Source organism: Prunus persica, chromosome G2, assembly GCF_000346465.2.
Source record: "Prunus persica cultivar Lovell chromosome G2, Prunus_persica_NCBIv2, whole genome shotgun sequence".
Lineage (NCBI taxonomy): Eukaryota > Viridiplantae > Streptophyta > Magnoliopsida > Rosales > Rosaceae > Prunus > Prunus persica.
In genome coordinates this window covers 6,505,339-6,577,427 of record NC_034010.1, presented here as the reverse complement: position 1 = coordinate 6,577,427, position 72,089 = coordinate 6,505,339, and the positions used below count along the sequence as shown (strand labels likewise).

The 72,089-nt window shown below is 37.3% G+C and overlaps 2 protein-coding genes and 2 long non-coding RNA genes across 5 annotated transcripts; 1 reads left to right on the top strand and 3 right to left on the bottom strand.

Annotated features, from left to right (window-relative positions):
* LOC109947709 lies at positions 276–4,664 on the bottom strand. Of its 2 annotated transcripts, XR_002270512.1 has the most exons (4): positions 4,441–4,664; positions 3,316–3,361; positions 2,458–2,900; positions 276–1,869 (listed from the first exon to the last, which is right to left on the bottom strand). It is a non-coding gene; the product is annotated as an uncharacterized LOC109947709 (long non-coding RNA). The 2 variants fall into 2 exon arrangements; XR_002270511.1 differs by having other exon boundaries at positions 276–2,900; positions 4,441–4,657.
* Positions 29,799–34,815, bottom strand: LOC18787300 (TMV resistance protein N). Its single transcript, XM_020558447.1, has 6 exons — positions 34,222–34,815; positions 32,294–33,389; positions 31,899–32,171; positions 30,826–31,764; positions 29,994–30,726; positions 29,799–29,891 (listed from the first exon to the last, which is right to left on the bottom strand). Exons 1-6 carry the CDS (start codon positions 34,740–34,742, stop codon positions 29,878–29,880), a joined length of 3,576 nt encoding a protein of 1,191 aa, XP_020414036.1. The 5' UTR covers positions 34,743–34,815; the 3' UTR covers positions 29,799–29,877.
* LOC109947565 lies at positions 36,492–37,203 on the top strand. Its single transcript, XR_002270332.1, has 2 exons — positions 36,492–36,860; positions 36,970–37,203. It is a non-coding gene; the product is annotated as an uncharacterized LOC109947565 (long non-coding RNA).
* LOC109947252 lies at positions 66,768–68,741 on the bottom strand. The gene is made up of 2 exons (XM_020557181.1): positions 68,297–68,741; positions 66,768–68,086 (listed from the first exon to the last, which is right to left on the bottom strand). The coding sequence occupies exons 1-2, from the start codon at positions 68,739–68,741 to the stop codon at positions 66,768–66,770; spliced, it is 1,764 nt and encodes a 587-aa protein (XP_020412770.1).

Below are 72,089 nucleotides of genomic sequence, written 5' to 3'. Positions count from 1 at the left end.
GCCTAGTTTGGGTGGTTGATTTTCATCACTAACTGACTCTATCTCTCTGCCCTCTCTGTCTCCCTCTCAGCCTCGCCTTTCTATCTCTCTCGTCTATTTGATTTAAAGCTTCTCAATGCTCAATTTCGGGTTTTGAAATTAGGGATTCAAATTTGGCAGGAGATTTTTTTGCTGATTTTTGGCCTAATCAGTGGATACCGTATTTTTTTTGGACACCGCACCGATTTGAGGTTCCACCACCTCGCGATTCGTTAAAACTGGTAAAAGGGAAGAACTTGCAGAGAAATTTCTCGTGTTTTCATTGATGTTTTAGCAAGCAGATACAAATCTTCAATACAAGAAAGGAAGAGCTGTACACATAAAGTTAACTAAACTCGTGCCTAAAGTCTTGCAACTGATTACAATCAGAATAATGGAAAGATTGCATGAGAGTCCTACAATTATGGCTTGACTTGCTGATTCTCAATACGCCCCCTCAAGTTGGAGCATGGATATCCAAAGCTCCTAACTTGCGTAGATGGTGATGGAACAGTGCACTCCCAAGAGGTTTTGTGAATATATTTGCAATTTGATGGGCAGAAGGTACATGAGTAGTTGCAATAAGACCTGATTAGGTCCTTTCACACACTGTATGGCAATCTAACTCAATATGTTTTGCACGCTCATGGAATATGAGATTTGCCGCTATGTGTAAGGCAGCTTGGTTATCACATAACAAGATTGTTGGTTGTTCATGCTTAATTTGCAAGTCTTCCAAAAGATATTTCAACCATACCAACTCGCAAGTGATAGAGGCCATGGATCTATACTCTGCCTCTGCTGATGAACATGAACAGTGGTTTGTTTCTTGCTCTTCCAATATATAGGTGCATCACCAAGGAATATGCAAAAACTCGTGACTGACCTTCTTGTGGTATGACACCCAGCCCAATCGGCGTCGCAATAACCCCTTAGCTATAAGGAACTCTATGTGGGAAACAAAATACCCTGGCCTGGTGCCTTCTTTAAATAACATAAGACACAATGAGCTACAAGGAAAATTCCTTTTGGCGACCACCACTTTTCGTCGCTAAAAGGTCAAATTTCATCCCCAAAACAATTTGGCAACCAAATTGTTTCGTTTCAAAGGTCGTCGCCTTAGGCTCATGGCTAAAAGTACCAGGTGACCAAAGCTGATTTTCGTGGCCAAATTCTTTAAGCAACCAAATAGTTTCGTTGCCTAATAGACTTCAGTTGGTTGCCTATGAAGGTAGCCTCAGGAAAAGACCAAAATTTGGCGCGTGCTTTTATGCAGATGCACAAAAGCACAAACAAGCCCAATTTAAAATCTCCTACTTATGTATCAGGAAAAAACAAACTTAAACTCAAAGCAGACTAATTTTCTTATAAAAATGAAGTTCATTGTTTTTCGTCTGAATTTCATTTGCAACTTATAACTCACATGGTATCCAAAATTCCTGGCAATGCATGACAACTCAATCAAGTTAACTCCAGAAAAATGAGAGAACAACAATATATAATCAATGAAAGAATTATGACAAAGGCTGATCAAGGAGTTTCTTAGAAAAATTTCAAGTCGAATGCAAATAGCTGGAAGAAAAAAAAATGAAGCCATGAAATTGGAAAATTAATTCATGTCAGCTAATCTGAAGACTGTAGCATACGGAGAATGTAGGATACCATCATATATAGGAATATAAGTCATCAAAAGCAAGCACTTGGTAAACTGGGAGAACTATCACAGAAGTAATGAATGTACCCTTGCTTTTCTTTTAGCCATTTGTCAATGCATTCCATATGAAATTCATCACAACATAGGAGAACTCTTATTTTATCTCCTCCATCATACTCAGCCAAGCAAATTAACACCTGCTCGTAGGACCAACATCAGAAAAACTCTCTTGAACAACAACAGACTTAATTAGAATTAAAACATTGCTCCATAAAAAATATATTTTTACAATGGGGATACAATATGCATAGATACTTTCAAGTTAGAACCGGTAAATGCTCAATCTATGTGTCAAAATAAATCATGTAGAATGAAGACTGAAGTTGTATAAAAAGGTATTCTGAGGTTGGAATGAACACTGAGAAATGATGTTGCTGAGCAACTCTACTTTTCAGTTGTTTTTCCAATTTATTTGAGTAAAACTAATTTGGTCCTGAATTAGATATTTATGTTGACCACCGAATAAGTTCAAATTAAACTTTTAATAGATATGGCCCCAAATTGGGGCCCAATCCAGTACACAGTTTGTTCATGGAGCTGGCCTTAGTATAGATATGCAACACAGACTAGTCAACCACAGACACCACAGAGGTATGCAATACAATTTACTTGCATTCAATTTCTACACAAAACTAATCTTTTAGATTGATATAGCCATTCATTGCACATTGAAATTTCATAGCCATGAGAATAATCCCAAGACAAGAGGAAGAGTATCATATCACCTCATAATTGGAAAACATCCGAGGAAAAGCAAACCTACTATCCACAAGACTGAAAGGCCTTACTGCTCAAGCTTGATCAGTGCACATCTACATGGACGTTAACCCCCGTATGATCATATTGCTTCTTTTTTCTGTTCTCGGCATTAGCTTTGCACCATTTATGTTTTAACAGCATACATGAATTGTCTAAATCAAAAACTTCAAACTGCAGGTCCTAATTATAGGCAGTAAAACATGACTTAATAAAAAATAGCAATTGGAGTTGGATCTAGGGAGCTGAAAGCATCACATGGCTCAAAAAAACCAAATCAGGGGACCAAGTACAACAGAGGCAGTAGTGCTAGCTAGTACTGCAGGGCATGGCATGGGACCTTTGGATGCAAATGCTAGAGATATAGACCCTTTCTTTTAGGTAAATGAGGAAGAGGAAGCAGCCGCAGAACCTGGCCATGTGAAGTATGTGAGGAGGATGGCATTGGCAAACTGGCACGTTTATGGCTGAGAGGACATTATTTTTTAATTTGAACATACAAAAGAAACATAGAAATATCAATTAATCGTAATAATACTAAAACATATTAGTTTTGGGTTTTTTCAATCTAACTATACAATTTCACTACTGTCTGCACAACTGAGGGATTATGTTCCAAACCAAAGGGACATCAGCAAGACTAAATCTGATTGCTGTAAAATAAAAGGAAAGAAAGAAATATTATATTGCAGACCAAAGGGACAGCAAAGGGACAGCAACAAGGATACATATAGATAGTAGCAAACAGTTTGATGTGGATAATGGTAACAATATTTTGAAGCAAATATACCTCTTAACCAAAAAGCAAGATTTTTAGCTATCCATACCTCTTGACAGAATATAGCCTCTTAAGCAAGTATTTCAAACTGAAACCTAAGGCAAAACATAAAACAAACTCTGTTAGACACCATGAAATTTCAAAAAACAGCAAAAATTGTACCAAACAATTAATTTTCCCAATCTCTGGCAACACCATGGCCTGCTGCTAACCAAATCCCTAAGAAGACCCATCAGTTTCTCATAATCCTGGAGACTCAAAATTAACCAAAAACTTCTCCAAGAATATTATTTAACGAACATACTCTTCTAAAATTGCAGACTAGCAAAGAAATCCTCTCATTTAAGTCAATTGAGAAAACAAAAAAGATCCCACTAGAGAACAAGCAATATACATATGATTTTCAAGTGTAGAACACTCTAATCATTTAAAAAGTACAAAAAAAAAAGGAAGCAGCTAGGTAATTGATTTTACAAAAGAAAAACATAGGAAAAGATTTAATTTTGGGAGAGGTTGAGACCAAATTAGTCTCCATACTCAAAATAGTCTAGGTCTCTGCCCTTAATTTCAATAAACATCACAATCGAAAACATAAAAACATAACAGTATAAAAACAAGATTATTTTTTCGCTTATTAATCCAAATCATCATAATAAAAGCAATCATAAAAGGGCCAAATATCCAAGGTAAAGCCCTAACATAAACCCACATAGCCTTATATCTTCTGTCAAAATTAGTAGCATATATTCAGCTTTCAACATAACGCCAAGCAACAGACTCAAGGTTAGACATGAAGGAATAAGCATATATTAGTTATGAACCTTCTATATAGAATCAACATGTGTGGTATCAAGAACAAAACTTTAAGAAGACAAGGAGTTTCCCTCTTTTCGGCAAGGCCAATTCCCATATTTTATCATACATTCACAGAAGCAGCATATTTTCCTGATTCTGGAACAGAAATCTCACCGTCATGTTTTAACAAACAATGAATTTCTCATGTGCGTGAGAGAGATAACATAATCAGGGTTCATTTGTAAGTGCCAGATCAAAATATGGCAAACCCAAAACTCAAAATTAAAAAATTCAAAGAAGAGAGGCAGTAGAAGAAGGAAGTGGCTGAGGAGATTCTAGAGATTCTAGAAAATTAGGGTCAGTGAGATGGTGTCCATACCTGAAGAGAGGCAGTAGAAGAAGCAAGTGGCTGAGGAGATTCTAGAAAATTAGGGGCAGAGAGAGTGGGAAATAAGTAACTCATGCCAAGAGAAATCATAAGGGAAGAGAGATTGTATATGACTGGTCGTCGTCAGTGGACAATGGTTCTGTCGGCGCCGGAGCAGCGGTGGTGCATTGGGGAATAAAGGATTCGGAAAGGAATTTTTTTTTAAAAATATTTGTAGTCTCAAGAATCAGCCACAAAAACGTTTGGTGACCAAACAGCCAGGTCAGTAAAAATGACCTAGTTTTTAAAATTTCAATTCGTAAAACCTCTTATTGGCGATGAAAATATATTGGGCGCAAATCCCATGAAATATTTAGGCTCGAATTTTCTTTTCGAGACCATTCTGGCAAACTTGGCCACCAAATTTTTTCGTCGCCCCTAATTTTTCATTTTCCCGTGCCCACCATTTGAAAAAATGGCGACCAAACACTTGTCTAGTAGCCAAATTGTTAGTTGGCCACACAAAATTTCGGTCGCCTTTGAATAATAATTAGTCTCCATTCAGTTGGCTGAAGTCTTATAGTTGACAAAAACTTTGGTGACCAAATTGCATAATTTTGTCGCCTATAAGCTTCTTTGGTGACCAAAATTTGGTTGGTTGCATTGAATTTGGTCACGAAAAAGGTTTTTTTCTTGTACTCTAGATGCGGCTTCCTTGGTTGCTGCATAAATTCACTAAGAATGTGCACTGAGTAGGTAATGTATGGCCTTGTGATGGTAAGGTATATAAGACACCCAAAAAGTCACCTATATTGTGGTGGATCCTTGAGCAATTCACCGTCAGTTGGAGTCAATTTCAAGTTCTGTTCCATTGGAAAGTTGACAGGTTTTGCACCAAGTAGGCCGGCATCTTCAAGAATATCTAGTGTGGAAATACTTGAGATTTCCCAAGTCCTTGATTCGAAAACTGGTGTGAATGAAATTTTTAAGGTCTTGTATGGCTTTGTCATCATTTCCTGTAATTATCATGTCATCAACATAAATCAATATTAATGTAAATGATTCACCACATACACGAGTAAATAATGAATCATCTGCCTTTGATTAGGTATAACCAGCACTCTGGATAGCAGTAGAAAATTTAGAGAACCAATTACGAGATGCCTGCTAGAGGCCATACAATGACTTGTTGAGTCGACACACCATATTAGCCCCTTGTGGAAGAAAACCAGGAGGAGGCAGCATATAAACTTCCTCATCCAAATCACCGTGGAGGAAAAAGCATTTTGCACGTCTAGTTGGTGAAGGGACCAGCCACGAACAGTGGCAATGGAAAGCAAACATTTGACAATGCCAAGTTTTGCAACTGGAGCAAATGTCTCCGTATAATCGAGACCCTCTGTTTGAGTATATACTTTTGCCACTAAACCCTTTTGCCACTAAACGAGCTTTGTAGCGTTCAATTGTGCCATATGCATGATACTTGATCTTATAGACCCATTTACTACCAATTGAGTGTTTTCCAGAAGGCAGTGGACTCATAGTCCAGGTATTATTGTGCTCAAGAGCCAAAAGCTCAACTTGCATGGCTTATTTCCATTTAGGATCAGCATCAGCTTGTGCAAATGTGGTGGGTTCGACAGAGGTAGAAAGACTACTGAGAAAGCAACGGTGAGAAGATGACAAGTGATTATAGGAAATAAAATTTGAGAGAGGGTGGTGTGTACCTGACCGTGAAGATGATGATGGGCCAAGCGGAGTAACATCAACCTGGGAGCATTGATAATCTTGGAGCTATGATGGTGTTTGGAGGTCTCTTTGACTACGACGTGGTGCAACTAGAGGAGTGGGACTGGATAAGGATCTGTCATGTTGGTCAGATACATTGGATTGAGGTGATGTGTTTGGTTCAGGTTGAGTAATTGGTGGTGTGTCAATGTATGGAGGTGATGGTGTTTCATGTGGTGGGCCAATATGTGTATAGGCTGCGGTGTTTCATGTTGTGTATGACTTGGGGTGTCTAGCGGTGGTATTGGTGTATAGTGGGAAGTAATGGCATCGTGAATAGGCAAAGGTAAACATAGATGTTCAAAATGATCAAGTTGGATGTCACAAGGCAAGGTAGAAAATGGAAAATTTTGTTCATGAAAAACAATGTCTCGGCTAGAGAAGAATGTCTTAGTTCGAAGGTCATATAGTTTATAGGCTTTTTGACCCAATGGATACCCAACAAATATGCATTTTCTTGCTCGGGAATCAAACTTTGAAGAAGATTTGGTATTGGTGCACTACTACAAAAAGTGAAAAAGACGACCAGAAAACAACGACGGTCTAAGTGAAAACCGTCGTGGTTTTTAAAAAGACGACGGTTCTAAAAACACCGTCGTGTAATACAACCTTAGACAACTAAAAATGGAGATTCAAATGGCTGTTCAAAAACAACGACGTACCTAATTAAACAACCGACGTCTATTTGAAACAGATTTCCGTAGTGTAAAATCAAAGCCAACAAAGAATGGCAGAAGTTATGAATCGACCGACGTAGAAAGTAAAGACGACGATTTCAATAAAAACCGCCGTTTTTACTCATAAAATAACACGACGAGGTTTTCGTATAAGACGCCGTATAATTACAAACAAATCCACGGCTTTAAAATACAAAATATCGCCGTATTAAATTAATGTACAACGACGGAAAATATAAATATATCGACGTCATTCTCGTATACTTACGACGTTATCTTTAAATCGTACTATAAAATTTAACGTCGTATTTATTCATTTTATATGTCGTACCTTTAATTTAAACCGTCGTCTTAATAAGAATTTTTGTTAACAATTTTTTTCTTTGATTTTCTTATCCTACGTCGGTAGATCTACTTAATGACAAGAATTGAAATAACCACGACGGTTTATATAGAAAACCGCCGACATAATCAGATTTGTCTGAGATCCCAAGGGTTACGAAATCTTACCAGATGGAACTCTGTTCCACATCATAATCTTAACAGATGACACAGATTTGCAATCAGAGAGACAATTTTTTGGAAGTTGATGATGTGTGTGCGTTTGTGTATCTACAAATATTATACCTAACGTCGTTGCAAATTTGCAATCAGAGAGACAATTTTCAACGACGGTTATATTATATCTAACGACGTTTAAAAAACAAATCAACGTCGCTCAACAAATATATTACGTCGTCTTAGTCTTACTTAAGACGACAAAAAACGACGACAGTAATACAAAAACAGTCGTTGTTTTTATATTCTTATTTTATTTAAATCTGTCATCCAAAAAAGAAACTTTACATATTCCAGAACATTAATTTCCTTCATTTTAAATTTCCTCCGGAAAAAAAAAACTCTATTTATAACGCACTGTAATTGAAAAATAAACTGAAAGGTCACGGGAAAAAAAATTCTATTCATAATTTAAAAATTCAAATCCACGTCGGTTATATTAAACCTAACGACGTTAAATGAAAAGATTCCACGTCGCAAAACAAATATTGCGTCGTGTTAGTTTAGGGTTTCTTTAACAGTTTCAGTTTCTTTAACAGTTTGGATCTGACGGATCTTCTTAGCCAAGAAAATCAAGCAGAGGATCAGGCACATCTGATCTTCAGATTTCCCTGAGAAGCGAACTTTCCTTCGACAGCGAGTGGAGGCCAGGCTTGCATCTCTTTTGATGGAAAGCAAGGAGTATTCAGAAGCACTAAGTGTCCTATCAGGCTTGATCAAGGAAGTGAGAAGGCTAGTTGACAAGCTTCTTCTTGTGGACATATATTTGATGCGAGTAAGCTCAATTTCTCTTTGAGAAAGACATCCAAATTATTGTCTTTGAGACGTGAGAGACAGTGTCTCTGAGAGAGGAAGAACTTGGAACCCTAAATGTAAACCGAAAATGAATGAAAGCGACAAATTTATAGAATAAATTTTTAAAACCAACGGCGGTCCTTACAAAAAACCGCCGTTTAAATTGTAAAATCAACGTCGGTATTACCGACGTATATTACAGAAATCCACGTCGGTACATTAATAAAACCGACGTGTTAAATAATCTACCATGATGCGAGTTATTACTTATGTACTTTAATTTTTGAGTTTACTACGACGGTACCTACAACACTACTGTCGTATTTATTTACCACGTCCGAAGTTAAATTTACCGTCGTATTTTGTAATTTATACGTCGTAGTTATATGTAACCGCCGTATTATTTTTTTGAAATGGTTTTATATGTAAGCAACTTTTCGTCTACCTGACTTACACATGCACTATTTCCAAACCCGATTAAAAATTTCAATCTCCCAGAGAAAACTTTTAGACTTTTTTCCTTGTCAGAGCACTGTCAGAGTATCTCATCGTCTTCCTCTCGTCTTCTTCGTCGTCTCTGAACTTAAACATCGATCGTCTTCCTCTTGCTTTCATTGCACGCAAAAGGTAAGCTTTCATTTTCACTATTTTGGTTGCTGTTTTGCATGCTCATACGTCTTTTGTTTGAAAAATCTTTTTACCTTTTTTCTGGCCAAAATCATTTTACTTCTTTCCAAGTTCGATAAAATATACAGACAAAGAGGGAAAGTTTCCAACTTTGAAGACAACTACCTCAACTAAATAAGACGACCGTAGCTTCTTATTTACGTGGTTAAATGTGTAGACCACGACGGTTCGTCAGTCGTTCTAGCGTCGTCTGAAAATTGACAAAGTTGTTTTTAAAATTATAGTCTTTTTTTTATTTGCTTGTTTAATTGCAGGTTTGATTTCTCTGAACAATGGTTTTTGTTTTTCCCTAATTTGATAAAATATAAAGAAAAAAAATTAGGGTTGGTATCTAATATAGACGGCAGTATCTTATTGTTTTACGTCGTGTGAATGTTAATACCACGACGTCATATTAAAATACCGTCGTCTATATAAGATTCAAAAACTTTCTTTCTTGGCCTTGTATTTTATCAAATTAGAAAACAAAAACCATGGTTCAGAAAAATCAAATCTGCAATCAAACATTCACAGAGAAAGAAAGAAGGGTTTTGGATCCTTATATAGACGACGGTATATTACTACTGACGTCGTGTGAACATCAATACCACGACGTTATATAAATATTCCGTCGTTTATAGTTAATTATCACGTCGTTTATAGTTAATTATTTCGTCGTTGTTTAATTACCTTGGTTTTAAACATTTATTACGTCTGATATTATTTCATTGCGTCGTTTAAAATCATATCATACGTCGTATTTTATTAATAACCGTCGTTTGTGTTCTTAATCTTTTCTTGAAATATTTTCACTTGCAGTTTTGTCTGTAAAAATGGTTTCTCACCAAGACCAAAGTAAGGATTCTGGCTCCAAGAAAAATGGAGGTAAGGACCTTGGAATGGTACCTCCTCAAGAGAAGTCTTCGAAGATAATGAAGTCTTCGAAGAAGATGAAGTTTGCTTCATCATCTGCTGATACAGAACCAACCAGCGCGACAACAATCTCTGATGATTCAAAGGCTGGTCGAGGTATGAGCACAATGCCTCGTGTTGTGAAGAGAAAACTTCAGAAACTGAGGCCAATTGTTGAGTACAATAAAAGGGGGAAAGGAATTGGCCAAGCACATAGTGAGATGCAGTCCTATATTGGTGTGTTGGCACGCTCCAGAGTTCCACTTGTGGACTTGAAATGGGCTCAAATCCCCAAGGATATAAAGGAGCAGATTTGGGAAGCAGTTGACATTGCCTTTGTGGTAGGTCAAGGGGGCAAGAACTCTGTCTTAGCTTCTGCTGCCAAGAAATGGAAGGATTTCAAGTCTACACTAACGAGGCATTATATCCTTCCATACACCAATGACAGGGAGAGATTAAGCCAACCCCCTGAAACATATAAATTCATAGAGAAAGCACAATGGGATGCCTTTGTAGCTTCAAGGTTATCCAAGATTTTGAGTCTGTGCATTCTCAACATGCACAGATTAGGGAGAAACTCGAGTACAATCATCGATTGTCTCGAAAAGGATATGCTGGTTTGGAGGATCAATTAGAGGAAACCATGCCTGGGGTAGAAATTGATCGATCTACCTTATGGAAGAGAGCTAGACAGGACAAACATGGTAACATCCCTGATCCAAAGGTGGCAGAGAAAGCAAAATTAATTGTAAGCCTACTCACTCTGTTTTAAATTTTGATTAAATTGTGAATAATTCTTATTACGTCTTATGTTATATTTTGCGTCGTGTGAATGATATTACCACGTCGACATATTTTAAAAAACGTCGTTAAAGGTCTAAATCAGGAATCACAACTCTGTTTTCTGTAATTATAGCATAAGATGTCGGTGGTTCATTTTCGCGTCGTCTGTATTAAATTACTACGTCGAATGTTTTAAACAACGTCGTTAAAGGTGTGAATATTGAATCATCCCTTTGTTGTCTGTAAATAAAGCATAAGACGTCGGTGGTTTATTAATTTCGTCGTTTTAAAAAACTAACCACGTCGGTATAACTACCGTCGTGATAAATTATAATAACGTCGATTTATATGTTATTGCGTCGTGTGAAATTATATAATACGTCGTTTGTATATAAATAACCGTCGTGTGTTTTTGTTCTTACTTTTTTATATATCTTTGTTTTAGGATGATTTGCAAAAACAAGTCTCGAAAGGCAAAGTCAATGTTTCTGGCAGCAATGATGTGCTGACCATGGCTTTGGGCCCCGAGCATCCAGGCAGACTTAGAGGAGTAGGTCCTAGGATCTCACCAAGGCAATATTTCAATTTACCCAAACCACAGAGAGTGAGCTTTGACGACCGTTTGAAGGACAGTTTAAGAGTTCTCCTTCAAGAAGAGACTAAAAAGATGGAGGCTAAGGCAAGGGAAGAGGCTTTAAGGATGGAGGCTAGAACGAAACAATTGGTAGAGGCTGAGAGGGAGCATTTCCTCAGTCAGCTTTCCCAATTAATTCCCAATTTTGATCCAAGCATGCTTAAACCCAGAATTAGCCAAAGTCCCAAAAATCCAATGTCTGACAAAGCAAGCTGCTCTGGAGGTGATGTGAGATCCCAGCATTTTGAGGATGATACTGCCAAAAATGGGAAACATCAGGAAGAAAAGGTAACATATCTGAACTTTGAATTCTCTGTTTTTTTAAAAATCATTAGACGTCGTTATTATTAATAAAACAGTCGTTTGAAATACATACCACGACGATTTTAAAAATAAACCGTCGTTTGTATTTCAATATCACGTCGTATTTAGTTTACTTGTTTTACACGCCATTAAACGTCGTTATTTTTAAAACTTTGTGGTTTTTAGACGACGGAGTTAATCATTCCCGACGTCATAGATGAAGAGAATAAAGAAGAAAAACAAGATGAAAAGGAGAAAGAAGATGACGACCAGGTATGTTCACATAACTTTGCCTTTTTTATTTGTTTTTCAAAATTCCAGACGTCGATATTTTTCTTTAAACCGTCGTTTGTTTATAACTTAGACGGCGGAATTTTTTCTAAGACGTAATAAATTATTCACCACGACGGTTTTTTCACCGTCGTTTAAATTCTTTTCAGACGACGTTTTATTCCTTAAACCGTCGTTTTTATTGAATTACCACGTCATTTTTTTTATTTCTTTAAACAGGTTATTAAAGGTGTTGATTATTCAAATATGGAGGCGCCATCTTCTTTAAAAACCCTTTGTCGTTATGTGGAAACGACATTCGTGCCTCAGGATAAGACCCTGCACTTTACAATTGATAAGGAGGTGTTTGGTCTAGAGCGCGATACCTTCCTCCTGCCTGAAGATATTACACAATTTGCAGGCATGGAGGAAATAGGAGCTACAGTCATTGCTGTATATATGAGGTTTGTCATTCTAAAATAATACGTCGTTGGTTTATTTATTGCGTCGTCTTAACTAACTAACGACGTCGTTAGTATGTACCGTCGTGGTAAATATATTATAACGTCGTTGTCTATTTCAGTACGTCGTGTGAAATCTTATAATACGTCGTTTTGTTATACATAACCGTCGTGTGTTTTTTTGTATATATGAGGTTTGTCATTCTAAAATAATACGTCGTTGGTTTATTTATTGCGTCGTCCTAACTAACTAACGACGTCGTTAGTATGTACCGTCGTGATAAATATATTATAACGTCGTTGTCTATTTCAGTACGTCATGTGAAATCTTATAATACGTCGTTTTGTTATACATAACCGTCGTGTGTTTTTTTGTGCTGACTTGTTTATATTGTTTTATATATTTAGGTACTTACACGATGTTTTGAAACGAGCAAATATGTGCTCCATGGTTGGCTTTATCGACCCTGCTACAGTTAGTGCCAGCTCTGGCACAATAGCTGACAGATCACGCCTACTAGCAGCTCGACTTCAGAGGACTGACGGTGAACAGATTTTCCTGATGCCTTACAATCCAGGGTTAGTCTCCTTAACAGGATTTTGTTTTTATGATTTTCAATAAATGACAGCGTATAAACTAACCACGTCGGTGTTTTATTTTATTGAGTCGTTTGAAACTACTAACCACGTCGGTAGTTATTTATCGTCGTTATAAATATATAATGTCGTCGATTGCTACTTTATTTCGTCGTGTGAAATATTATAATACGTCGTTTTTGTAAATAACCGTCGTTTTTATATCGTGTGGTCGATGAAGAGGCCAAAAATATCGTGAACAGTGCTATAAAAATTTATAATTCTCACATTGCCAGACCAGGCCGTAAGGCAGTTATTTGAAAAACTCTGTCAGGCACACCAAAGCAACCCAGCAATGTCGAATGCGGGTATTATGTGATGCGCTTCATGAGGGACATCATCATGGATCCTTCCTTGGGGTTTGAGAAGAAGGTAAGAAGAAATTACCTTCATACATTTTACGTCGTTTTTTGTATTATCAACGACGGTGATGTAAAATTACCGTCGTTGAATAGATATACTACGTCGGTTATGGTCGTCTGTGATTGAATTTCCTTTTATTTATAAACCCTAATAATCATTGTTTATGCAGTATGCCAAGGGAAAACAGGAAGAGCCATACCCCCAAGAAGCAATTGATGAAGTCCGGAATGAATGGGCAGAGTTTGTTTGCCTTCACCTGGAATAGGGGAATTATTGAACACTTGATATTTATGTATAATGTACAAATTTTGTCTATAATATATAATGTAAAAATTTGTTGAGGTTTTCTTAAATTAAAAAAAAAACAAACATACAAATTGCGTAACCGACGTGTAATACTTTTCCAACGACGTAATAAAGTCAAAAGCCGTCGTTTTTTGTTGTTTCGTTTTAAACAAATCCGACGTAAAAGGATATTTAGACGACGTTCTTTGAACAATTGAGCCGTTTATGGTTTACAACGTCTTCAATTTCTTAAGGGTTCAGGGTAGTACTTTGTAACGACAGCCGTTAAGTCGTGGAATATATATTTTACGTCGGATAGTTAAATATCCGCCATGGTTTCTCATTTAAACGACGTCATTTTGACAACTTAGTCGTCTATTACAATTTACAACGTCTACAATTTATTAACACCGACGTGGTTTGTTGTTGTGATAAGAATATTTTATTATTTTTATATCAAAATATTCAAAATAAATTTAAAATAAATCAGAAAAATGCAAAGTCAACTCCTATGAAGTCATTGATATATTTTCTTCCCCCTAAACCTTGAAAAAATTCATTTTGAATAACAACAATTTAAAATGACCATCCAAAACAAAATTGTTTTGATGAGTCATAAAATCACTTCTAGTTTTATGGTTTAGGGTTTAGAGTCTAGGGTTTAGAGATTAGGGTTGTTATTTATTGGGGTTTATTTTTAAAGTATAATTTTTGGGTAGTCTAGGGTATATATTAGGCTGTAAAACCATAAACCCTTTTAAAAACTTAATTTTTAAAATTATATAATTTAGTTTTAAGGGTTTAGGGTATTAATTGTTAACGACGGTGGTTGAGTCGTGGAATACATTGTTACGTCATGCAGTAAAATATCCGACATGGTTTCTACTTTAAACGACGTCATTTTAATATGTAAGTCGTCTATTACAATTTACAACGTTTTCAATTTCTTAACCCCGACGTGGTTTTTCAGTCGTCTTTATATCAAAATATTCAACATAAATTTAAAATTAATCCGAAAAATGAAGCGTCAAAATAAACGGCGTTACGTTCAGTGTTTCCGTCGTGGAATATTAGATTTACGTCGGTTCTTGTAGAACTTTCGCCATGGTTTTTCTTTCGACGTTTTAAAGAGCGCGCGCTCTAAAAATTTTCGCGCGCCCTAAATTTTTTTATATTTGGCTCTTATTCTTATACTTCTAACCCTGAACCCTAAAATTTTCAGATTTCGCGCAACATAACATTTCGCTCTCTCACTTCTGCTCTAATTAAAAGTTGCACTCTCCAGGCTCCGTCGAATCTGTGAGCTCGTCCAACCTGTAAGTACAAACCCTATCTTCCCCTTGTAAATTCATTGAATGATATTAGGTTGTTTTGTTAAAGGGTTTTAGGTATATGCTTTGCGATCTGTTAATAATGTGCTTATAGGTATGGGTTCATGGATTTTCTGTTTAATGGGTTCATGGATTACATTATCTGTTATGTTGAATTGGGAATGGATTTAATTTTGTCGGATCTTTTAATCACCCTATGTTATGTTGAATTGGAAATGGATTTATTGTTTTCATGCTTGGTTTCATGTATATGTTGGTTTCTTGCTTGGTTTCATATATATGTTGTGTTCTTAATGGGTTTTGGGTTCTTGAAAATAAACTGAGACACGACGCCTTTTTAGGCATACGACGGCGATTACACGACGGTTTATGAAAAAACCGTCGTTGTATTACTTATACACGACGGTTTTTTCAAAAACTGTCGCTTGTATTACTTATATTAGACGACGTCTGTTGAAAATCCGTCGTCTATATATGCCAAATACGTCTGTTTTTGTTTAAAACCCGTCGTCTCTGTTGTGTATTACTTGCTATTAGATCTTTGTATAATCTGCTATAGTGATGGTCATTGCCTGTATTTTCACTTTATTATAGATAATAGGTTATAGTGTCGGAGATGGATAAGTCATGGATGCACTCGGATAGAAGATCGAAGGCATATGAGTTTGGGGTGGAAGCATTTTTGAACTTTGCTGTAGAAAATCTTCTAACTACAACACATATCCGTTGTCCATGTGTTAAATGTGTTAATTTGAAGTTGTTTGGGGTTGGAATTATAAGGGATCACTTATACTTTAATGGAATTGACCAAAGCTATAAGAATTGGACATTTCACGGAGAACCTTGGGAAGCAACTACTAATGCTAGTAGAAATGTTGAAGAAGATGATGGCCATAGTAGGTACAGTTTTGTGTCTGAAGAAATTGATATGGATGATAATGATTTTGGTGATTTTGGTTCGGATCCGTATGAGTTTGCCAATGTGATTGGGGATGGAGATCAACCAGTGTACCCTGGTTGTAGAAAGTACACGAAGTTATCGGCATTAGTGAAGTTGTATAATTTGAAGGCAAAACATGGGATGAGTGATGTCTGTTTTACAGAATTATTGATACTTCAAGGCGATTTGCTTCCAGAAGGAAATACAATACCAACCTCTATGTATGAGGCTAAAAAGACTTTGTGTGCATTGGGGCTGAGTTATGAGAAAATGCACGCATGCCCCAATGATTGCATCTTGTATAGGAAGGAGTATGAGGATTCAACTAATTGTCCTACTTGTGGTATCTCAAGGTGGAAGGAAGGCAAAGATTCAATCTTGAAAGAGGGTGTGCCAGCGAAGGTGGTGTGGTATTTTCCTCCAATTCCAAGGTTTAAAAGGATGTTTCAATCACATGAGACAGCTAAGAGTTTGACTTGGCATGCTGCTAGAAAATCAATTGACGGTCAGATGTCTCATCCGGCGGATTCCCCGTCTTGGAAACTTCTTGATGATAAATGGCCTGAGTTTGGTAATGAGCCGAGAAACTTGAGATTGGCTCTTTCATCTGATGGATTCAATCCCCACAGTTCTCTAAGTAGCAGATATAGTTGTTGGCCGGTTATCTTAGTTACATATAATCTCCCTCCATGGCTGTGCATGAAACGAAAGTTCATGATGTTAACCTTATTGATTTCCGGTCCTAAACAACCCGGAAATGATATAGACGTCTACTTGGAGCCTTTGATTGATGATTTAAAATCTTTGTGGGATGGTATTAGAGGAGTGTATGATGCACATAATGGAGAATACTTTACACTCAGAGCTGCATTAATGTGGACAATTAATGATTTCCCCGCCTATGGAAACTTATCTGGTTGTGTTGTTAAAGGATATAAAGCTTGTCCAATATGCGGCGATGATACACCTAGTCACAGGTTGAAAAATGGCCACAAAATTTGTTACATTGGGCATAGAAAATGGTTACCAATCAATCATCCATATAGGAGGCAACGTGCAGCTTTTAATGGGAAACCTGAATATGGCATACCTCCCGAGCCATTAACCGGAGAAGAAGTGCTGCATATGGTTGAAAATGGTGACAGAGTTTGTTGGAAGAAGAAATCAATATTCTTTGATCTCGAGTATTGGAAATACCTTCCTGTGAGGCATGCCCTAGATGTTATGCACATTGAGAAGAATGTTTGCGATAGTATCATTGGTACATTGCTGGAGATCCCTGGAAAAAATAAAGATGGGATTGCTGCTCGATTAGATTTATTGAACATGGGGGTCAAAATTGATTTGCAACGCGAGTATGGAGAAAGACGTACTCGTTTGCCTCTTGGGCCTTGGAATTTGTCAAGAGCAGAGAAGAGAGAGGTTTGCAATTCTTTCTATGGTATGAAGGTCCCTGAAGGTTATTCTTCAAATATTAAAAATCTTGTATCTTTACAAGATTCAAGACTTCTTGGCCTTAAATCACATGATTGTCATACCTTAATGAAACAATTGCTCCCTGTGGCAATTCGTTCTGTTTTGGAGAAGCCTGCAAGGTATGCAATAACTCGTTTGTGCTTCTTCTTCAATGCTATATGTGCAAAGACTGTTGATGTTTCCAAGCTAGATAAGTTGGAAGAAGATGTAGTAGTTACTCTGTGTTTGCTTGAGAAGTACTTTCCCCCTTCATTCTTTGATATCATGGTTCATCTAGTAGTACATCTTGTCAGAGAAGTTCGTCTATGTGGGCCAGTATATTTTAGGTGGATGTATCCGTTTGAAAGATATATGAAAGTGCTGAAGGGGTATGTTCAGAATCGTACTCGTCCCGAAGGTTGCATTGCTGAGCGGTATATAGCTGAAGAAGCGGTAGAGTTTTGTACTCAGCATTTATCTGATGTTAGTACAGTTGGAGTGCCTTCAAGCCAAAAGATGGGACTTTCAAAGCCATTATCAGGTTGCACAGTGAGCGTAGTTGATCAGGACCTGTTGAATCAAGCACATCTATATGTCTTGGAGAATACGGAGGAAGTCCTACCTTATATCGAGTACGTATGAGTTTTATTCTTTAAGTTTCCATTTTAAATTATTTCTTATGTTTATCTTCTATATTTGGGACCGTAATGCTTGAATTTTTCGTGTCATGTAGGCAACATATGATCCACATCAAGACTGCTTATCCAAAATTTAGAAAGAGAACAAAGTGGCTGCAGGATAAGCACAATAGTACTTTCATTCAATGGCTACGCTTCAAGGTATATGTTGTTGAATAACATATTTCTCTTTTAATTTTCTTCTTATTTATATGTTAGATTGAATTAAGATATGATTAATTTGCAGGTTCAAAGTGAACTTGAGGAAGACAATCATGGCGTATCAGAAAATTTAAGGTGGCTAGCAGCTGGTCCAAACATGTCAGTGCCATTATATAGGAGCTATCTGATTAAAGGTATTAAATTCAATATCAAGGCACAAGATGATGTGCGGACAACTCAAAATAGTGGAGTTTATTTACTTGCACATACCATGCAAGTTGCTAGTGCCAAGGATAAAAACCCAATTCTCTCAAATATGGGTTTCTATGGTGTCATTCAAGAAATTTGGGACCTTGACTACCAAAAGTTTACAATCCCAGTCTTTAGGTGTGATTGGATAGATAGTTCTGGTCTTGTAGTCGACGAACTTGGATTTACCCTTGTAGATTTGAGTAAAATTGGACATAGGAATGACCAATTTGTTTTGGCTTCTCAAGTCAAACAAATATTTTTTGTTGACGACCCGATGCATCGTGGTTGGTCGGTAGTGTTATCAATGCCTAATAGAGAATATAATGATGTTATTGGTGATGAAGTCTTAGGTGATGTGATAATTGAGTGTGAGCCATTTACTAGAGGGATGCCAAATGTTGACACATTTGATGAACTGGTGGGTGAGTTAGGCGGTCAAAATATTCGAGATGGGTGTGAAGATATATGGATTGAATGATGCTTATGTAATTGGCAATGTATGACATTAATTTTGTAATATATTGTAATGTGATTTCTTCACTTTTACGTTCAAATAAAACACGACGTTATTGTGAACCAGTTATTCAGCATATTTACCGACGTCTTAAAGCAACGTAACAATGAAGAACCACGACGCTATTGTGAAGCAATTATTCAGGATATCACGTCGGGGAAGGATTAAGAACCGCCATGTAATTCAAAATAACACGACTCCAATCCCATAATACCGACGTCTAAAAAACGAGATATATAATCTGAACGTTAAAAAATACAACGTCATCATACATTTTCCATGTCGCAAGTTCTTTTATAAACGAAGAGGAACGAAATGAATTCCGACGGTAATTCATCATAACCGCCGTCTAATATCAATTAAACGACGTTATTTGTAATACGGCTCTCATCATAATCAACGCCGTCTATATGTTCTGTAATACGGCTCTCATTTATTTGGAACCGACGTTGTTTAGAAGTTCAACGTCGTCTATATTAATAAGTGCGTCGTGAGTAATGAATACATATAAATACAACGTCGACTATATACATGCCACCGACGTTGTTTCGAATTTCAACGTCAACTATATAAATACATACGTCGTAAATAATGACACTGACAACTATTTCCACGTCATCTTTTTTAGAAAAATCGAAGTGAAAAATTTATTTCACGACGGTTGTTTGTAAATAAGAGACGTAGTAGATTTCAATAACGTCGTCTTCTCATGTATTTAAAGACGTCATATTTTTTCTTGTCGTGAAAATTATATTTAACGGCGTAGTGTTTTAGTTGTCGTCGTTGTATGTCTATCTTGCGGCCTTGTTCTTTTAATATGTGTCATATTTTTCCTTTTTAACGACGGTGATTTGTTTGAGTTGGTCGTCTATTCTCATCCTCGACTATTTTTTAGAACTTTAGCAGAGTAAACACGTCTGTTTTTATTCGTTTTCGACGTTGTTTTATTTAACAACGTCTAATATTTATCGTCGTGTTTGTTTCTGAAAATAGGACGTATAAATTTTGTAATACGACTCTCATATATTTGTAACCGACGTTGTTTCGTCGTTCAACGTCTACTCTATAAATACATACGTCGTAAGTAATGACACTGACAACTATTTCCACGTCATCTTTTATAGAAAAATCGAAGTGGAAAATTTATTTTACGACAGCTGTTTTTATATAGGCGACGTAGTAGGTGTCAATAACGTCGTCTTCTAATGTATTTAAAGACGTCATATTTTTTATTGTAGTGAAAATGATATTTAACGGCGTCTTATTTTATTTTTTGTCGTTGTATGTCTATCTTGCGGCCTTGTTCTGTTAATATGTGTCATATTTTTCCTTTTTAACGACGGTTTTTTTAGAGAGTTGGTCGTCTATTCTCATCCTTGACTGCTTTTTTAGATCTTTTTGCAGTACAAAGACATCGTTTTGTATTTGTTGATGACGTTGTATATTTTAACAAGGACGGTGATTTAGCGTCGTGGTTTATGAGGGAAAAGATGACGGTGGATTCCACGACCATTGAAAAACCGAATACACGACGGTGATTTACCGTCGTCTTTTTGCTTTTTTGTAGTAGTGGTGGCATAGCATAAGCAACCAAAGACTCTTAAGTGGTGATATTGGGGTACCTGTTTATGAAGCATTTCATATGGTGTTCTTTTGGAAAGCAAAAGGGTTGATAATATATGCAGCAATTTGAATGCTTTCCCCCAAAATTTTAAGCGAATGTGTGCTTGAAAACGTAAGGCTCATGCGACATTAAGGAGGTGGCGGTGTTTGCACTCAACAACACCATTTTGTTGGGGTGTAGAAGGACAAGAATGCTGGAAAATGATGCCCAAATCATTAAAGAAAGGACGCATGGAAGTAAATTCACGTTCGCACGAAAACAAAGAATGATTTTAATAGGTCCTGTGTTTCAGATTTAAATTGCATAAGATGAACCCATTGTGTGACGAGAAAAATCATCCACGATGGTTAAAAAATAACGAGCACCAGAATGTGAATTAATGCGATGAGCTCCCCATATATCACAATGTATCAAACCAAAGGGTGTAAGCGTAGAAATAGAACTTAAAGAAAATGGTAGTCAAGTCTGTTTGGCCATTGGACAGATTTCACAATGAGAATTTAAATTGAAGGGAATACCATATAAGAATTTGGACAGAAATTGTAATGAGGCAGCAGAGGGGTGCCCAAGACGACGGTGCCACAAATAAGAACTGGTAGAGGTGGTATGTGCTGCAAGTGGAGGCTTGATATCCGTGGGCTTGGTAAGATAATATTGTTGGAAGTTTGAAAGCAAATGTCTCACATTGGAGAAAACAAAAGGTTCCACATGCTTTATAAGCATGAAACCTTAACACCAATTAAATAAGATTGGTGAGCTGATGGGCTTGGTAGTGAAGACTATGATAGTTGCCTTGCTTGATTAATAATAATATTTAAATAATCAAGACTTGGGCCTTGGGCCTTGGGCCTTGGGCCTTTTGAGGTCTCTGAAAAATAAAAGATATACACCCAGCCCGAAAGCAAATTGATTGAAGGAGGGAACATAAAGGACATCTTTAATAACATCATAATTAATTTTCAAGGAACCAGTAGAAATTATATCAACACCTAATCCATTTGGCAACTCGACAGAAGAAGGATGTGATGCCGATGTATGCAAGAGATCGGATGGGTTCGGGCCTTCTGGAGATGTGTTCAGAACGTTCTTATCTTTAAAACAAACTATGTTGGCCCGGAATTGGAGGAGATTTGAGGCTAAAACGTGGCTAGACAGTTTCTGTGCAGTCTATCCTAACTCAATTAGGATTTTATGTTTTAATATATTTTATTATTAGTCAGCTTCCTAGTAGAAATAAGAGACTTGGTTTTTAGAGATTGGGCGGCTAGCTTTTAGGGCAATATTTAAGGTTTTAGTCAGCCCTAGTTTTAAGATGTTTTTTTCTTTTATGCAATTTTGGAGATAGAGAGTAATTACGAGGGCTCTTGAAGATTCTCTACCATAAGGTGTTTTCATTCTTATTCATTCTAATGATATTTCTTTGATTTTAGTTATGAGTATGCGCTAATTCGAATTGCTAGGGTGAGGCTAGAAGCCTTAGCTTGAATTTGTAATTTTATTAATTTGCTTATGAATGGAAGCATGTTGCTTTGAATTATTAATCACTGCGATTAAAACTATATATTAATTTTAATGACTGATCACCATTAGGAAATTTAGACAAGTAATTTGATGCCATTTCTGTTGGAACATCACCCTGAAATTGAGGAGGGCTTCTTGTGATGAGTAGTTGTACGTTCACTTAAGACGAACATCACGCTCTTAAGGGTTGCATAGTTTTTCAAAGGGTTTTCACAAAGCTTAATGAGTCTTGCATGTTTATATTTGATTTGAACATCACACACGGATTGCATGTTAGATATATGTTTTCGCTTGAACATCACAAGGAAAATATGCATTAGGAAAACCTAATCTTCAAAGCATATATGTGGAAATTCATAAGTAATTGATAGAATTGCATAGGATTGTGACGGTGATGGCTAAACTCTAGTTTTCTCTAAATTGTTATTTTAAAAAACGTTTTTCTTCTTTGCTGTTATTATTTCTCAACTTTCAAATTTCTTTTATTGTTAATTTAGTCATAAATTTCAAATCTTTGATAAAATATATTTTAATTATTAATTAAGAGTTAGTTTAATTACAAATTAGTCAAACAATCTTTGGGGACAACAACCTTGCATAAGCATTTATACTACAATTACCTTGTATTCTTGCAAGTATTTTCAGTGATTTTAACCTTATTGCGCAGGTACAAAAAATTCCTATCAACGTGACTAAAGAGATTTTCTGATTCTCAATACGATTAACTGCAACTCTTCGGCTAGTTTGCGGTGTCAAATAATGCAATACCGCAATTTCTCGGAAGGTTTGTAGCTTACATGAAATATTACAGTTACCGTACCACATCCGCCCCTACCTTATCTTATATAGCATCAATATTAATAAAGGCCTACCACATAACATAAGAGATATTGTATATGCGAAAATCTGAACCACTATGTTAGCAACGCAAAGCATGCATGATACGATGGTGCCGTTCAAAGAACCAAAATTCCTTCCCAAACTAAAAGGACTTCTCCTGACCCAAAAAAACAAAAAAGTAGAGAGGTGTTCGAAAACAATAATATGCATGATATACTATTTGAGCCCATCCAGATTTCATGTTCTCATATGCAATATCATATACTCCAGAAAATTTAGGTATAGGTACCCATTTAAATATTGCATCTCAAAATAAAGGAAGCAAGCTGATTAAAAAGATCAGATCCAGTAGATTTCTTTTTACCTAAAATGCAAGAACCAGTAGATTGCTTGTATTTTGTGTTGGAAGTTTGAAAGTAAATGTCCCACATTGGAGAAAACAAAAGGTTCCATATGCTTTATAAGCATGAAACCTTAACACCAATTAAATAAGGATTGGTGGGCTGATGGGCTTGGTAGTGAAGACTATCATGGTCGGCTTGCTTGATTAATATTAATATTTAAATAATCAAGACTTGGGTCTTGGGCCTTGGGGTCTCTAGAAAATAAAAGAAATATACCTAGCCCGAAAATAAAATAATTATTTTTTTATTTTTCGGATTTCTTTTGGCAGAAGTTAAATTCAAACCAGAAAGACTTATCTTTTTGTTTGAATTTGAACAGGTATAACTGATACTAACTGCTATTTTGAAGGGGTGTAATTCTATTATAAAACCACAAGTCCTAGGCCATAATACGTATCTCTTTTTCCTTAAACTATCTCATATTATTTTAAAGTTACCAACTGTATTGGAGAGAAGCACACCAACGTTTGCCAGAATTCAAGGATCCGGTGCTGGACCCTTGAATTATAGATAGTTGAATCCTGGGAGATAGACGCCTGTTGAACTTCAAGCACTAAGAAGAGGCGAAATTCTGTCTTTAGGACATTGCGAATACGCAAGCCTCTATCTTCAATAAAAGTCAGTATTCTGTACTTAATTTATATTTGCACATTTATACAGATTTCATAATTTTGCTACTGTTTATATTTTAAGAGTTGTGCAATAATATAGTGATCCTATAGTATAAAACATTTACTGATTATTTCGTAACAATCTAAAGACAAAAGTTCTTAATGGAAGAATCTGTAAGTGGCGTGAAGATGACTGATATAGTCAATGTCAGTGGCGTCAAAACTCATGTTAAGGAACCAGAGAAGTTCAAAGGGGTGGATTTCAAACGCTGGCAACAGAAAATGCTGTTTTACTTGATGACACTGAATTTGGCTCATGTAGTCAAAGAGGAAGTTCCTGTGGCAATAGAGAATCTGATACCTGCAGCCAAATTAAATGCTATTGATGCTTGGAAACATTCTGAGTTTCTCTACAGGAATTATATTCTCAGTTCATTGGATGATACATTGTATGATGTTTATTCTTCATACAAGACTGCCAAGGAATTGTGGGAGTCTCCGAAAAGAAGTACAGAACAGAGGTTGCTGGTACAAAGAAATTTGTCATTGGGAAATTTCTGAATTACAAAATGATAGACTCCAAGTCAGTGGTTAATCAAGTGGAATAACTCCAGATCATTATGCATGAACTGCATAATGTAAACATGATCATGAATGAGAACTTTCAAGTGGGTTTGATCATAGAGAAGTTGCCTCCTTCCTGGAATGATTTCAAGATCTATCTGAAACACAAGAAATCTGACATGACCCTGGATGATTTGGTTCTGAAACTAAGAGTTGAACAGGATCACAGAATTATTGTGAAAGTGGATGGTGCTTCCTCTGAAGCCAAACTCAACATTGTTGAAGGCAAAGTCTCTACTGGAAAGCCAAAATACAATTCCCAGAAAAATAAAGGCAAGTCCTATTTCAAAATAGCACCAAACAGCAAGAATTTTAAGAAAATAAAATGGAGTTGCTGGGTGTGTGGAAAAGCTGGACACAAGGCACAAGATTGTCACCACAAGAAAGATGGAGTTTCTGCCAAGTCTGCCAATAATCAAGCAAATGTAACTGAAGATGTTTTGGCTGCTGTGGTGTCTGAAACGAATATGGTTTTAGGTACAAAAGATTGGTGGATTGATATTGGTGCAACCAAGCACATATGTGGAGACAAGAGCATGTTCTCTACATACCAAGAAATTTCTGGTGGAGAACAACTCTACATGGGAAATTCCTCAACTGCTGCCATTGCTGGAAAAGGAAAGGTGCTGCTGAAATTTACCTCTAGGAAGGAACTAGCCTTTCTAGATGTACTTCATGTCCCTGATATTAGGAAGAACTTAGTGTCTGGTCCATTGCTCAGCAATAAGGGCTTTAAACTAGTGTTCAAATCAGACAAGTTTGTTCTCACTAAAGGGGGAATGTTTGTGGGAAAGGGTTATTTGGCTGAGGGTTTGTTCAAACTTAATGTATTGGCTACAAATGCTATTAATAAAATAAATAAGGCTTCCGTTTATATTGTTGAGTCTTGTGATATTTGGCATCCTAGATTAGGACATGTTAATTTCCGTTGTTTAGATAGAATGATCAATTTAAGGTTGCTGCCAAACTTTAAAATTGATCACAACAATAAATGTGAAATATGCACAGAATCAAATTTTGCAAGGCAAAGTTTCAAATCTGTTTTTGGAAGATCTAATGAGTTGCTGGGTTTGATTCATTCAGATCTATGTGATTTTAAATCAACACCAACTCGTGGAGGAAAGAATTATTATATTACTTTCATTGATGATTGCAGTAAATTCTGCTATGTCTATCTGATAAATAGCAAGGATGAGGCTTTGAATATGTTCAAGACATATAAAGCTGAAGTTGAAAATCAATTAGAGAGAAAAATTAAAGCTCTAAGATCTGATAGAGGAGGAGAGTATGAGTCTATAGCCTTCTCTGAATGTTGTGCTCAACATGGAATAGTTCATCAAACAACGGCTCCATTTACACCTCAACAAAATGGTGTTGCTGAAAGAAAAAATCGAACTTTCAAGGACATGATCAACTCCATGTTGAATAGTTCAGGGCTTCCACACAATCTGTGGGGTGAAGCCTTATTTACTGCAAATACAATCTTGAACAAAATTCCACATAAGAAGACTACTAAGCCTCCTTATGAAGTGTGGAAAGGTAGAATTCCTACATATAAAACCCTCAAAGTGTGGGGTTGCCTTGCAAAAGTTCAAGTACCCTTGCCAAAACGAGTTAAACTTGGACCAAAAACAGTAGATTGTGCATTCATTGGTTTTGCAAATAATAGTGCAGCCTATAGATTCTTAGTGGTTAAATCAGAAATTTCTGATATTCATGTTAATACTATCATAGAATCTGTAGATGCAGAATTTTTTGAACATATTTATCCCTACAAAGAAAATAGGTCCTGTCCAACTAAAAAAAGATCACTTGAAACAACTCAAAGTGACATTCCTTCTTCATCAGGGGTTCATGAAAATGAAATGGAACCAAGAAGAGGAAGTAGAACGAAAATCCCAAGAAATTTTGGACCTGATTTTCTAACCTTCTTGTCAGAAGCTGAACCACAAACATACAAGGAAGCGATGACTTCAAGTGAGGCTACTTTTTGGAAGGAAGCAATTAAAAGTGAGATGGATTCCATTTTACAAAATAATACCTGACAATTGGTTGATTTACCACCTGGTAATAAACCAATTGGTCATAAATGGATATTCAAAAAGAAATTGAAGGTTGATGGTTCTATAGACAAATATAAGGCACGTCTAGTAGCAAAAGGCTATAGACAAAAAGAAGGGCTGGATTACTTTGATACATATTCACCTGTATCAAGAATCTCATCTATAAGAATATTAATTTCCATAGCAGCCATACAGAAATTGGAGATACATCAAATGGATGTTAAAACCGCCTTTTTGAATGGAGAATTAGATGAAGAAGTCTATATGGAACAACCAGAAGGGTTTGTGGTTAAAGGACAAGAAAAGAAAGTGTGCAAATTAATTAAGTCATTGTATGGACTTAAACAAGCACCAACAATGTGGCATGAAAAATTTGATCATGTTATGCTGTCAAATGGTTTTAAGATCAATGAGAGTGACAAATGCGTATATGTAAAGAGTTTCAAGAACTCATGTGTCATAGTATGCTTATACGTTGATGACATGCTCATAATAGGTACTAACAAAGATATCATTAATTCTACAGAGAAAATGTTGTGTTCAAGTTTTGATATGAAGCACCTGGGACTTGCAGATATCATACTTGGAATTAGAGTTCAAAGAACCAAACAAGGTTATTTTTTGACTCAGTCCCATTATGCAGAAAAAATACTTAGAAAATTTGGTCACTTTGATGATCCATCCGTTGTGACCCCTTTTGATCCATCAGTTCATCTAGCTAAAAATAATGGAGATGCAGTATCTCAGCTAGAATATTCACAAGTGATTGGAAGCTTAATGTATATGATGAATAGTACAAGGCCTGATTTAGCTTATGCAGTGAGCAGGCTTAGTTGATATACTAGTAATCCATCTGATGATCATTGGAAGGCTCTGATTAGAGTGCTACAATTTATTAAAGGCACAATAAGTTATGGATTGCATTACACAAGTTACCCACCAGTTTTAGAAGGATATAGTGATGCAAACTGGATTTCTGGTGAACGTGAAACGAAATCCACTAGTGGCTATGTTTTTGTATGTGGAGGGGCAGCAGTAGCTTGGAAGTCAACCAAGCAAACGTGTATAGCACGGTCAACTATGGAATCAGAATTCATAGCTTTGGACAAGGTTGCTAAAGAAGAGGAATGGCTTCGAAACTTTATGGAAGATATACCGTTATTGTCTAAACCAATAACTGCAGTATGTATTCATTGTGATAATATGGCAGCTATTGCAAGAGCCAAAAATAAGATATACAATGGCACATCAAGGCATATAAGGCGAAGACATAGCACAATTAGACAGTTGCTCAAAGATGGAATAATCTCATTAGATTATGTAAAGTCAAAGGAAAACATAGCTGATCCTTTGACAAAAGGCCTACCTAGAGAGCAAATTAAATATGCGTCGAGGGGAATGGGTTTAATGTCAATTTCATAATGAGCTAACCTAATGGAACCCTTACCTAGCTGATTGGAGATCCCATGGTCTAGGTTCAATAGGCAAACTGGTTGGGAATGGCTCAAGGTATGAACACACTACTTACTCATTCCTATGATCAAAGTGTTGTGTCTGCAAATGTTTTTAGGGTATGTTTTATACAAAACATTTAATGATGTTAATATTTTGATATTCAAAAGAAGTATGGCATAATACTTTTAATTAACGTTACCTATATAGGAGTAAATGTGGGGTCGCATTTATGAGAATTACATGACTACATTCTCTAAAGCTCCTATGAGACCGGGATTTGTTCAAGACCAAAATGAACACAACCGCACGAACTTAAGTGTGTAAAGATTTAATACATGTGTGGCGTATTGTCTCGGTTTACTACAAAACGATGAACAGTTCAAGGCTATGATGTTCACTGATTCATTAAGTAGATCCGATACGTCTACAATAGGGAAAGTTCAAGTCTAAAAGACACTTTTCCTGATGTGTATTTTATCTAATTTCTTCTCCAGTTTTTGAGTCTGCATGTTTTATTTTCAAAAACAAATTTGCATTTCAAATGTGGGGTATTGTTGGAAGTTTGAAAGCAAATGTCCCACATTGGAGAAAACAAAAGGTTCCATATGCTTTATAAGCATGAAACCTTAACATCAATTAAATAAGGATTGGTGGGTTGATGGGCGTGGTAGTGAAGACTATCATGGTTGGCTTGCTTGATTAATATTAATATTTAAATAATCAAGACTTGGGCCTTGGGCCTTGGGCCTCTTGGGGTCTCTGGAAAATAAAATAAATATACCTAGCCCGAAAATAAAATAATTATTTTTTTATTTTTCGAATTTCTTTTGGCAGAAGTTAAATTCAAACCAGAAAGACTTATCTTTTTGTTTGAATTTGAACAGGTATAACTGATACCAACTGCTATTTTGAAGGGGTGTAATTCTATTATAAAACCACAAGTCCTAGACCATAATACATATCTCTTTTTCCTTAAACTATCTCATATTATTTTAAAGTTACCAACTGTATTGGAGAGAGGCACACCAACGTTCGCCAGAATTCAAGGATTCGGTGCTGGACCCTTGAATTATAGATAGTAGAATCCTGGGAGATAGACGCCTATTGAACTTCAAGCACTGAGAAGAGGCGAAATTCTGTTTTTAGGACATTGCGAATACGCAAGCCTCTATCTTCAATAAAAGTCAGTATTCTGTACTTAATTTATATTTGCACATTTATACAGATTTCGTAATTTTGCTACTGTTTATATTTTAAGAGTTGTGCAATAATATAGTGATCCTATAGTATAAAACATTTACTGTTATTTCGTAACAATTTGTAGGTCTATGGCAATGACCAAGTGTAATAAGTTCCAACTGTAAACCTCGCCAGGTGCATTATGTCTCCTTCTAGCTTCATTATTTGCAGGCTGGTTTGATTTATGATGACATGATTTTCCATATAAAGTAGGGCAGGGGAACTAGGTGCTAAAATATGAAAATTATGAGATAATATTTGTTTGTGGGAATTTTCTGTGTATTCTTCTCCTTGTAGGAGGTCATATTTATAATACAACGAAACCTGAATGGGCAAGTAAATAATAAATTCCTAAATCTATTTACAGTAGGAAATTAGGAATTAAAGTAAATCAATTACAATTATAATAGGAATTCTTGGTGTGTAAGGAAAGTAAGTCAATATCCACAAGTCACGCCAACACTCCCCCTCACGTTGGTGCATAGATGTCGCCAATGCCCAACTGATCTAGTGAATTGTGGAATGCTTTACTGAAAATAATCCTCTATCAAGTACATTTCTTCCGCAACGTCATCAATTCCCTTGACTGAACAAGCTCCATTCACATCAATAGGTGAGATCTGCAACCAGATCAAAATGCAGTCGTCTTTCACATCAGCAAACATATACGACCATATATTAAAATGCAAAGATATCATTCAACATTTAATGGATTTACATACTTTGCTCCTCATCAATATCAATATGCCTCCGCTTTGGATGATCTGCTGGTTCTGAAAACAAGGTAAGGTATTGCTCTTCATGATCATGATCCATGACGACAACGTTAGGACCATGATTATCAACTGCGATGGTATCTGATCCACGAGGCCTCTTCCCAACACCACTCGTTGATGTTAAAGACAAGGAAACCAATTCATCTTGGTAGTGACAATGGATATCATCGTCAACTACCATGATCCCAGTCTCACTGACATCACCAACCTGGTGGCCTAATACGTGGACCCCACACCTTGTCATCGGCCCTGCACCGTGGTAGTAAAATAAAACTTGACACATATTACCCTGTTGCAACCGCATGGGTCCTTCCACCATGTTCTTGTTCGGATCCAATAATGGACTACAGTTGAGCCACACATGAGTTTCCTCTAACTTAATACCATACTCAGCCCAAATCCATATCTCGTTGACCTGTTTTCCATTTATGAGAATCTTGGCGCAAAACTGACAACCATGATAAGTCATGAGATCGAAAACAGCACATAGAGCCAATCTTGACGTCTCCCATTCTAAATTTGGAGGAATTTCAAAACAAACTTCACATTCAGCAACGTATTCCCCTTTATTATCTGAAAAAGGATCTTCAAATACTGTTGCCTCTTTACAACAGCTAAACCACTTTGGAACTTCAGTTCCTGGAACTATAATTTCGATTGTAGAACTCTGAGAAGACACCTAGAATAATTACAACAACCATTGACTTAAAACGTGTATATATATATATATATATAGAGAGAGAGAGAGAGAGAGAAAGAGAGAGAGAGAGAGAGAGACCTGATTCAACAAAATGTTTTCTGTGATGTCACAGCCACATAGTTTAAAGCAATTAGTCAAATACAAATGCTGAAGCCCTGGTGACAGTTTTGGAAATGTTTCCAGTGACGTGCAACTATTCAGGGTTACTGAAGTTAATTTTGGTGGAAGCACTTCTGGAATTTCCCGAAGCCTCTTGCAACCACACAATCTAAGGCTGAGCAAGTTGACAAATTTGCTAATGCATTCCGGAAGACTGACAAAATTGTTTCCAGAAAGATCAAGTTCTTCTAATGTGGACCAGCAATCGAGAGGCGGGAGGAAATCACTTTCTGATAAGTTGCATCCTCCGAGAAAAAAGAAACGTAGCCTGGGAAGTGCTAATGAGAGAGAGTTGTCATCCGAAAAATTTGAGCTATTTGAAAGCAGCTGTAATTCAGTGTAGCTGGATGAAACTTCAAAGTTAACCTCATTGCCAAAAGTAAGGAGTTTTCGACACCCTTTGACACTAAGCTCACCGAGACGTTGCAATCCATATATATGATGTAATGACGCATTTGAAAGGTTCTCACAATAATCAGCTTTTAATACTTCAAGACCAGTAAGATATGCAATTGATGAAGGCAATTCTCTTATGCCACTTCCTTCCATATCCAAAATGATTAGCGATTCCATCTTGTCCTCTATTTCTGGGAAACTCTCAAGCCTTTTACAATCACATAGATAAAGTCTTTCTAAGGATTTCAATCTAAGTCTTGTTCCAAACCTTGTAAGCTGAAAGCATTCTCTGAGATCCAATTCAACAAGTTTATCAAGGAATCCAACAGAACCATCGACCTCAACCAAACGTTTACACTCACTTAGATTCAAGTACTTCAAATTTGGGATTCCAGATAAGTCAACGATTTTTTCTAAGAATTGACAACCACTTAAATTTATAGATGTCAACTTTGGGAATTTCTGTGAGAAAAATACACAAAATAGGAAATGATCAACCACACGCCAAATGTAAGGAGTTTTGAACACATGATGACACTAAGCTCAAAGAAATATATTTGAGATAATAATAGATGAAAATAATTTGAAGTGCGTACCTTAAATCCCTCCAATTGTCTGATATCACTGCAGGGCATATTGAACACAACAAGATGCCTTGCATGAAAATTGGATGGCAATAATTGTAACTGGCATCTACCCCAATCAATGAACCTCAACTCGTTGGGTAGATATTCAACATATCCGGATAGAACTGCATTACAGTTTATGAAAATTTCAAGATTTACCATCCCGAAGAAGCTTTCTGCATTCAAGGGTATCTCATCTGGCTTGGGAAACTTCACCATGATGCCTTTAATTTTTCTTGTTCCCTGAGATGAAAAGATAATAATATTAAGAAACCAAGTTGTTGTTCAAAGCAAAATGCTGTTAAGAAAATTATTGGTTTACAAGGTACTATATCAGATTGAATATAAGGACATATAATACTTACGCTATTTTCTGTTAGAACATGGTAGACATCCTCATGAAACCACAATCTACTACGCTTGCCAGGCTCAATGGGGCACTCTTCGTGAACTATATCCTTGCCCAATTTTTCTAGCAAGTCATGCATCAAAATCCTATTATATTGAATAGTTATCATTGCCTTCTCAACCAGGACTTCAATACAATCTTGGGAAGCCTTCTGCTTAGAACTTAGTATTTGCATCACATAGTCCTTATCTTCACCCTTGAAGAAACACGCCATGTCTAGAAAAACTTGTTGCACTGAATTACCTAATGCATCATAACTTTTTCGAAGTATTTTCTGTATACCTGTATAAGGTTCTCCTTCATAACCATCTAATATAGCTTGCCAACGATGTATATCTTTATTACGAAGATGGGAACCTAAAAGTGTTAAAGCTAGTGGAAGGCCTTGAGCATAGGCTATTGCTCGTTTTGCGAGTTCCAAATAATCATTTGGAGGTTCATTTCTTCCAAAGGCATTCAAACTGAAAAGCTCAAGAGCTTGGTTGTCGTATAACTTATGGACCTCGTATATCAACTCAATTCCATAACATTTTAGCAATCCGCTATCTTGTGTAGTTATAATGACTCTACTACCCTCACCGAACCAACCAACTCCAGCCAAGTTGTCTAATTGCTCCAATTGATTCACATCATCAAGAATTAAGAGAATCCTTTTCTGCCTTAGCAATTTTTGTATAATAGAGATACCTTTATCAGCACTAACAATTTTCAACTTGTTGCCACCTAGAATCTCTTGAAGAAGAGTCTCCTGTAGTTGGATTAAGCCTCCATGTGGCATTGAATTTTCTCTAACATCTGCCAAGAAACAACACCCTTCGAACTTATGAGCAATTGCATTATAAACAGCTTTCGCAATTGTTGTCTTGCCTATTCCAGATGTCCCCCATATCCCAACTATGCGGCGACCATTCCCACCAGCACATAAAAGCATTTCCACAGCTCTTACACAAGAGTGAATTCCAACTGGGTACTTCGCCACATTCAAATATGTGCGGTTCAGCACTAGGACTACAATCTCTTCAACGATGTGGTTGATAAATGTAGCTTCTGACCTACCATTTAAAAAATTTGACACATTAAGGAATAAAATGTTAACATGCAAGCACGCAAAGAACACAAGGTAGTCTATTTAGCCGACTGCCCTACTCCATTGAGTTTGGTTGGATAGTCTGCTAAAGTAATGTTCCGTTTGGATGGAGGGATTTAAAAGAAGGGATTTAGATTTGAGAATAAGGCTAAATTTGCTGCCAAAACAAGAACAACATTAGAATGAAGGTATTTGGAATAACTAGATGTTGTGCCTTTAAAATGTAGTTTTGAAATTGACCACATGTAAGGAATCATTTGAAATCCATTTATCTTCTTCATTTCTCTCTTGTCCAAATCTTATAATTTTACTAGTCTAAACAAACAAGTTTACCTTACAATATACATCTAAATCCATGAATTTGGAATCCTTCCATGGAGCCTAATAGTTATATTTTTTTTTTCTGTTTTTTTTTTTGGGTTACATTGGTAGGAAAGACTCCTGGGGTTCGATCCTGGGTACCAAGCATGGGGAAAGGGGGAGGGCCACCACTGTGGTAACCCTACTCAACGTGCTTAATAGTTCTTTAACTACAAACAATATTTGACTAGTACGGCTTTTGGAGAGACTAATATATGGGTTTTGAATCTTCTACCTACAGCTATTGAAAAAAATCTTCTGCCTACAGTTTTCTATTTCTATCAAAACAGTACCTTTTTTAATGCGTAACAATTAAATATAACCAAACGAAAAAGTAGAGAAAAAATTAAACTTGAAAAAGATAGATGACCCTGAAATATAGAATCAAGCCACTAAATTAACCATATATATGTGCAGTATAGAGGGTAGAAATATACTCTCCCGCCTTGCAAGTATATCCTTTCAAACTTGCTGCTTCTCTAAGAGCGCTCCTCCACCTTAGCACCTTCTCCGTATTATCCTTAAATCTGCAGTTCATGTCAGCAAATGCATCACCAAAACTATTTGTTTGGTTCCGTACATGCGAAGGATCCACTTTGTAAAAAATGGGCCAAACTATTTGATTCGTTGAGCTTTTGCATCGAAGGATCTCAACGAGTTCGTCCAAGCACCACCTTGAGGATGCATAGTTTTCAGAGAATACAATGAGAGAAATCCGTGACTCTTCAATTGCTTCGAGAAGGGCTGGTGAGATTTTTTCTCCTCCTATAAGCTCACGATCAATGAAGGTGTAGATCCCCTTATCGGACAAGGCCTTGTACAAATGATCTGTAAAATTGGTGCGTGTATCCTTACCTCTAAAACTCACAAACACATCATATGTCCATGGATCTTGAGTTACAGAAGAAGAAGAAGAAGAAGAAAAAGAATGTCCTTGTTGGTTGGCCATAGGAGCCATACTCAGATCAAAGACTAGTCGTTGGTTGCAGTTGTGAAGGTGATGAAGTTTAAGAGGGGGAGAGGAACTTCCAGTTTTCAGCTTCCTTTGGTTTCTGACGTGCACACTTGGGACTTTTGCTCAATAAATTAATATTAAGACTGGTTTGTCTTTTTCAGTGTTTGTAAACTCAATGGGCCTCACCTTTCTTCTCCATGCTGTGCAAGGACGTGGTCCAAATTTACCTCCGTTAGATATTTTCTAAGGACGCCTAACTTTGCAACAACCAACAGATCCTCTTACTGTACTTAAATGCATATCTTCAGATTATGTTATCTTTACAACGACTCTTTGACTCAGTGGATTCATGTGTTGATATAATTTACAGGTGCTGGTGCCTAGTCCCATCCGCTACAGAAAACCAATAATGTTTAACATTCAGTTCGGAGATGAGATCTGTAGCTCTGTGATTAATCAGTGATAGGATTCTCAGGGTTAATATGGTCTTTTTGTATGTTAGCTGAGCTGGCAAGGTTTTGTTAGGCAATTGGTTAGTTAGCTGGCAATTTGTTTTGTTAGTTAACAGCTGTTATTTGCTTAACTGGGAAGCGATTATATTATTGGGCTTATGCTCATTCTAAGGCATGTGATTGTAAATCCAATTTCAATAAGAAATAAGGCATGGTTTGGTGGGCTGACTTGATCCAGTTAAAATAGACTTCGAAGCATTGGATTGGTCTGGCTTGGATTGGTTTGGCTTTGAGTCCAATTCAATTTATTTTTGCAGCAAACATCAGACTTGAATTATTATTATTATTTTTTAATAAATCAGATTTTTCTTTTTTTTTTATTAACAATTCAAAATTCTAATTTTTTTTTACTCATATTGTAGAAAAACCTTGGAATCATATGCAAAATCCTAAACAAATCAAGAAGAGAACTCATAACATCACCCAAAACTCAAACTTAAAAAAATTAAAATTAAAAATAGAAAATTAAACTCATATCAAGTTTTGAAAAACAGAAAGGAAAAGAAAATATAATCTATTGCTAGTTGTTTTCCTTCTTCATCTTTGTTTTCTCTTATTCCTGCGGTTGTTGGGCTTTGTTTGATTTTGTTTTCGAAGTGGATTTATAATAGGTACCAGGTTAGTCAACATGATAGACGACTAAGATTTCTTCAAACTTTAGACTGCTCCGGCGATGCCTTGCAAGAGAAAGCATACTGCAGAGGCGATGACTCCAGCGATGGGTAGAAGGTGGTGGAATAGAGAGAGACCAACGAGATTGGACAAAAGATAGAGGAGAGAGGAGAAAGAGAAGAAAGAATATAAAAGAGGAGAATAGAGAAGAAGGCAACGAGATGAATGGGAAGGAGAGAGACGGCGGCAGAGGTTTCACTGTAAACCCACATCTAGGGTTGGGTTTCATAAACCCAATTATTTGGGACATGAATCCAAAGGCCCATATCCAGTCTGAGATACATTTATGTCCACCAAAAAATGATTAGGATCCATTTCCATATTAATTGGAAATATCTCATCCAGTCTAGCCCACCAAACGGGGCCTAATAGTTCTGATTCTTTGGCATTGGATTAAGGTTGAAGGGTTTCTATCAATCAGCAGCACTTGAATGAAGCTTCTTGGTAATACTAATTAGGATGATTACCCTGAACCCACAATTAAACACAACCTAAACATGTGCTTACCTTCATCCAAAAAATAAATGTGTTTAGCTTGACCATGCTTCTTGTGAATTAATATAATAGAAATTTAGTTATATACCCAATCTTAGACATGGTTTTATAAAGAAACCCTACACCGTTTAAAAACTATAAACACACCCAAAAAAAATCCAAAAATTGACAGCTATCAATTTTTTTTAATTTAATAGTTGTTTTTTAGTTTATTTGTGTGTGTTAAATACCTATATTGTCCTTGTACTATGGATTTAAGAGAGGAAAATCAGATCTGCCCAGATCTGCCATAAAACCAAATATTTCCATGTCTGCCAAAAAACCAAATCTGCCAAAAAAACCAAATCTGCCAAAAAATCAAATCATATTTATTTTCTCCTTTCTCGCTGGTGTTTTCTCTGGTGTTGGAGCAAGAGGAGCTTCCATTGAAGCTCAGTCTCAGGTCCAACTATATTATTCATCTTTAATCTACAATTTTCAATATTTCACCTTCAATTTCTTGTTCTAAAATCGTGCTTCTATTGATTTTTTCTTTTTTCGGATTGTTCAAGACCTTGAAAAAACCTCGATCAGATGCTTTTAGCTCTACTCCTCATCTTCGAGCTCTACTCCTCTTTCGCCACATCATTGTCGTTGTTATCGTCGTCGCCGTCGTCGTCGTCGTTTGGTTTGTACTTGAGATTTTTGATCTTTTGCTTCAATTATGTGTTTCTCTTCGGATTTTAGTTGATTTTCGAAATGTATTTGAAGCTTTGATGATCGATTCAACTTTTGTTACTATTTCAGTTATGAATCTCATTTTTGTTTAACAATGTACTTCTGTGATAGGGTATTAACAATGTACTTCTATGACAGAGTATTAACAATATACTTCTATGACATAATAGTATTAACAATCTGGGCTCAGCTTGTTTTGAGTTGGTCTGGTTTGTTCTTTCTTCATCTTTTCTTTGGTGGACATGTATTAGAAATAGCAACATGATAAACATTAATCAACATGACAGTAAACTAGCAGTGTTATTACCCTAGACTAGAACATTACAGGGGTAAACATGCATTAGAAATAGGATGTCATAGGAAATAGCAGTGCTATTACCCTAGACTAGAACATTATAGGGGTAGATATGCATTAGAAATAGAATATCATAGGAAACGAGCAGTGTTATTACCCTAGACTGGAACATTACAAGAGTAAACATGCATTAGAGATAGGATGTCATATGAAACTAGTATTGTTATTACCCTAAACTAGAACATTACAACCATTAATCAGCATGACAATAAACTAGCAATATTATTACCCTAGATTGGAACATCAGCCATTAATCAACATGACAATAAACTAGCAATGTTATTACCTTAGACTGAAACATTACATGGGTAGACATGCATTAGAAATAGGATATCATAGGAAACTAGCAGTGTTATTACCCTACACTGGAACAGTACAGGGGTAAACATGCATTAGAAATAGGATGTTATAGGAAATTAGCAGTGTTATTACTCTACACTGGAACATTACAACCATTAATCAACATGACATAGCAGTGTTATTACCCTAAACTGGAACATTACAACAATTAATCAACATGACAATAAAGGTGTAGAACATTACAATGATTAATTAACATGACACGTTAATGAAACTACGGTTTTCAAGACCTTTTGTTTGTAATGAATTGTTTGGGTTTTTTTATAAAATTGGGTTGGGCTTGTTTTGGGTGCTATTTAAGTTTTTTGTGTTGGTCTTCTTTTTTAAATTGATCAATGGCAGTCATGTAATTTATAAGAACTTAAACACTAATTTTTTATGTAGTAAATGAGTTTTAGGTGTGTTTCTAAAGTGCAATCCATGTGGGGTTTTTTTATAATTTCAGCCCCTATTTTGGGTATATTAATGAAGCTCCCTTAATATAAATGCAATTATAGTAAGGCAGAGTTATTGTAGTTGATAAACGCATAACTAGGGCTAGAGCCCATGTCACTTTCTTTCCTCCAGCCCAAAAAATGGAAAATATTTCTTAAAATGCAACTTTTGTAACCAACATGTGTCGAACCTGTTGCATTCCCCACTAGAGGATTAGAGACTCAACTAATAATATATATTAGGGTAAATTAATAATTCAATAAATAGTTTGGTGATAGGGTGTATTCAGTTAATTTAGGGTTCGTTTAATAGCACCTTTTGTGTAAGTATTTAACATGCTCCCATATTTATTGCTTATCATAATTTCCACAGATTGAGTCACTGTTGTGTTCTAATTTTTTTTTTTCCTGTTCCCCTCATTGCTGTGATAAGTTGTTTATGTCAAAATATTATTGTGTGGCGATGGTGCCATGTGAGGGGAGCGGATCTGCTGTCCCCAAAATTTTGTGTCCCCTCATGTCCCCCTACTAGTTTGTTGACACATGTCAACTAACTTAATAGTTAGCTTTTTTATTTTTCAATTAAAAATAATATATAAAAAAACCAACATACGCTCTTGTCTTCTCCATCATCATTGCACAAACTCACATCTCCACAACTTCCTCTTTGGGTATGGGTAATGGCAATCATAGGTGGAAGATCACTACTACAAAAAGTGAAAAAGACGACCAGAAAACAACGACGGTCTAAGTGAAAACCGTCGTGGTTTTTAAAAAGACGACGGTTCTAAAAACACCGTCGTGTAATACAAACTTAGACAACTAAAAAATGGAGATTCAAATGGCTGTTCAAAAATAACGACGTACCTAATTAAACAACCGACGTCTATTTGAAACAGATTTCCGCAGTATAAAATCAATGCCAACAAAGAACGGCAGAAGTTATGAATCGACCGACGTAGAAAGTAAAGACGACAATTTCAATAAAAACCGCCGTTTTTACTCATAAAATAACACGACGAGGTTTTCGTATAAAACGCCGTATAATTACAAACAAATCCATGGCTTTAAAATACAAAATATCGCCGTATTAAATTAATGTACAACGACGGAAAATATAAATATATCGACATCATTCTCGTATAGTTCTACGACGTTATCTTTAAATCGTACAATAAAATTTAACGTCGTATTTATTCATTTTATACGTCGTACCTTTAATTTTAACCGTCGTCTTAATAAGAATTTTTGTTAACAATTTTTTTCTTTGATTTTCTTATCCTACGTCGGTAGATCTACTTAATGACAAGAATTGAAATAACCACGACGGTTTATATAGAAAACCGCCGACATAATCAGATTTGTCTGAGATCCCAAGGGTTACGAAATCTTACCAGATGGAACTCTGTTCCACATCATAATCTTAACAGATGACACAGATTTGTAATCAGAGAGACAATTTTTTGGAAGTTGATGATGTGTGTGCGTTTGTGTATCTACAAATATTACACCTAACGTCGTTGCAAATTTGCAATCAGAGAGACAATTTTCAACGACGGTTATATTATACCTAACGACGTTTAAAAAACAAATCAACGTCGCTCAACAAATATATTACGTCGTCTTAGTCTTATTTAAGACGACGAAAAACGACGACAGTAATAAAAAACAGTCGTTATTTTTATATTCTTATTTTATTTAAATCTGTCATCCAAAAAAGAAACTTTACATATTCCAGAACATTAATTTCCTTCATTTTAAATTTCCTCCGGAAAAAAAAACTCTATTTATAACGCACTGTAATTGAAAAATATACTGAAAGGTCACGGGAAAAAAAATTCTATTCATAATTTAAAAATTCAAATCCACGTCGGTTATATTAAACCTAACGACGTTAAATGAAAAGATTCCACGTCGCAAAACAAATATTGCGTCGTGTTAGTTAAAAACGACGGCATAACAAAAAACCGTCGTTGTTTCAAACTGAATTAATTTAAAATTTATTCGGGAAAGCAAAATCTATTTATAATTTCCTCGGGTTAGTAATATTGCGTCGTGTTAGTTTACAAATTCTAGAACATTAATTTTCCTCATTTTAAATTTCCTCGGGAAAGAAAAATCTATTTATCACGCTTTGTAATTGAAAACTAAAACTGAAAGAATTCGGGAAAAAAAACTCTATTTATAATTTAAAAATAAAATCCACGTCGGTTGTAGTACACTTAACGACGTTTAACAAAATAATCTACGTCGGTAATTATAAATCTACCGCCATCTTACCTTAATATAGACGACGAGAAAAGACGACGGTAGAACAGAAAACCGCCGTTGTTTCAGTTTCTTTAACAGTTTGGTCCTTTATCTTTCTGCAGGACTTGTATAGTTCAAAGCATTGACAATGTCTTCATCATATCTCCCAGCAAGTACTGATTCGATTGCTCATGCTTTAGAGACCATCTGAAGCCATTTCTATTCTTTATCGCATTCTTGAAACCCATCTTCTTCTTCTGAAGCTCTACGGATAAAGGAAGAGGCTATCACAAATCTGACGGATCTTCTTAGCCAAGAAAATCAAGCAGATTTCCCTGAGAAGCGAACTTTCCTTCGACAGCGAGTGGAGGCCAGGCTTGCATCTCTTTTGATGGAAAGCAAGGACTATTCAGAAGCACTAAGTGTCCTATCAGGCTTGATCAAGGAAGTGAGAAGGCTAGTTGACAAGCTTCTTCTTGTGGACATATATTTGATGCGAGTAAGCTCAATTTCTCTTTGAGAAAGACATCCAAATTATTGTCTTTGAGACGTGAGAGACTGAGAGAGGAAGAACTTGGAACCCTAAATGTAAACCGAAAATGAATGAAAGCGACAAATTTATAGAATAAATTTTTAAAACCAACGGCGGTCATTACAAAAAAACCGCCGTTTAAATTGTAAAATCAACGTCGGTATGACCGACGTATATTACATAAATCCACGTCGGTACATTAATAAAAACGACGTGTTAAATAATCTACCATGACGCAAGTTATTACTTATGTACTTTAATTTTTGAGTTTACTACGACGATACCTACAACACTACTGTCGTATTTATTTACCACGTCCGAAGTTAAATGTACCGTCGTATTTTGTAATTTATACGTCGTAGTTACATGTAACCGCTGTATTATTTTTTTGAAATGGTTTTATATGTAAGCAACTTTTCGTCTACCTGACATACACATGCGCTGTTTCCAAACCCGATTAAAAAGTTCAATCTCCCAGAGAAAACTTTTAGACTTTTTTCCTTGTCAGAGCACTGTCAGAGTATCTCATCGTCTTCCTCTCGTCTTCTTCGTCGTCTCTGAACTTAAACATAATCTTCCTCTTGCTTTCATTGCACGCAAAAGGTAAGCTTTCATTTTCACTATTTTGGTTGCTGTTTTGCATGCTCATACGTTTTTTGTTTGAAAATTTTTTTTACTTTTTTTTGGCCAAAATCATTTTACTTCTTTCCAAGTTCGATAAAATATACAGACAAAGAGGGAAAGTTTCCAACTTTGAAGACAACTACCTCAACTAAATAAGACGACGGTAGCTTCTTATTTACGTGGTTAAATATGTAGACCACGACGGTTCGTCAGTCGTTCTAGCGTCGTTTGAAAATTGACAAAGTTATTTTTAAAATTATAGTCTTTTTTTTATTTGCTTGTTTAATTGCAGGTTTGATTTCTCTTAACAAAGGTTTTTGTTTTTCCCTAATTTGATAAAATATAAAGAAAAAGAAAGTAGGGTTGGTATCTAATATAGACGACAGTATCTTATTGTTTTACGTCGTGTGAATGTTAATACCACGACGTCATATTAAAATACCGTCGTTTATATAAGATTCCAAAACTTTCTTTCTTGGCCTTGTATTTTATCAAATTAGAAAACAAAAACCATGGTTCAGAAAAATCAAATCTGCAATCAAACATTCACAGAGAAAGAAAGAAGGGTTTTGGATCCTTATATAGACGACGGTATATTACTACTGACGTCGTGTGAACATCAATACCCCGACGTTATATAAATATTTCGTCGTTTATAGTTAATTATCACGTCGTTTATAGTTAATTATTTCGTCGTTGTTTAATTACCTTGGTTTTAAACATTTATTACGTCTGAGATTATTTCATTGCGTTGTTTAAAATCATATCATACGTCGTATTTTATTAATAACCGTCGTTTGTGTTCTTAATCTTTTCCTGAAATATTTTCACTTGCAGTTTTGTCTGTAAAAATGGTTTCTCACCAAGACCAAAGTAAGGATTCTGGCTCCAAGAAAAATGGAGGTAAGGAGCTTAGAATGGTACCTCCTCAAGTGAAGCCTTTGAAGAAGATGAAGTTTGCTTCATCATCTGCTGAGACAGAACCAACCAGCACGACAACAATCTCTGATGATTCAAAGTCTGGTCGAGGTATGAGCACAATGCCTCGTGTTGTGAAGAGAAAACTTCAGAAAATGAGGCCAATTGTTGAGTACAATAAAAGGGGGAAAGGAATTGGCCAAGCACATAGTGAGATGCAGTCCTACATTGGTGTGTTGGCACGCTCCAGAGTTCCACTTGTGCACATGAAATGGGCTCAAATCCCCAAGGATATAAAGGAGCAGATTTGGGAAGCAGTTGACATTGCTTTTGTGGTAGGTCAAGGGGGCAAGAGCTCTGTGTTAGCTTCTGCTGCCAAGAAATGGAAGGATTTCAAGTCTACACTAACGAGGCATTATATCCTTCCATACACCAATGACAGCGAGAGATTAAGCCAACCCCCTGAAACATATAAATTCATAGAGAAAGCACAATGAGATGCCTTTGTAGCTTCAAGGTTATCCAAAGATTTTGAGTCTGTGCATTCTCAACATGCACAGATTAGGGAGAAACTTGAGTACAATCATCGATTGTCTCGAAAAGGATATGCTGGTTTGGAGGATGAATTGGAGGAAACCATGCCTGGGGTAGAAATTGATCGATCTACCTTATGGAAGAGAGCTAGACAGGACAAACATGGTAACATCCCGGATCCAAAGGTGGCAGAGAAAGCAAAATTAATTGTAACCCTACTCACTCTGTTTTAAATTTTTATTAAACTGTGAATAATTCTTATTACGTCTTATGTTATATTTTGCGTCGTGTGAATGATATTACCACGTCGAAATTTTTTAAAAAACGTCGTTAAAGGTCTAAATCAGAAATCACTACTATGTTTTCTGTAATTATAGCATAAGATGTCGGTGGTTCATTTTCGCGTCGTTTGTATTGAATTACTACGTCGAAATGTTTTAAACAAGGTCGTTAAAGGTATGAATATTGAATCATCCCTCTGTTATCTGTAAATAAAGCATAAGACGTCGGTGGTTTATTCATTTCGTCGTTTTAAAAACTAACCACTCGGTATAACTACCGTCGTGATAAATTATAATAACGTCGATTTATATGTTATTGCGTCATGTGAAATTATATAATACGTCGTTTGTATATAAATAACCGTCGTGTGTTTTTGTTCTTACTTTTTTATATATCTTTGTTTTAGGATGAATTGCAAAAACAAGTCTCGGAAGGCAAAGTCACTGTTTCTGGCAGCAATGATGTGCTGACCATGGCTTTGGGCCCCGAGCATCCAGGCAGAGTGAGAGGAGTAGGTGCTGGGATCTCACCAAGGCAATATTTCAATTTCCCCAAACCACAGAGAGTGAGCTTTGACGACCGTTTGAAGGACAGTTTAAGAGTTCTCCTTCAAGAAGAGACTAAAAAGATGGAAGCTAAGGCAAGGGAAGAGGCTTTAAGGATGGAGGCTAGAACGAAACAATTGGTAGAGGCTGAGAGGGAGCATTTCCTGAGTCAGCTTTCCCAATTAATTTCCAATTTTGATCCAAGCATGCTTAAACCCAGAATTAGCCAAAGTCCCAAAAATCCAATGTCTGACAAAGCAAGCTGCTCTGGAGGTGATGTGAGATCCCAGCATTTTGAGGATGATACTGCCAAAAATGGGAAACATCAGGAAGAAAAGGTAACATATCTGAACTTTGAATTCTCTGTTTTTTTAAAAACCATTAGACGTCGTTATTATTAATAAAACCGTCGTTTGAAATACCACGACGATTTTAAAAATAAACCGTCGTTTGTATTTCAATACCACGTCGTATTTAGTTTACTTGTTTTACACGCCATTAAACGTCGTTATTTTTAAAACTTTGTGGTTTTTAGACAACAGAGTTAGTCATTCCCAACGTAATAGATGAAGAGAAGAAAGAAGAAAAACAAGATGAAAAGGAGAAAGAAGATGACGACCAGGTATGTTCACATAACTTTGCCTTTTTTATTTGTTTTTCAAAATTCCAGACGTCGATATTTTTCTTTAAACCGTCGTTTGTTTACAACTTAGACGGCGGAATTTTTTTTAAGACGTAATAAATTAATCACCACGACGGTTTCTTCACCGTCCTTTAAATTCTTTTCAGACAACGTTTTATTCCTTAAACCGTCGTTTTTATTGAATTACCACGTCATTTTTTTTATTTCTTTAAACAGGTTATTAAAGTTGTTGATTATTCAAATATGGAGGCGCCATCTTCTTTAAAATCCCTTTGTCGTTATGTGGAAACGACACTCGTGCCTCAGGATAAGACCCTGCACTTTACAATTGATAAGGAGGTGTTTGGTCTAGAGCGCGATACCTTCCTCCTGCCTGAAGATATTACACAATTTGCAGGCATGGAAGAAATAGGAGCCACTATCATTGCTGTATATATGAGGTTTGTCATTCTAAAATAATACGTCGTTGGTTTATTTATTGCGTCGTCTTAACTAACTAACCACGTCGTTAGTATGTACCGTCGTGATAAATATATTATAACGCCGTTGTCTATTTCAGTACGTCGTGTGAAATTTTATAATACGTCGTTTTGTTATACATAACCGTCGTGTGTTTTTTTGTATATATGAGGTTTGTCATTCTAAAATAATACGTCGTTGGTTTATTTATTGCGTTGTCTTAACTAACTAACCACGTCGTTAGTATGTACCGTCGTGATAAATATATTATAACGTCGTTGTCTATTTCAGTACGTCGTGTAAAATTTTATAATACGTCGTTTTGTTATACATAACCGTCGTGTGTTTTTTTGTGCTGACTTGTTTATATTATTTTATATATTTAGGTACTTACACGATGTTTTGAAACGAGCAAATATGTGCAGCATGGTTGGCTTTATCGACCCTGCTACAGTTAGTGCCAGCTCTGGCACAATAGCTGACAGATCACGCCTACTAGCAGCTCGACTTCAGAAGACTGACGGTGAACAGATTTTCCTGATGCCTTACAATCCAGGGTTAGTCTCCTTAACAGGATTTTGTTTTTATGATTTTCAATAAATGACAGCGTATAAACTAACCACGTCGGTGTTTTATTTTATTGAGTCGTTTGAAACTACTAACCACGTCGGCAGTTATTTATCGTCGTGATAAATGTATAATGTCGTCGATTGCTACTTTATTTCGTCGTGTGAAATATTATAATACGTCGTTTTTGTAAATAACCGTCGTTTTTATATTAATTTTGTGCAGCCGTCATTGGATCTTGCTGATTGTAAGAGCAAAGAGAGAAACCGTCTATTTTCTGGATCCTCTGCCAGGAAATCGTGTGGTCGATGAAGAGGCCAAAAACATTGTGAACAGTGCTATAAAAATTTATAATTCTCACATAGCCAGATCAAGCTGTAAGGCAGTCATTTGGAAAACTCTGTCAGGCACACCAAAGCAACCCAGCAGTGTCGAATGCGGGTATTATGTGATGTGCTTCATGAGGGACATCATCATGGATCCTTCCTTGGGGTTTGAGAAGAAGGTAAGAAGAAATTACCTTCATACATTTTACGTCGTTTTTTGTATTATCAACGACGGTCATGTAAAATTACCGTCGTTGAATAGATATAGTACGTCGGTTATGAAAAATATCGTCGTCTGTGATTGAATTTCTTTTTATTTATAAACCCTAATAGTCATTGTTTATGCAGTATGCCAAGGGAAAACAGGAAGCGCCATACCCCCAATAAGCAATTGATGAAGTCCGGAATGAATGGGCAGAGTTTGTTTGCCTTCACCTGGAATAGGGGAATTATTGAACACTTGATATTTATGTATAATGTAAAATTTTTGTCTATAATATATAATGTAAAAATTTGTTGAGGTTTTCTTAAATTAAAAAAAAAACAAACATACAAATTGCGTAACCGACGTGTAATACTTTTCCAGCGACGTAATAAAGTCAAAAGCCGTCGTTTTTTGTTGTTTCGTTTTAAACAAATCCGACGTAAAAGGATATTTAGACGACGTTCTTTGAACAATTGAGTCGTTTATGGTTTACAACGTCTTCAATTTCTTAAGGGTTCAGGGTAGTACTTTGTAACGACAGCGGTTAAGTCGTGGAATATATATTTTACGTCGGATAGTTAAATATCCGCCATGGTTTCTCATTTAAACGACGTCATTTTAACAACTTAGTCGTCTATTACAATTTACAACGTCTACAATTTATTAACACCGACGTGGTTTGTTGTTGTGATAAGAATATTTTATTATTTTTATATCAAAATATTCAAAATAAATTTAAAATAAATCAGAAAAATGCAAAGTCAACTCCTATGAAGTCATTGATATATTTTCTTCCCCCTAAACCTTGAAAAAATTCATTTTGAATAACAAAAATTTAAAATGACCATCCAAAACAAAATTGTTTTGATGAGTCATAAAATCACTTCTAGTTTTATGGTTTAGGGTTTAGAGTCTAGGGTTTAGAGATTAGGGTTGTTATTTATTGGGGTTTATTTTTAAAGTATAATTTTTGGGTAGTCTAGGGTATATAGTAGGCTGTAAAACCATAAACCCTTTTATAAACTTAATTTTTAAAATTATATAATTTAGTTTTAAGGGTTTAGGGTATTAATTGTTAACGACGGTGGTTGAGTCGTGGAATACATATGTTACGTCGTGCAGTAAAATATCCGACATGGTTTCCACTTTAAACGACGTCATTTTAATATGTAAGTCGTCTATTATAATTTACAACGTTTTCAATTTCTTAACCCCGACGTGGTTTTCAGTCGTCTTTATATCAAAATATTCAAAATAAAATTAAAAGTAATCCGAAAAATGAAGCGTCAAAATAAACGGCGTTACGTTCAGTGTTTCCGTCGTGGAATATTACATTTACGTCGGTTCTTGTAGAACTTTCTCCATGGTTTTTCTTTTACGTTTTAAAGAGCGCGCGCTCTAAAAATTTTCACGCGCCCTAAATTTTTTTTATATTTGGCTCTTATTCTTATACTTCTAACCCTGAACCCTAAAATTTTCAGATTTCGCGCAACATAACATTCGCTCTCTCACTTCTGCTCTAATTAAAAGTTGCACTCTCCAGGCTCCGTCAAATCTGTGAGCTCGTCCAACCTGTAAGTACAAACCCTATCTTCCCCTTGTAAATTCATTGAATGATATTAGGTTGTTTTGTTAAAGGGTTTTAGGTATATGCTTTGCGATCTGTTAATAATGTGCTTATAAGTATGGGTTCATGGATTTTCTGTTTAATGGGTTCATGGATTACATTATCTGTTATGTTGAATTGGGAATGGTTTTAATTTTGTCGGATCTTTTAATCACCCTATGTTATGTTGAATTGGGAATGGATTTATTGTTTTCATGCTTGGTTTCATGTATATGTTGGTTTCTTGCTTGGTTTCATATATATGTTGTCTTCTTAATGGGTTTTGGGTTCTTGAAAATAAACTGAGACACGACGCCTTTTTAGGCATACGACGACGATTACACGACGGTTTATGAAAAAACCATCGTTGTATTACTTATACACGACGCTTTTTTCATAAACCGTCGTTTGTATTACTTATATTAGACGACGTCTGTTGAAAATCCGTCGTCTATATATGCCAAATACGTCTGTTTTTGTTTAAAACCCGTCGTCTCTGTTGTGTATTACTTGCTATTAGATCTTTGTATAATCTGCTATAGTGATGGTCATTGCCTGTATTTTCACTTTATTATAGATAATAGGTTATAGTGCCGGAGATGGATAAAGTCATGGATGCACTCGGATAGAAGATCGAAGGCATATGAGTTTGGGGTGGAAGAATTTTTGAACTTTGCTGTAGAAAATCTTCTAACTACAACACATATCCGTTGTCCATGTGTTAAATGTGTTAATTTGAAGTTGTTTGGGGTTGGAATTATAAGGGATCACTTATACTTTAATGGAATTGACCAAAGCTATAAGAATTGGACATTTCACGGAGAACCTTGGGAAGCAACTACTAATGCTAGTAGAAATGTTGAAGAAGATGATGGCCATAGTATGTACAGTTTTGTGTCTGAAGAAATTGATATGGATGATAATGATTTTGGTTCCGATCCGTATGAGTTTGCCAATGTGATTGGGGATGGAGATCAACCAGTGTACCCTGGTTGTAGAAAGTACACGAAGTTATCGGCATTAGTGAAGTTGTATAATTTGAAGGCAAAACATGGGATGAGTGATGTCTGTTTTACAGAATTATTGATACTTCAAGGCGATTTGCTTCCAGAAGGAAATACAATACCAACCTCTATGTATGAGGCTAAAAAGACTTTGTGTGCATTGGGGCTGAGTTATGAGAAAATGCACGCATGCCCCAATGATTGCATCTTGTATAGGAAGGAGTATGAGAATTCAACTAATTGTCCTACTTGTGGTATCTCAAGGTGGAAGGAAGGCAAAGATTCAATCTTGAAAGAGGGTGTGCCAGCGAAGGTGGTGTGGTATTTTCCTCCAATTCCAAGGTTTAAAAGGATGTTTCAATCACATGAGACAGCTAAGAGTTTGACTTGGCATGCTGCTAGAAAATCAATTGACGGTCAGATGTCTCATCCGGCGGATTCCCCGTCTTGGAAACTTCTTGATGATAAATGGCCTGAGTTTGGTAATGAGCCGAGAAACTTGAGATTGGCTCTTTCATCTGATGGATTCAATCCCCACAGTTCTCTAAGTAGCAGATATAGTTGTTGGCCGGTTATCTTAGTTACATATAATCTCCCTCCATGGCTGTGCACGAAACGAAAGTTCATGATGTTAACCTTATTGATTTCCGGTCCTAAACAACCCGGAAATGATATAGACGTCTACTTGGAGCCTTTGATTGATGATTTAAAATCTTTGTGGGATGGGATTAGAGGAGTGTATGATGCACATAATGGAGAATACTTTACACTCAGAGCTGCATTAATGTGGACAATTAATGATCTCCCCGCCTATGGAAACTTATCTGGTTGTGTTAAAGGATATAAAGCTTGTCCAATATGCGGCGATGATACACCTAGTCACAGGTTGAAAAATGGCCACAAAATTTGTTACATTGGGCATAGAAAATGGTTACCAATCAATCATCCATATAGGAGGCAACGTGCAGCTTTTAATGGGAAACCTGAATATGGCATACCTCCCGAGCCATTAACCGGAGAAGAAGTGCTGCATATGGTTGAAAATGGTGACAGAGTTTGTTGGAAGAAGAAATCAATATTCTTTGATCTCGAGTATTGGAAATACCTTCCTGTGAGGCATGCCCTAGATGTTATGCACATTGAGAAGAATGTTTCCGATAGTATTATTGGTACATTGCTGGAGATCCCTGGAAAAAATAAAGATGGGATTGCTGCTCGATTAGATTTATTGAACATGAGGGTCAAAACTGATTTGCAACCCGAGTATGGAGAAAGACGTACTCGTTTGCCTCCTGGGCCTTGGAATTTGTCAAGAGCAGAGAAGAGAGAGGTTTGCAATTCTTTCTATGGTATGAAGGTCCCTGAAGGTTATTCTTCAAATATTAAAAATCTTGTATCTTTACAAGATTCAAGACTTCTTGGCCTTAAATCACATGATTGTCATACCTTAATGCAACAATTGCTCCCTGTGGCAATTCGTTCTGTTTTGGAGAAGCCCGCAAGGTATGCAATAACTCGTTTGTGCTTCTTCTTCAATGCTATATGTGCAAAGACTGTTGATGTTTCCAAGCTAGATAAGTTGGAAGAAGATGTAGTAGTTACTCTGTGTTTGCTTGAGAAGTACTTTCCCCCTTCATTCTTTGATATCATGGTTCATCTAGTAGTACATCTTGTCAGAGAAGTTCGTCTATGTGGGCCAGTATATTTTAGGTGAATGTATCCGTTTGAAAGATATATGAAAGTGCTGAAGGGGTATGTTCAGAATCGTACTCGTCCCGAAGGTTGCATTGCTGAGCGGTATATAGCTGAAGAAGCAGTAGAGTTTTGTACTCAGCATTTATCTGATGTTAGTACAGTTGGAGTGCCTTCAAGCCAAAAGATAGGACTTTCAAAGCCATTATCAGGTTGCACAGTGAGCGTAGTTGATCAGGACCTGTTGAAACAAGCACATCTATATGTCTTGGAGAATACGGAGGAAGTCATACCTTATATCGAGTATGTATGAGTTTTATTCTTTAACTTATTGATTTTAAATTATTTCTTATGTTTATCTTCTATATTTGGGACCGTAATGCTTGAATTTTTCGTGTCATGTAGGCAACATATGATCCACATCAAGACTGCTTATCCAAAATTTAGAAAGAGAACAAAGTGGCTGCAGGATAAGCACAATAGCACTTTCATTCAATGGCTACGCTTCAAGGTATATGTTGTTGAATAACATATTTCTCTTTTAATTTTCTTCTTATTTCTATATTAGATTGAATTAAGATATATGATTAATTTGCAGGTTCAAAGTGAACTTGAGGAAGACAATCATGGCGTATCAGAAAATTTAAGGTGGCTAGCAGCTGGTCCAAACATGGCAGTGCCATTATATAGGAGCTATCTTATTAAAGGTATTAAATTCAATATCAAGGCACAAGATGATGTGCGGACAACTCAAAATAGTGGAGTTTATTTACTTGCACATACCATGCAAGTTGCTAGTGCCAAGGATAAAAACCCAATTATCTCAAATATGGGTTTCTATGGTGTCATTCAAGAAATTTGGGACCTTGACTACCAAAAGTTTACAATCCCAGTCTTTAGGTGTGATTGGATAGATAGTTCTGGTCTTGTAGTCGACGAACTTGGATTTACCCTTGTAGATTTGAGTAAAATTGGACATAGGAATGACCAATTTCTTTTGGCTTCTCAAGTCAAACAAATATTTTTTGTTGACGACCCGATGCATCGTGGTTGGTCGGTAGTGTTATCAATGCCTAATAGAGAATATAATGATGTTATTGGTGATGAAGTCTTAGGTGATGTGATAATTGAGTGTGAGCCATTTACTAGAGGGATGCCAAATGTTGACACATTTGATGAACTGGTGGGTGAGTTAGGCGGTCAAAATATTCGAGATGGGTGTGAAGATATATGGATTGAATGATGCTTATGTAATTGGCAGTGTATGACATTAATTTTGTAATATATTGTAATGTGATTTCTTCACTTTCTACGTTCAAATAAAACACGACGTTATTGTGAACCAGTTATTCAGCATATTTACCGACGTCTTAAAGCAACGTAACAATGAAGAACCACGACGCTATTGTGAAGCAATTATTCAGGATATCACGTCGGGGAAGGATTAAGAACCGCCATGTAATTCAAAATAACACGACTCCAATCCCATAATACCGACGTCTAAAAAACGAGATATATAATCTGAACGTTAAAAAATACGACGTCATCATACATTTTCCACGTCGCAAGTTCTTTTATAAACGAAGAGGAACGAAATGAATTCCGACGGTAATTCATTATAACCGCCGTCTAATATCAATTAAACGACGTTATTTGTAATACGGCTCTCATCATAATCAACGCCGTCTATATGTTCTGTAATACGGCTCTCATTTATTTGGAACCGACGTTGTTTAGAAGTTCAACGTCGTCTATATTAATAAGTGCGTCGTGATTAATGAATACATATAAATACAACGTCGACTACATAAATGCCACTGACGTTGTTTCGCATTCAACGTCAACTATATAAATACATACGTCGTAAATAATGACACTGACAACTATTTCCACGTCATCTTTTTTAGAAAAATCGAAGTGGAAAATTTATTTCACGACGGTTGTTTGTAAATAAGAGACGTAGTAGATTTCAATAACGTCGTCTTCTCATGTATTTAAAGATGTCATATTTTTTCTTGTCGTGAAAATTATATTTGACGGCGTAGTGTTTTAGTTGTCGTCGTTGTATGTCTATCGTGCGGCCTTGTTCTTTTAATATGTGTCATATTTTTTCTTTTTAACGACGGTGATTTGTTTGAGTTAGTCGTCTATTCTCATCCTCGACTATTTTTTAGAACTTTAGCAGACTAAACACGTCTGTTTTTATTTGTTTTCGACGTTGTTTTATTTAACAACGTCTAATATTTATCGTCGTCGTTTGTTTCTGAAAATAGGACGTATAAATTTTGTAATACGACTCTCATATATTTGTAACCGACATTGTTTCGTTGTTCAACGTCAACTCTATAAATACATACGTCGTAAATAATGACACTGACAACTATTTCCACGTCATCTTTTATAGAAAAATCGAAGTGGAAAATTTATTTTACGACGGCTCTTTTTATATAGGCGACGTAGTAGGTATCAATAACGTCGTCTTCTAATGTATTTAAAGACGTCATATTTTTTATTGTCGTGAAAATGATATTTAATGGCGTCTTATTTTAATTTTCGTCGTTGTATGTCTATCTTGCGGCCTTGTTCTGTTAATATGTGTCATATTTTTCCTTTTTAACGACGTTTTTTTAGAGAGTTGGTCGTCTATTCTCATCCTCGACTGCTTTTTTAGATCTTTTTGCAGTACAAAGACGTCGTTTTGTATTTGTTGATGACGTTGTATAATGTAACAACGACGGTGATTTAGCGTCGTGGTTTATGAGGGAAAAGATGACGGTGGATTCCACGACCATTGAAAAACCGAATGCACGACGGTGATTTACCGTCGTCTTTTTGCTTTTTTGTAGTAGTGGATCTCCATTTCTTGGTCCTCATCTCTTCGGGCAGACCTTCGAGTGCCACTCCGTCCAAGTATGTCGCAAATTCGGCTTCTCAACAAGCTCGAAGATGGGTGGCGACCTGATTTCTCCACCATGATTTCCAACTTATGTCGCAAATTCGGCTTCTCAACAAGCTCGAGGATGGGTGGCGACCTGATTTCTCCACCATGATTTCCAACTTAGTCATCAAATCCACCATCGAGAGAGAGTTGCTGAAAAGGATGGCGATGTTAGAACTCAAAAATAACTGAAAGCTTGAAGCTATTGAACTAACAAACTGGAAAATACTCATTCCTGAATGAAACAGGATTACAACTTAAATAGAATTGATCTAGGCTGCACGTTAAACATAAACTCAACTTGTCCAGATTTTGTGGAACTAAACGAAGGCAACGGAACACTTCTAAACTTCTAACTGTGGTGCACAACCTCAACCAGGACTCCCAAAAACTAGGAATCCTACTTGACTTGGACTCTGAGTTACCAAGTCAGCTTTATTTAATTAAAACTTAATCAAACATAACTAAATAACTCTTAACATTCTCCCTTCAACTGATTCTACTAAAAACAATTTAGGATTTGTTGACTACCACATAGTCTTCTTCATCTGCAGTTTCTCCTTGATCAATACTTTGAAATGAGCAAACTCTAAGCATGTTCCTCAGCTTCTCTAACACAAGTTGCTTCAGTGGCTTTGTCATAATATCTGCAACATTTTCTCCACTCTTACAATATTGCAATTCATTCTTTCCATTCTTGCACAGATCTGTCATAAAATGAAAGCTAATATCAATATGTTTACTCCTCTCATGCATAACTGGATTCCTTGATAGCTTGATGGTTGACATGTTATCATAATAGATGATCGTTGGACCCTTTTGCTCATCACCAAGTATTTCTAACATCTTTCTAAGCCACACAACTTGACAAGAGCTTGAAGCTGCTACCACAAATTCAACTTCAGTTGTGGAAAGTGTCACTATCTACTATTTCTTAGAGGACCACAATAGTGCACCATAATTTAGCATAAATACATGTGTAAACACGAAAATTCTGCGACAAATGAGACAAGAACACATGTACAAAATTATTTTGTATTAATGCAATTTAGGGTTACAATCTCTGTATTGAATCCTCTGATTCGATCTCCAAAGTATTTAAAGAAAATTTGTGTTTGATACAAGGGTCGTAGAGACTTGATCTTGATCAAACGGGTAGCGCGAAGCTTGTTTGGTGTTTGGGATTTCTCTATGGTGAAGGAACCGGCACGTATTTGTTGTGCTTGGTGGCTCTTCCAAAGTAGGGTGAAGAATGCAGAGAGTTTTCTGTTTCTTCTGAGTGCTAGGTTTTTTTTCTGACCCCTCTTTCGTCTTGAGGCCTCCTATTTACAGGCTCTTGTAGGATGCTTGACCTAAATAACTTTCCCTATTTAAAACCTTGTTTTGTGGAATTTTGATTTGATTTAAATCAATTTCCATAATCTGGCAATTTAACCAGATTATCTTCAATTGATTGACCTGATTAATATTTGATTTAAATCAAAGTCAAACACAAAAGATTCTTTCCTTTAATCTTGTCTTCATCTTGAACTGTTTGATGCACTCCTTCGGATGTCGCCATGTGTCATTTTTGACAACTAATTCGATTTTGATGAGTCACACGCCACATGGACGAATTACGGGGCCCACGATTTAATCCACCGAACCCTAATTATTTTCTTGTCCAATGGAATTTATTGCACAAAAATTTCTTTGTCTACAAATTGCCCCCACTTCATGATGCATTGTAGACATGTGCTTTGTCACATGTATGAGGTACAGCTTGAAGTGTTACTTCTTCATGTCTTTCCAATAATTTGGATTGCTTCCAACGTGGAGCTTTGAAAGTTACTCTCTTCTTTTTTCTTTTTTCTTTTTTCTTTTTTTTTTGAGAGATATCATTAAGAATATCCAATATTGAAACCTATTTCCAATGTTAGTTTCCTCTTTTTTTTTTTTTTTTTGGAAAATAATATGAAACTTAATAATATCCAATCAACCCTATTTCCAACGTTGGCTTTTTATTTCCCACGTTGGTTTCCAATTTTTTTTTTTTTTTTTTGGGTTGATATTATTAAGCTTAGTAATATCCAATATTGGTAAGATCTTGTGAAGCAAGATACAAAATCTAATATTTTCCTAAACTAGGAACAAGAAACCCTAGCACCACTAGGAGCTTTGATGGCTTTTGGCTTCTTTAAATTGCGCTGTACACATGAGTATTTAGATTAACTAAATAGATCAACAACAACTTCTCTTGTCAGCAAGAAGGTCCACGAATCTAAGGCTCTCACCATTTTGAATTTTCAGTAACCAATGTGGTGAGACTTGGCATTTTTTATTCATCTCTCATATATGTATGTGCTTGCTTGCGGCTGTTTGGAGGAAAAGAAGAAAACTGACATTTCTTTTCTTTTTTGTTTTGTGTGTTTTTTTATTTGCATAGCCACGAGAATTCGCCTCTTGGTCTATGAAGAAACTAGTTGGTAAGATTGAAACCATTCTTTGTTTCATCTTGTTCTTGCATCAGCTCTTTTTTTTCTTTTTTCGTTTTTCTTTTTTTTTTTTTTTTTTGGGGTTGTTGTAGAAGCAAGAGTGGAAGGTGGAAGGGTTGGCCTGCTTGTGTTGAGCGTGAAGTTGAGGTAGGGAGGCGCTGGGCTCGAAGGGAGGCATGCAGGCGTCAGGCTTGGTGCGCGAGGTGGCCCTGAGCTATGGTTGGAAGGCGCTGGGCCGTGTGTGTGAAGCAGGCTTGCACTAGGAGAGGAAGGGCTGGGTCTTGGTGTGACGTGGCACATGCCTGGGCTAGTGCTGGAGGCAGGCGCGACATTGGCTCGAAGGGAGGCGCTAGGCTTGGTGCGCGAGGTGGGCTCGAAGGGAGGCGCTGGGCCTTGTGCTGGAGTTGGAGGCGCTGGCCTTGGTGTGCGATATGGGCTCGAGCTAGGAGAGGAGCTGGGCCTTGGTGTGCGACGTGGGCTACGCAGAAAGAAAAGCTGGGCTGCGTGCTGGTTGGAGCTGGCGTTGGGCTTGCACTGGAGCATCTGCTGGGCCTTCATGCTGGCTGGGTTGGAAAAGTGGGCATACTGGGCTGCCCCCAATTCAGCTTTTTTTTTTTTTTTTTTTTTTTTTTGTTGCTGCACTTCTATTACTCTTTCATTTTTTTATTTTTATGTATTTTATATGATGATATTTATACATATATATATATATATGTTGAAGGAAAATGTGATCTTCCTAATATAATTTCACCACCACTAATTAAATAACGGGGTTTTATTATTTTAGGTTTGACCCATTCGAGACGTAAGTCTCTTAATTACAATCCCTTGCTTCAAGGGAACACCCTTTGATTCCATCATAAAGAAACAGAACGTGTGTGTTTGATTTTGCAACTGCTCCCAAGTCCAACCTCAGGATGCCTACGTATCCCTTGCGGGAATCAAGCCACTCGTAGTTCAAAGAATCGCAATGAATAAATGACACATTGTGAGGGAAATTTGATTTGAATTTGTATTAAGAAGTGTTTGAGTGAATTTAGCTGAATAAACCAGGGATTCGATATGGGATTGCATTTGGGGTGGTTGCATCTAGATTGAATCTCTAGATTGCCTACGTACCCTTTCAAAGGGATCAAACCAACGTAGTTCGGAATTTGGAAATTAACGGGTAAGTGTGGCCCACTAATTGAGAATTTCTGTTTGAGAGACTTGGATTTAATCTCATTAGAGTTTTCATGGGTAGATGACCCATGGAAAATTGGATGGTTTTGTACCACTTTCGTTGTTGTCAATGTCCAAGAAAAATAATGAGTAATTTTAATTATCCCATTAATTTTTCCTAAACATTGACAATTGCGTTTGGGGATTTTCATAGGTAGATGACCTATGAGAAAAATTGGAAATTAATGGATAAGTGTGGGCCACTAATTAAGAATTTGTATTTGAGAGATTTAGAATTAATCTCAATGAAATTTGCATGGGTAGATGACCCATGGGAAATATTGGAAATTAATGGGTAAGTGTAGCCCACTAATTGAGAACTTGAATTTGAGAGATTTGAATTTAATCTCATTGAAATTTGCATGGGTAGATGACCCATGAAAAATTGAATGGTTTTGTACCACTTTTCTGGTTGTCAATGTCCAAGAAAAATAATGAGTAATTTTGATTATCCCATTAATTTTCCCAAAAAAAATTGACAATTGCACTTGGGAAAGTGTTTTGGCGAAATCTGGTTAAGATAAACCAGAGATTTATACTTGATTGCGGTTGCGTCTATTGGGATGTTAGACTGCCTACGTACCCTTGACGGGATCTCATAGGATTTTTAGTACTTGTGCAAACAGAGTTAAAATCACATAAAATACTTGCAAGAATACAAGGCTATTGTAGTATAGATGCTCATGCAAGGTCGTTTTCCTCAAGGACTAATTAGCAATTTATGTAAAAACAAATTCCAATTACTACTTAAAATAAAAAGTCAAGAAAGATGATTATAAATTTGGTTGATTCTAAAAAACAAATATTAAACAAAAAAAAATACGATTGAAAGAAAGAGTTTTGAATATCAATTTATAAAAACACTAGGGTTTTACCATCACCTAGCAATCCTATGAACTTTTACCAATTACTTATGATTTGCACATGCCACTTTGAAGGTTAGGTTTTCCTAATGTATATTCTACTTGGAACCTCCAACACAGAACGTATATCCAACATGCAACCCGTCCGGATCGGATCAAATCTGAACATGAAAGACTCATTAAGTTTTGTGAAAACCCTTTGAAAAACCATGCAACCCTTAAGACGTGGTGTTCATCTTAAGTGAAATTACAATTATTAATCACAAGAAGCTAGCATCAATTTCAGGGAACCTTCCGACCAAAATTGCATCCAATTACTTTTCTAAAGATCCTAATGGTGATCAGGCATTAAGACAATTAGATAGTTTAAAACAGTGATTAACAATTCAAAATACGCATGCACTCATCATAAGCAATTAAATAAAAATCACATATTCATGCTAAGGTTCAAGGCTTCACCCTAGCAAAAGAAATTTAGTTACGCATACTCATAATTGAAATCCAAGAAAATATCATTAAGAAGAAAAGAACGAAAACACCTGAAAGTTGTGAAAACCCAAAACCCTAGCAATTCCTCTCCACAATACCAAGTTCAAAAGTGAAAAAGGGAGTCCTCAATTCCCTGTGAGAAAGAGCTTAAATACCCCTTAAAACCTAGCTGCCAATGTACAGCTTTTCTATCCCCACAAGGAAACTAATTAAAATAAAATAATACTAGGAAATAAAGTCCAAATTGGAATAGGAGAATCTGCCCAAAATCTGCCCAGCCACGTTTTGGCCCCAAACCTCCTCCAAATCTGGCCCAAGATAGCTTGTTTTAAAGATAAAAATGTTCTGAACACTTCTCTAGAAGGCCACGAACCCATCCGAGGTCATCTTGGGCTCTAAAAACGCAATAAAAGCCCAACACGTCACTATTCAGCACCGCGCACTGCTCCTTTATTTTGTTGCCAGAAAATAACCGCTTGGAAGAAAAATCTGAAATTTTGGTACGATCAAGCTAAGTGACTCAAGAACGTCCTTCAACTGGAATTACTCCAAAATTCCTCAATTTGGTCATGTTTTGCTCTAGAGAGAGTCGAAAGTCCTATATTGGAAATATAATTCAAAGTATCAAAATTCTTCCAAGATATTAACCAAAATATACTAAGAATGAGGTTAAATATATAATATAAAATATGTTCATCAGGATCAAACCGACGTAGTTCCAAGAAATTTGATTTAACTTGCCTAGTTTTGCACCACTTGGGCCTTTGATGTGGTTTTGTACCACTTGGACTTCAATTTGTTGATTTAGGAATTAATGGGCATTTTAGAATTTAAGCCCATTATTCCATAATTTGTGGACCTGAGACTTTGCACCGACTATTCACCAACTGAATTTTTTTTTACTCGGTAAGTCTATTGGGTTGGAGACAATGGAATGAGCCCATCGTATTTAATACCACCGAATCTTGAGATGTGAGTTCTGGAGACGTCGGAACTTGATATATGAGATGAACCCATTGTGTCTTGATATCTATTTTGACATTAGACCATTAGGCCATGAGAAACTTCACTTTTGTATCAAAAAAGAAACCATATTGTTTCTTCCCTTCTGGAGCCTCACGCGGTGGGAGCTTTTTCCACCACAAAGAATATTGTCTTCTGGAGCCTCAAGCTCCCTGTACAATAATATTGTCTTCAAGCCTTTATGTGGTACATTTTTCCACCACAAAGAAATCTTTGTTGTTTTTTTTATTTAAAATATTTGTCTTCAGCTGCAATTCTTGTCTTAGAGGCCATAAAGACTTAGGAATCATATGAGCCACCCCTTTCTTTTAATTGCTATAGCAACATCAGTGGTTTGAACAAGTTGGTTGTCTTGAGCCTTTCCTCCACCCCATATGACGAGTAGCATTTCTTGACTTCCCCAAGTCTGCAAAGGGAACTAGCCTTTTTCTTGATGGTGGATCATTGTTATCACAAAAAAAATGATATTTGTGTGCCTTATCCAGCTGGATCCCTCACGTATTGGTGCCATTAACAGGTGTCTTTCAATTTGATTAAGACACCCAAAGGATAGAAATCCTTCTCCAAGTGAAGTATGGATTAAACTCCTTATTGATTTGGAACTGCTGGATCATCCAGTGAAGTAAACTTCTTGTCCACATAGGATTGGGTTGTCTTCCTTATAAAAAAGAAAACATGTGTGCACCAGCAAACAGCCACAAAACGAAAGTCTTAACATTATTCTTCGTTTGCTTCTCCAGACCAGCACATAGCTTTGCTCCCAGACCAGCACATAGCTTTGCTCAAGCCACCTGTTGCACCATCAAACGGAAGCGGATTTCACGTGGTAACCCACATGCCATTCCTTAGTTCTTCTCTTTTATTTTATTTATTGATTGAACTGACTAGGACTTTTGTCTGCATGGACAGCAATAGCAGTAGCAATAGAAGACCCTCCAATTAATTGGATGCTTCTGGGCTGACTTGGAACCAAAAGAGACAAATCCTCTTATTGTCCATTGTGTGCTGTAACTTTCCCAAGGTCAATAACCCAAGAGAACCTTGAGACTTTCAATTGACAGGAAGTAGAATTCTACTTCCCTTTTCCTTGCTCATCGCCAGCTACACACAAAGGGGAAAATCCTCTTACTTTCCACGTGGTAGTCTACTCCATAAACTCCCTTCTCTTTTGCTTTTTTTTTTGTTTCCATGTTTCTGACTTTTTGTTCTCTCTTTTTGCATGTATAGACTGTGCTGCGAGATTGAAGGCTTTGGAGATTTCTTTATTTAGTGGAGAAAACCCTTGCTTTTGCTTTAGACACCAAAGAGAAAAACTTGTGGTATTTGCTTTGCCAACTCCTCTTCTTTTTTTGTTTACTACGTTGCCCCTTATTTTGTCTCTTTGCAAACAAAACACAAGAACAAAGTCAGCCACCATTTTTTACTCCATTATTTCTTCTTCCTTACTCCTTTTTTTTTTTCAATCAAAGCAGACCAACAGAGGGAGGGAGGGTTGTGCGTCACAGCCCCCTTTTATTGTTTTTTTTCAACTCCTCTTTGTTTTGTTTCTTTGCTACAAAACACAAGAAGCAAACCCACCATTTTTCTTTTGCTCCATTATCTCTTCCTCCGCTGGCTCTCTTCTCCTTCTCTTTTTTTTTTTTGTCTTTTTTTTTCTTTGTTGACTTGCTGGCGGCAGCTGCCCATAGGGAGGCAATTCAATTGCCGTGAGACCCTTTTATTTTTAGATGCTCCATATAGAGGTTTTTACACGCCCTCCTTCTTTGATTTTGATTCCATAGTGACCCCCATATCCTCCTTAACTCTCCATGATTTGAGACATCCCCTGCATTTGGAAGCATTTAACAGGAGTTGCCTGTTGGAAATATGATGATTGAAATCATCACGGAAGACAATCTTCCCTATTGGTGGTGGACTGAAAACATCGATGGAATTATCTTAGCGGAGCCAAGCCTTGGAGAGATTCTTAACCTTGGTTATGATGATTTCAATCATCATAGCCAAGAATTTCTGTGGATTGCTCAAACAAGCTGGGTGCAGATCATATCCTCGGAAATACTTGAGCAAAGCTGTCCCTTTGAGAGATTCCTGGCCCTTTTTATGATGATAGAAATCATCATAGCCAAGAACCCTTGAGTTGAATGAAACCTAAAGTCTTGAGCAAAAACCAGAAAATTGTGTCATAAAACTGATATTTTTTACCTTGAAATGGCTCTTCCCTTTCTGAAGTATGCTTGCTAATTTTTCCTTCCTGCGGCTGTTCTCCTTTCTCCTCCTTTTCTTTCCTGCAGCTATTCTCCTCTCTCTGCGTTTTTTTTTGTCCTCCTCTGTTCTCTTCCTTTTTTTCTTTGTCAAACTTGTGTCATGCCTCTTATAGAGGCTATCTTATGATGAGTTTGAATTCAAGCTGATGACCACTTCTCAACCGAGATACTTATCTCTTGGTGTTTCAAAACCACTGAAATACATCTATTTTATTTTTAAATGTTTTTCTTGAAAAGATTGCAGGGACAAAACAAATTCAATTCTAACCCAAGTCAAACTCTTGGCTAATTGCTTTTGTGAAAATTTTCCGTTCAACAATATATATTTTTTACAATAGGTACTTTGAAAGAAAGTGAAGAACGTGGACGTCCCATACTGCTTGGGTTTGATCCATCTCTCTGACTTGGTGATAACCCGCTCAAGCGCTTAGGCTTTACGTAAGTGGAGGACGAGTGAAGAGCGTAGACATCCTATACCGCTTGGGTTTGATCTATCTCTCCGACTTGGTGATAACCCGCTCAAGCGCTTAGGCTTTACTTAAGTGGAGAACGAGTTAAGAACATAGATGTCCTATAACGCTTGGGTTTGATCCATCTCTCCGACTTGGTGATAACCCGCTCAAGTGCTTATGACGGGTCGTTACAGCTTAGGCTTTACGTAAGTGGAGGACGAGTGAAGAACGTAGATGTCCTATACCGTTTGGGTTTGATCCATCTCTCCGACTTGGTGATAACCCGCTCAAGCGCTTAGGTTTTACGTAGGGGAAGACAAGTGAAGTTTGTTTCTCGAGACATTCCACCTTTACCCGGCTCTTCAAACTTGTACAAGTAAGCTCTTTTTTTTTCTTTTCTTTTAAAGTATGAAGTCACCAGCCCGATACTGAATATTGTTTCAGGTCGCTCATCTTATACAGATGGCCTTCTTCAAGTGTTTCAAGAAAGGCACCGTTACTATTCTTGAGGATGAAAGTGATAGCCGGGACGAAGGTACCACATTGCTTGTAGGTGCGCCTCTCCTAGCTTCGGAAGTATCTGAGGTGGACAATTATCTTCATATTCCGTCTTGGTCTCAAGAGGTGTTTTGTCAACTTAGCAACTTCAAAAAATCCAAATCTACAAATAGGGACCTTTACTCCACTGTTTTACAGTTAAAGTCCTCACATCATATAGAGACTGATTCATTAGGGGCGTTCGAACTTCTTAGCGATCGAATCCATAATGGGGTAGTGAATTGGGGTTCTATTCTTCCGACGGCTAGTGAATCTGCATTTACCGAGTATTACTGGGAATGGCTTGAAGATGTGCTAAATAGAAATACCCAGGTTCTTAAGAGCGTCGGTCTATATAATGCAGTGTTTGCCTCATTATTTAGCTATGATCGACACGCTCCAGTCATTCGAGCCTTCTGCGAGTACTGGTGTCATGCGACAAATACTCTTCATACATCGCAAGGAAAAATGTCTATTTCCCTTTGGGATCTTCATGAAATCGGCGGTCTCCCTATTACAGGTCGATTTTATGATGAGGTTATTCCAACCACTGAGAGTCTCAACAGAAAGGACCATAAAGGAATGTCTTATATCCCACATATTTGTTGCTACTTGTTTTTAGCGTACCACAAAATTTTACGGGACTCCAAAGGAAAATCTGGAGTGAGAATGACTGCTTGGATAAAGTACTGGTATCAAGGGCCATTCAGGTATAAAAAGTCTTCAAGGAAAACTGTACGGAACAAGTCACAAAAGCCAAAGGAAGACTCTGATCCGTCTGGTATCATTGCGGCGGCACTGAAACGCAATGAGAAAGAGGAAGGGGTTTTTAAAGATTTGTGTATAGCTTATGAAGACATGGATAGATCCTACTTGGCTGTATTCCTTGCTCGCTGGTTGTGCAAATTTGTATTTCCCAAAGACGACATAACTTTGATCAGACCAGGGGGTTTCAAAGTTGCCAGTCGAATGACGCACAGTGTATCATTTAGCCTAGCAGTTCCAGTATTGGCCAGCATTTACACGGGGCTGAACGATATTTCTAGTGCAGATGATCCATGAAATTGCACAACTGTTCTACCTTTCCATTATGTGTATGGGTGGTTGGGTGAATACTTCGACACACATTTTACATCATCTTCCGAGAAGTCCATTCCCATCATGGCAAGGTTCTCATGAAGACTTTCGGCAAAATTTTTTGAAGATTCGACAGCTCGAGCTTTGTTCCGGACTTGTGGTGAAGTTAAAATGAGTTTTCTAGCAAGAGTGTTTTCAGAATGCAAACAACTGACTGATGAAGATCATATTTCTAAAGAAGACTTTGAGTATTTGATATGTCTTCGTTCGGGATTCGTTTCTCTACGATAGGAAAACTACCGAGTCATCCAACCTTATAGCCCACACTGGTTCAGTAGACAATTTTGTTATGTATACAACATGTGCCAAGAGAACTTAAAGATGACGTCCGGAACGGGACTGTGCTATCAGTATACTCACATTGGAAATCATGCTTGAAGATTGGCAGTGTATCTACAATAACCCTACGAACTAAGGACAATATCCGGGAGTTTGAGATTACATCTGATTATGTTATTTGGTAGTCGAAGGTGCATCACTTTGAATCGATGAAATCAAAGACAATCTCAACTGTAGGCAAATCGTCGTCGCTTTCTCAGCCGAAATCTCTTAAGTCTCATGGCAATGAAGTTTTAGTTCATGATAAACTCACCCGTGGTAGAGCGCTCCAAGTTCATCCAGAAGTTGAAGGTAGTTCTACTACTCCCGCACCTCGAGTTCAACACCCACCTCCAGTTGATGTTCCTCCAACTGGAGTCCCTAATGATAAAGGAGAAACAGAAAGCGTAGCAGATTCTCAAGAACATTTCATTCCCCTCGGTCGACGAATTCACAATTTGAAGCGAGGGCATATAAGTAGCAATGAAGACAGTGAAGTCAACTTTAGGCGTAAGAAGATAAATGTCGGACCTCTCTATTGTGATTTGGACGCGGCATACCCACTTGATGACACATTTTTTTTGTGATGTGCCCGCTGTTTCACAACCGGTTCTAATGAATGAGGTATGTATTTTATTTCGCCTTGGGCTTCCCCTTTTATATATATATATTAATTAATTATATATATTTTAGGGAGAAGTAGTGCATCATGTCCCTACTGTGTCTGAGCTTGTATCATTTAATCATTTTCCTATCGAAGAGGAAGATAATGCTTTGCGCCCGATAAGTGATTCAGGTGCTAGCCTAAGAGGTACAATGCCAATCTTTATCACGCTCCGTATTTAGAAATCTTTGATTCTACTTGCTTAACCATTAATCGTCGGTCAATGTAGGTTCTCTTGCACAACAACATTTATTAAAGCCGGCTAATTATGCATCCACTTCTGAAATGTCATGTGGGGAGCCCAAATTAGGTGTTGCAGACAAAACCCTTCGCAAAGTAATCTCCGTTTTAGGAAACCAAGTAAAAAGCATAATCTTGAAGGCTTCATTGGAAAGGCTTCCCTCATTCAAAGATGAGCTCGGCAAGTTGATGACGACCCTTGATAATGTAGGGGCGAACGTCTCATCTTTCCGAGCTATGATCGATCCACTTATGGTGACTGCAGTTGACTATCATTCTGCACACTCTACTTACTCCCAAAAGCTGTCTCTCGAGGCTCAAAACGATCGTTTAGCTGCAGTTGACTCTTCACTTTCTATTGCCTTGGCTCTGCAACAAGCTGAAGAAGATCATCAGTCTTCTATACTTAAGTCTATTTAATCTGCCAATACGCGTATGGAGGAGTTGAAGAGGGAATAAGAACAATTGGAGTTAAAATTGCGTCAACTAAACGAATCACTTTCAGAGAGTGATGCACAACTTTCTTATCATCATGGTGAAGTCACCCGCTTGAGAGAGGATAAGACTGCGGTTGAAGGAGCTCCTGTACTATCAGCAGCAGATGCCGAGACTTTAGATACATTACGAGTTTCCTTTGAGAGACTGCTTAACGGCTTCAAGGATTTGTCTTGGGAATAGCAAATTCTGTTGTTGTAAACTTTTCTTTGCTTTATTTATATTTCTCTTTGAACTTGTCAAAGTGTTGATGTTTACTAATTAACTTTCATAATGAAATAAAAGCATTTTCTTATTTCATTATTTTTTTGAATGGTTCGGATTTATGGAGGAAACCCTTTGTTTTTATTTTGATGTGACTGAACTTGGAATTATTTGTCCAAGCTGCCTACGTACCCTCGATGAAAGGGGATCAAGTCATCACGTAGTTCAAGGCAATTGTTTTTTGTGTTCTAACTTTTGCTTGAACCGCCTTTTCGGGTTTTCAGTTCAACGGACTTTCTTGTGCTCCAATTTTTTTGCTTAGACTGCCTTTTCGGGTTTTCAATCCAACGAGCCACTTCTTTTTTTTTTTTTGGGTGCCGTATGCAGTTTAGGCTCATGCGGGCCAGGAGCTAGTAGTCACTTCATGTATAGTATCGTTTCAAGAATTTTCCGTTGATAGGGCCAATTCTTAAATCATCCACTGCTACAATCTTGTAAGCGCCACTTGTGTATACTTCTTGTACTACGTAGGGCCCATCCCATTTCGAAGTAAACTTGCTTCCGGTTTTGTGTGTTGTGATGATAGGTCTACGTAATGCGAGGATGAGATCTCCTACCTGAAAAGATCTGGGGCGTACTTTCTTGTTAAAAGCATTCGAAAGCCGGGCTTGATAACACTCTAAGCGTTGTTGCGCTTGGAGTCTCTTTTCGTCTAGTGCTTCTAACTCTTAGAGACGTAGCTTCGCATTCTCTTTATCAGTTAATCCCTCTTGTATGGCCATCCTCAATGATGAAAGTTGACTTTCTAGAGGCAAGACTGCTTCCACGCCATACACGAGTGAGTATGGTGTAGCCTGAGGAGGCGTTCGGTATGTCGTCCGATAAGCCCACAATGCTTCATTTATCCTTTCATGCCAATCTTTCTTGGTTCTTCCAACAACTATCTTCAACAGGCTGCAAAGAGTTTTGTTGAACGCTTATGCAAGACCGTTGGCTGGGGCATTGTACATTGAAGAGTTGCGTTGTTTGAAACCAGAGTCTTCACACAATTTATCCATCAACCGATTCGAGAATGGCTTTCCATTATCTATGATGATGTAGCGTGGTACACCATACCGATTAATGATGTTTACCTTGATATAGCTCACTATATTTTCTTTCTTCACTTCCTTTAGAGGCATAGCTTCCGACCATTTTGAGAAGTAGTCTGTGGCTGCAAGGATGTAAGAATGACCGTCGGAAGATTTAGGTGCTATTGGTCCCACCACATCAAGACCCCACGCATTAAATGGCCATGAAGTAATCGAAGGATGTAGCGGCTCTGGCGGTTGGTGGATAAAGTTGGCATGGAATTGACATGCTTGGCATTTCTGCACATAATCCATGCAATCCTTGACCATAGTCAGCCAATAGTAGCCTATCCTTTTTATTTGGAAATGTAGTTTTAGCCCTGATTGATGTGCTCCACAAATTCCTGAGTAAGCCTCATCCATTGCTTTGAATGCATCTTCTTTGTCCAAGCATCTTAGAAATACGCCTTCAAATGAACGACGGTAGAGAATTTTTTTGTAATAAATGAATCGAGGTGCCCGACATCGTACCTCCGATCGATGTCTTGAATCATCTGGCAGTTTTCCATGCTCAAGATAATCAATTAAAGGTTGTCTCCAGTCGTCAACGTCAATGGACAGTACCGAGATAACGTTGACTCCTTCTTGCGATGTCCCAAGCGTTAATGGAACGACCCAACGTTGGCAAACTGGAAGATTTATTGCTTCATCTTTTGTCAATGCCAATGTAGCGGCAAGGTTGGCTAAGGCATCTGCCATTTGGTTATCTTTTCTTGGCACGTGCTCCAGCATCACGAAGTCAAACCTTTCTAGTAATTGCATGGCTAATTGGTGGTATGGAATTAGATCATCCTTTCTAACTTCGTAGTGAGTCAACAGTTGGTTGATCACTAACATGGAGTCACCATATACTTCTAAGCTCGATATCTTCATCTCCACGGCCATATATAAGCCCATGATCAAAGCTTGGTATTCTGCAACGTTGTTCGAGCAAAGTTCACTTAAGGAGAATGAATAGGGCAATACATGTCTCTCGGGTGATACGAAGACTATGCCAGCCCCCGCCCCATCTTTACGAGCCGATCCATCAAAGAACATCTTCCAAGCAGGAGAAACGTCAGCGAAGAAGACTTGTTCGTCAGGTAAGTCATTCGAAATTTCCCAGTCTGTTCGAATTGGATAATCGGCTAGGAAGTCTGCAACAGCTTGCCCCTTAACCGCCTTTGCTGGAATGTAGATGATTTCATACTAATTGAGAAGTAACGCCCACTTGGCCAAAGGCCTCGTCAAGACTGGTTTTGACATAACGTACCTCACCAGGTCAGCTCGTCCAATTAGATGGACCGTGAATGCTTACATGTAGTGCCTTAACTTTTGGATAGCAAAAACAAGTGCAAGACACGTCTTTCCTATAGGCGTGTAGTTTAGTTCGGGACCAGTAAGCGTTCGACTTAGATAGTAGAGTACTTGGTCTTTGTGTGACTCATTCTCTTGCTCTAAAAGGGCTCCAATTGACCTTTCTTGAGCCGCAATGTACAATTTGAGTTGTTTGCCTGGAATAGGAGCTCCTAACAGTGGTGAACTCGATAGGTACTTCTTTATGCTTTCAAAGGCATTGTGACAAGCTTCATCCCAAACAAATGGAACATCCTTTTTCATAAGGCGACAGAATGGCTGACACCTCCCTGCTAAATTTGAGATGGATCGCCGAATAAACGCGAGGCGTCCTTGTAAACTTTTCAACTCACGTAAATTTCTTGGCTCGGGCATATCTCGAATGGCTTTAATCTTAGTCTGATCTACTTCGATGCCTCGATGTTTAACGATGAAACCAAGGAATTTACCTGACGTGACGACGAAAACACACTTCAAAGGGTTCATCTTGAGTTAGTACTTCCGCAATCTGTTAAACACCATTCTCAAATCTTTCAAGTGATCTTCTCTTCTTTTTGACTGGATCACCAAGTCATCAACGTAGCACTCGACATTCTTGTGAAGCATGTCACCAAAGATTTTTTGCATTGCACGTTGATAGGTCGCACCTGCATTCTTGAGGCCAAATGGCATCACCTTATAACCGTAAATTCCTTTTGGAGTGCGGAAAGCTGTGAGTTCTTCGTCCTTTGGTGACATTCTTATTTGATTGTATCCAGATGAACCATCCATGAAAGATAAGGCTTCATGACCTGTGGTTGCATCAACCATGAGTTCAATTATGGGCAATGGAAAGTCATCCTTCGGGCAAGCCTAGTTTAAGTCTCGAAAGTCAACACAAATACGAATTTGTCCAGTGATTTTCTTCTTCACTGGAACAATGTTCTCTATCCACATCGGGTATTTCACCTCCCTAATAAATCCGACGGCGATCAACTTGTCAACTTCGGCTTCGATTTAACTTAGGAGCTCTGGACGGAAGCGACGTTGAGTTTGTTTGATTGGACGCATTCCAAGTTTGATTGCAAGGTGGTGAACCGCAACTTTCGGATCGAAGCCTGGCATCCCTTTATACGTCTAAGCAAAGACATCTTTATGCTCAAGCAGCAGCTGATGATATCATTCCTCTTTGCTAGGATTCAAAAGTGCACTAACGAAGATAGGTCTTGGGTCTTCATTTGTGCCCAAGTTGAGCTCTTTTAATTCATCAACAGTCACTTGGCCCCCATATTCTAATGCAGCAGGAGCGTCATGAACCTCATCCTCGAAAGGTTCCTCTTCATCGAGCTCTTTAATCGTAACGTGATGAACGGCTAGAATCTCTACTTCTTCATCGTCACTTTCATTTTGTTGACTCAAAGCTTTCCGAGTTTGTATGATTTTTCGTCTTTTCACTTTGAGTTGGTCACATGAAGTTACGTCTAGTGTTGAGTGACGTTTCATACGTGACAGGATCAGGCTCCGAATTTCATTATCTTCCGTCGCATCAACAAGAACTCCACTTTCCAACTCTCGCTGGCTTTTCTCTTCAGATGGTTGGCTTGGAATTTCGAATCTTTCTAGTGCTGATCTGCGTTGAGCTGATTGAATTCCTCTTTGATTCTTATGTCTAGATATCCTCTTGAACACAGAAGATCGTGATGTCGATTCTTTGATGCGGCTAAAAATTGAGGTCTGCTGGGTAGGCTTGGCTAAACGGTCGAACATTGAGGCTCTTTTAATAGCCTTTGGTTCTTCTTCCTTCTCAACCACTTCGACACTAATGTGTTGAGCTTCTGCCTTCTTTTCTTTTCTTCTAGCAGAGATCTTAACAGGTGCGACAGGAGTAAAACCTAGGCCTGTTCTAGCTGAGTCGATTGTGTAACCCTGCTCCTTCAACTTTTTTTGGGTTTCACTAAGGCCATGTGTCCTTTCTCCTGTGACATCTGGATTGAGCTCTCCCAACGAGGAAGACAAGCCGAAGTCATAACCTGCTTTTGACATGAGCTTATAAGCATTAGGATCAAAACCTTCTTTAGTTCTTTTGACAGGAATATATTCATGTCTTATTGCATCTTGTAATGGTCTGACGAACCCTGGTACTGAAGATTTCAACACATCTGAATTGCTCAACTTGGGTAAAGGTATGGTTGTAGACTCATTCATGTCACTTTTCCCTAACTTCCTTGGTTTCACTTCTTCTCCAAATGGGGATTAACCTTCCTTCCTTCGGGATGATGAGACATAACGAAGAACAGGAATAGATACCTTCTGTGAATCCATCAGTGGTGATCCTATTTGTCCGAAGGCAGTGCTTTTTGACTTGTTATCGCTATTTTCTTCAGCAGAAAGGCACTTTGACTACTCATCTTTTCTTGGTATGGCCTAGCCAGTTGAGTGAACCTCAACGGGAATAACTTCAGATGCCATGTCTTCATCGATATAGAACTTGGCGTCAACGAAATAGGATTCGGCTTCGGTAAATGGCTTGACATCACTTAGGATTTTCTTCACTCCACCTCTGTAAAATTTGAAACATTGATGTAAAGTTGAAGGCACTATCTCATTTTCATGTACCCACGGCCTTCCTATGAGAAGATTGTAGGAAGACTTAGCATCAATCACATGAAATAGGGTGTTTGACTTTAAGTCACCTATCACGAGCTCAATTTTGATCATGCCCATGGCTCTTTGCCCTCCTTAATTGAAACCTTGAATCATGAGACGACTTCGAGACAATTCGTCCACGGTGATGCCTAACTTTATCATTATGGATTTAGGCATTATGTTTACTGCTGAACCTCCATCCATGAGCATGCGACTAAGTTTCTGTTCTCGCATATACCCGGACACGAAAAGCAGACGGTTCTGTGGTTTGGACCCTAACAAAAAATCTTCATTGGTGAATAAGATGAAAACACATGTCGCACAACAGATACCACGGTCTTGAGACTCAGGCTCTAATTTTTTGGCATCTCTTATTTGATTTGGATGAATATTGAGATCCATCAACATCTTTACCAATGACATGCGTATTGCTTCGGGAAGTTCCACCGCTTCCTCAATATTGAAGTACGATGGTGAATCTTCTACCTGTGTCAGGACCTTTTGCTCTTCATGAGTTTCAGATCTTCCTTTCGAGACATCTTCGTCATCTACTTGATAGCAAGTTGTCATATGAACAGTCTCTGTTGGTCCTCTTACGAAGAACATTTTGGGAAAGTATTCTTCTAGCGTAATTGGAATTCGTGGTTTTTGGATTAGTGGTCCACTTTCTTGGCCAGAATCTCTCTTCACCATTATTCTGGTTTTGGTTTTAGAGCGTTTGTACGAACTCCTTTTTCGCCGCTCCCTCTTTGATTGAGTATTTTATCATTGAGGAATGCGCTTTGTACGAGGTTTTCGCCTGGTAACGAGCGTCCATCCTTCATTGTCATCGAAAGATGAATCACCAACGAAGCCATCGCCACCTTGATTGTTCGGTTTGCCCGCCACTTCTTTTGTACACGAATCAGTCACCTGGCGTATGCCTCTTGTTGATTGGAATTCCAATCTTTTCGACAATGCGGGCAGCGGCACCAGATCGAATGATCCAAACACAATTGTGGCAACGTTCGCATCTGAGATTTCATCAACGTCCAACTCAATCCTTCATTGCCTAGCCAAGTTCATAATTAGCTCCTTCAACACGCAGCACTTCTCTACTGGATGGCTGATAATTCGGTGGTATTTGCAAAACTTAGGGTCGTTGACTCGATTCATCTCTTCAGGCCGCTTACATTCCGGCAATTCGATCACCTTCTTTTCAAGCAAGTC

Bases quoted from the DNA above. Each gene is read 5' to 3' on its own strand.
- LOC18787300 (XM_020558447.1), bottom strand. From the start codon at position 34,742: ATGGCTCCTATGGCCAACCAACAAGGACATTCTTTTTCTTCTTCTTCT. The intron at 33,390-34,221 runs GTATATTTCTAC...TTTAAATGGTAG, and splicing joins TATACTTGCAAGGCGGGAGA to GTCAGAAGCTACATTTATCA. The intron at 31,765-31,898 runs GTACGCACTTCA...TTTTTCTCACAG, and splicing joins GACAATTGGAGGGATTTAAG to AAATTCCCAAAGTTGACATC.
- LOC109947252 (XM_020557181.1), bottom strand. From the start codon at position 68,741: ATGAACCCTTTGAAGTGTGTTTTCGTCGTCACGTCAGGTAAATTCCTT. The intron at 68,087-68,296 runs GTCCCGAACTAA...TCTACATTCCAG, and splicing joins TCTAAGTCGAACGCTTACTG to CAAAGGCGGTTAAGGGGCAA.